Genomic DNA, 72,089 nt, shown 5'->3' with positions numbered 1-72,089 from the left:
TGGGAGTGTTAAATAAATACTATCACTGCACACACTGATTTGAGCTATCTCGGTACTATTGAAATAAACTTTGTTCCATTTGAAGGCGTGTACGTCATTCAAATTATGTATGATACTACAGTCAATGTTTTTTGAAGTACTTGGCCAGTTATTGTAACTGCAAACCGTCAAAGATAGTCTCAAATATGTTGTCATACAATTTTTCTGATGTATGATGTAAACATAAAAGAAAAGTGTGTTTGTATTAGTATACAGGTATATTAGTTATTTAGGTACAATTGACAAACTATTAGAAGTGCACACGATATCATAAATTCGCTCAATGCTAGTCAAATAGGGAGTCTGTACTTTTCACCATCAACTATTTAGGGGTCAATATGAACACAAGGGAATGTTTGGTATTTTAATCAGCAAGTTTGTAACCATTAGTTTAACAAATTAGTAGAAATATTATCATGAAAATATATCCCAATATTGGTTGTAGAAAAATTATCGCAGGTGTGTATGATATTTTTACCATTGATTTTGGGACACTTACTGATTATTTTATTTGATATCACAGTCATCATCATTCCTAATACCATTGCTGCTCGATGTTCCAATTTTAATGCCAAAATATCAACTCCAATGAATGTGCTTTTTAAGAAGTTTTCTGAGCACATTGACCAATTAAAACAGAAGAACACAGTCAGTCATAGACAATGTCAACACCATTGCAACAATATGTCCCCAATTTGATGGTAAAATTATTCTCACAGGTGTGTATGATATTTTAACCATTGATTTGGGGACATTGACTGATTATTTTATTTGAAATCACAGTCATCATCATTCCTAATACCATTGCTGCTCGACGTTCCAAATTTAATGCCAAAATATCAACTCCAATGAATGTGCTTTTTAAGAAGTTTTTTGAGCACATTGACCAATTAAAACAGAAGAACACAGTCAGTCATAGACAATGTCAACACCATTGCCACAATATGTCCCCAATTTGATGGTAAAATTATTCTCACAGGTGTGTATGATATTTTAACCATTGATTTGGGGACATTGACTAATTATTTTATTTGAAATCACAGTCATCATCATTCCTAATACCATTGCTGCTCAATGTTCCAAATTTAATGCCAAAATATCAATCCCAATAAATATGCTTCTTAAGCAGTTTCCTGAGCACATTGACCAATTACAACACAATAACTCAGTCAGTCATAGAATATGTCAACACCATTGCAACAATATGTCCTCAATTTGATGGTAAAATTATTCTCACAGGTGTGTATGATATTTTAACCATTGATTTGGGGACATTGACTGATTATTTTATTTGAAATCACAGTCATCATCATTCCTAATACCATTGCTGCTCGATGTTCCAAATTTAATGCCAAAATATCAACTCCAATGAATGTGCTTTTTAAGAAGTTTCTGAGCACATTGACCAATTAAAACAGAAGAACACAGTCAGTCATAGACAATGTCAACACCATTGCCACAATATGTCCCCAATTTGATGGTAAAATTATTCTCACAGGTGTGTATGATATTTTAACCATTGATTTGGGGACATTGACTAATTATTTTATTTGAAATCACAGTCATCATCATTCCTAATACCATTGCTGCTCAATGTTCCAAATTTAATGCCAAAATATCAATCCCAATAAATATGCTTCTTAAGCAGTTTCCTGAGCACATTGACCAATTACAACACAATAACTCAGTCAGTCATAGAATATGTCAACACCATTGCAACAATATGTCCTCAATTTGATGGTAAAATTATTCTCACAGGTGTGTATGATATTTTAACCATTGATTTGGGGACATTGACTGATTATTTTATTTGAAATCACAGTCATCATCATTCCTAATACCATTGCTGCTCGATGTTCCAAATTTAATGCCAAAATATCAACTCCAATGAATGTGCTTTTTAAGAAGTTTCTGAGCACATTGACCAATTAAAACAGAAGAACACAGTCAGTCATAGACAATGTCAACACCATTGCAACAATATGTCCCCAATTTGATGGTAAAATTATTCTCACAGGTGTGTATGATATTTTAACCATTGATTTGGGGACATTAACTAATTATTTTATTTGAAATCACAGTCATCATCATTCCTAATACCATTGCTGCTCGATGTTCCAAATTTAATGCCAAAATATCAACTCCAATGAATGTGCTTTTTAAGAAGTTTCTGAGCACATTGACCAATTAAAACAGAAGAACACAGTCAGTCATAGACAATGTCAACACCATTGCAACAATATGTCCCCAATTTGATGGTAAAATTATTCTCACAGGTGTGTATGATATTTTAACCATTGATTTGGGGACATTGACTGATTATTTTATTTGAAATCACAGTCATCATCATTTCTAATACCATTGCTGCTCGATGTTCCAAATTTAATGCCAAAATATCAATTCCAATATTTATGCTTCTTAAGCAGTTTCCTGAGCACATTGACCAATTAAAACAGAAGAACACAGTCAGTCATAGACAATGTCAACACCATTGCAAGAATATGTCCCCAATTTGAAGGTAAAATTATTCTCACAGGTGTGTATGATATTTTAACCATTGATTTGGGGACATTGACTAATTATTTTATTTGAAATCACAGTCATCATCATTCCTAATACCATTGCTGCTCGATGTTCCAAATTTAATGCCAAAATATCAACTCCAATGAATGTGCTTTTTAAGAAGTTTTTGAGCACATTGACCAATTAAAACAGAAGAACACAGTCAGTCATAGACAATGTCAACACGATTGCAACAATATGTCCCCAATTTGATGGTAAAATTATTCTCACAGGTGTGTATGATATTTTAACCATTGATTTGGGGACATTGACTGATTATTTTATTTGAAATCACAGTCATCATCATTCCTAATACCATTGCTGCTCGATGTTCCAAATTTAATGCCAAAATATCAATTCCAATAATTATGCTTCTTAAGCAGTTTCCTGAGCACATTGATCAATTATAACAAAAGAACACAGTCAGTCATAGAATATGTCAACACCATTGCAACCATATGTCCCCAATTTGATGGTAAAATTATTCTCACAGGTGTGTATGATATTTTAACCATTGATTTGGGGACATTGACTGATTATTTTATTTGAAATCACAGTCATCTTCATTCCTAATACCATTGCTGCTCGATGATCCAAATTTAATGCCAAAATATCAATCCCAATAATTATGCTTCTTAAGCAGTTTCCTGAGCACATTGATCAATTATAACAAAAGAACAAAGTCAGTCATAGAATATGTCAACACCATTGCAACCATATGTCCCCAATTTGATGGTAAAATTATTCTCACAGGTGTGTATGATATTTTAACCATTAATTTGGGGACATTGACTGATTATTTTATTTGAAATCACAGTCATCATCATTCCTAATACCATTGTTGCTCGATGTTCCAAATTTAATGCCAAAATATCAACTCCAATGAATATGCTTTTTAAGCAGTTTTCTGAGCACATTGACCAATTAGAACAAAAGAACACAGTCAGTCATAGACAATGTCAACACCATTGCAGCAATATGTCCCCAATTTGATGGTAAAATTATTCTCACAGGTGTGTATGATATTTTAACCATATATTTGGGGACATAGAACAATTATTATGTGTGAAATCACAGTCATGAACAATCAAAAAACCGTTGCTGTAAGATGGCCGTTATTTGACAGCCAAATATCTCAGACATGTTTACGCTATTTTAAATATTTGTATGGTCGCATTAACCAATTATGATCAAATAATGTGCAGTTTTAAACCATGTAAATTCATCATGCCAAGATGTCTCAATTTGATCACAGAACTATTATCACATATGCATATGACTTTACAATTTTTTGTAAGTTCACTTACAGTCACTAATCATTTCAAAGCATCTGGGCTGTGGGAAAATCTCTCTAATTTAATAGCACAAATATCACAAGAAGTTTTAGTTATATTTGAACCATTAGCTTGAAAAAATTTATCTATAATTGTAAGTGCACACTTATTCGCCAACCATCTTAAAGCGAATGTGTGAGACGACTTCACCAATTTTGTGCTAAAACTAATATTGCAACTGTGAATGATTTTGCTTTTATTAGTTTGAAAAATTGATCAATTATTACCAATCTACACACAGTGATCAAGCATCTCATAGCTATTGTGACAAGATGTCCCCAAATAGATGCTAAAATACCACCACCAGTGTTTATAATTATGTAACTATTCTGGGAAGTTGGCCAATATGCAACTCCGCTCACAGTCGTACAACAGCTCAAAGTATCTGTAATAAAATGTCCCTATTGCTCGCTTCATTATCTCCACAAAGCTTGTATGATTTTTTAACCATTTGCTTGGGGATATTGAGCAATTATTACAAAAGCAGTTTGAGTGATATAGCATCTCAACGCCATTGTGCTATGTTGTTGCTAATTTGAGGCTTCAAATATAACCACGAGTTTGCATGATCTTTTAACCATTGGTTTGAAATAATTGTCAAAATTTACTGGTGCATAAATAGTATTAATTCATATCAAGGATGTTACAAAAAGTTTCCTTCAGTTTGTTGTTACATTTGATGACAAAGAATAAAATATCTCTAATTTGGAAAGATGAATACCACAACAAATACTTATTATATTACAACCATTAGTTTGGAACATTACACAATGATTATAAGAGCACAATTAGTCGCCACCAATCTCAAAACATTTGTAATAAGATGTTCCCAAATTGATGGTAAAAATATCAGTTCATGAAAATTTGCTTGTATGGCCATTGATTTAAAAACATAAAGCAAATATCATAACTGTACATACAGTCATAAAATTTATCAATGCTGTTTCAATAACTACGAATATTATCAAAACCGTTAATTAAAATACAACCATTACTTTTAGAATATTAATGAATAAATTAAGTATACTTTCATCCATAAAAAATTCATGAAACATTGAGAAATTAGAGGTGTGTTTGTTGTTTCAACGATTAATTTTGCAAACATTAGTTTAACCAAATAATAGAAATAGCATTGCGATAATATATCCTCATTTCGGTTTTGGAATTATTATCATGGGTGTGTATGACATTGAACCTATTAGTTTGGGATTTTTACCAATTCTTGTACGGAAATTATTAGGTGTATTAAAAAATATTTATTTTTTTTCAAATATTTGCATGATAGAAACTATTGACCCTATAATTGGCACAGATACACAAGACAACAACACTAATGCAATACAAATATAATATAATTTGTGTACAGCTAAAAGACAATTTTGCAACTAAAGGTGATTTGCTGTCCGCTAAGTAGGTATTTGCCAGAATTATTTATCTTCAGAATCTGTGAAACGAAATACAACCTGTCAAACACATTTCACTTGCTATGCCTGTTTGGCTTTTAATTCATATTGAAGTTTTTAAAAATAAAAATAGACAGTAACTATCAAATTCTTTAAGTATTTAATAAGTTTTTAAGTATAACATTTCAACGTGAAACCTTCGGCAATATTTTACTAAGTCAGTATTGTTTATGATAATAATCATCTATGTGAGCAACATCCAATAATATGAAATATTTTGAAAAGGTGATTCGTCTTTACCGCTAACTGTTGTTCACTTTACTTTTCCGATTCAAAACGCATGGCATAATTCTTTGGCAACTGTGCAGTAAGTTGATGAATTGTGAAAGCTGTTTAGATTGGCAAATATGTACGCATGTCTTTAAAAAAAGGGCATAGTGGAAACCATGTGATATAAAATAAAAGTGAGCATGACCATCAGATGTTGCAAATAAAGTTTAAAATCTTGTGCTTAGGTAGATTTTCGACAAATTATTTGCAGTGTCTGTGAGATTTACAAGCTACCATTTCATTAATAACATGTCTCACTCACTGAATCTGCTTGGTTTTTAGCTAACCATAAAGCTGCGCACAGAATAGAATATTATAGAACTGCGTAGACAGAAAATGCTAAGTTCATTTAATATTTGTAAAGCGTCTATGCTATTGAGCACAAACTTTATAAGAGTTTAGGATCTTATTTGTCTTTGATTTAGTGTACAAGCAGAAAATGTTATAATCTTGTCATTGTGCAAGAGCAGCGCTGAACTTTACTGATTGCAGTATTGAATAAGTCTCTTTGTTCCCTAAGTTTAATTGATCCTTCTTCAATATTACATAATCATAAGCAGAACAAGACATGTTCAATGTATGACAGGCAAAGTTTCAACAGTCATAAACATGTTGGCTCAGAAAACTCTCAAACAGAGCAGAAAGTTTATTAATGCTGTGAGAGTTTTTCAAAGCAATTATTAATAAAAAGGGGTGGCTATATACATGTATGAGCTACGCAAAGTAAAGTGAGATGAGTTTTCCAATCTTTAAAACTATAGGTAAGCTTTCCAACAAAGGTAGTAAATGGCCAGCTATAGAATAATTCTAAAAAAATGTTTAATTCAAATTAGCAATCACAATAGAACAATAAGTAGGTTATTGCACTATTGCTATTGATATCTAAAATTATTTTGTTACAATGCAATTTCTAAAAAGACTTGTGTAGTTTTTCAAACAAAATTACAAAATGAAAAAACAAGAGTTTTGGCTTGTGACCTTCCTTGAGTAAAAGACCAAAAGTAATAACTTTGTCAGCAGTAATAACAAACAGTTGACAAGGATCTTCAGGCAATTTTGCAAGTGTGCTTGTGCGAATTTTTAACAAGGGATCTACCAGTTGGTAATTATTGGTGCTCAACACAAGTTTTTGTTTAACTTCGTGTCTAAATTATCAGAAATATTTTTGCAAATTGGTATCATTCCTGCAGACTTTTTATTATTGTGAATTTTATAAGCAATTATTAGCCTCTCTTGCTTCATATAAAATTAGCATTGTAATTAAAACCGTTAAATATTTTTAAGTGTAGTATGTTATGGAGAGCATATATTTAAAGAAAAAATTTCTTCTCTGGATGAGAGGCCGTGTGAAAGTCGCAAACCATATGATCTTATTATTGCCTGCAAGTAACCGTATTGCATAATTTCCTTTGTTCTATTAATAGATCTTGTTGCTGTTTGATGTTGCATCATGATTACCTGGACCCTTGCTGCTTAATGTTTAGCAGAAAATAAGTGGAAAGTAATAATATTTACTTGGTTCAAGAAATTTTCTACCAACACTGAAAGTATACCAAAACGACGGATATTAAACAAAAATTATTACAAAAACAATGACACTAGAAAACAACTTTGCAATAATCACTTACTATTAAAGTTCTTGCTGTGCAAGCCGGTACATCAACCGAACTATCTAATGTGATGCAAAAGAAAAAAACTTTGAAAGTGTGACGTTCCAGCAATCAACTTTGAGAATCATGCATTTTGGGTTTAAAAGATTTTTTCCAATTGCAATTTAAATTAAAAACTAAAGCAAATCAGTAAATACATGACTTCAAACCTTCTATAGTTAGGGTGATATAATTCTATTGACTATCATAATTTTCTTCTGGTATAAGTTGCTCATGGTTAAATTGCATTAAAATTGTCAAAATACTAAATTTCTCTTGAGAAATTGAAAAAGGTTTTATAAGAAATACCCTTCATATTTGTTTTAAAATGTAACTGTTAAACTCTTTGTAAATTCGAGAGTCCAATTAAAGAATTAATTTGTGTTCCATATTACGTTTTGTTTTTCATAATGTTATCAAATAAATCATTTGACAATATTGCCCTATGTCAGTATAGCGTATGATAATAGTAGTCTATGGGAACAACATCAATTTAGATGAAATATTTTAAAAATATGATTTGTCTTGATTGTTAGCTTTTGTTCATTTTAATTTTTCTATTTAAGATGCATGTGATAACTCTTCAGAAACTATGCAGTGATTTGATGCACTGCAAAAGCTGTTTAGATAGGCAAATATGTACGCATTTCCTTAAAAAGTGGGCTTAGTGAAAATCATGTGATCTGAAATGAACGTGAGCACGACTATCATTAATCCAAAACAAATGTAATATTTCCTGTTTGAGGCTAGCTAGGTGATGTTGCAAATAAAGTTTAAAACCTGGCACCTGGGTAGATTCTTAAAAACTATTTGCAGTGTCTGGGGATTTTGAAGCCACCATAGCATTTACAACATGTCTCACTTGCTGAGTCTGCTTGCATTTTAGCTAACCATAAAGCTTTGCGCAGAATAGAATACTGTAGAGCAAAGTAGATAGAAAATACTAAATTCATCAAATATTTGTAAAATTGTATATGCTAGCAAGAGCAAACTTTATGAGAGTAAACATTTGATTTGTCTTTGATTGGTGTATAAAGCATCAAACGTTATAATCTTGTTATTGTATATGACCATCAGTACTGAATAAGTTTCTTTGTTCTCCAGATTTAACTCCTGATTCTTCGATATTACATAATCATAAGCAAGGCAATACAGGCTCAAGGTATGACAGGCAAAGATTGAGAAGCGATAACATGTTGGGTCAGACAAATCGCAAACAGCATCAAATATTCACTAATGCCGTGAGACTTTTTCAAAGTAATTATGGAAAAAAGAGCAACTATCAGTAACACAAAGTAAAATTAGATGGGTTTTCCAAACATTGAAACTGTAGATAAAATTTACAACCAAAGTTGTCAATGACCAGTTATAAAATAATTCTCATAAAACTGATTAGTTCAAATTAGCAATCACAATAACAATAGAACAATAAGTAAATTATTGCACTATTGATATCTAAAATTAGTTTGCTACACTGCAATCTTTAAAAAATTCTTGCGAATGTCAAATAAGATGTTTCCATGGGAAATATTTGACAACATTGATCTATGTCTGTATAGTTTATGTTAACAGTGATCTTTGTGTGCAACATCAATTCAGATGTAATATTTTGAAAATATGATCCGGCTTGATTATTACAGGTGGTTCACTTTATTTTCTCTATTTAAAACATATAACATTACTCTTTGGCGCCTGAGCAGTAATTTGATGCATTTTGAAAGCTACTTATATTGGCAAATAAGTACGCATTTTCTTAAAAAGATTGGCATAGTAAAAACAATACGATTTAAAGTGAATGTGAACATGAGTATCATTAATACAAAACAAATACAATTTGTTCTGTTTGAGGCTAACTGGGTGATATTGCAAATGAAGTTCAAAATCTCGCGCCTTGGTAAATTATTGACAAATTATTTGCAGTGTCTGTGAAATTTACAAGCTACTATTTTATTAAAAACATGTCTCACTCACTGCATCTGCTTGGTTTTTAATTAACAATAAAGCCTTGTGCCAATAGAATATTATAGAACGGAGTAAATGGAAAATAATAAACTCATTGAATATTTGTAAATTGTATAGCACAAATTTTATGGAAGTAAACATCTTATTTGTCTTTGATTTGGTGTGTAAAGCATCCAATGTTATAATCTTGTTATTACAGATGACCAGCAGTACTGAATAAGTTTCTTTGTTCTCTATATTTAACTTGTGGTTCTGCGATGTTACATAATCATAAGCAAGACACTACAGGCTCAAGGTATGACAGGCAAAGATTGAGAAGCGATAACATGTTGGGTCAGACAAATCGCAAACAGCATCAAATATTCACTAATGCCGTGAGACTTTTTCAAAGTAATTATGGAAAAAAGAGCAACTATCAGTAACACAAAGTAAAATTAGATGGGTTTTCCAAACATTGAAACTGTAGATAAAATTTACAACCAAAGTTGTCAATGACCAGTTATAAAATAATTCTCATAAAACTGATTAGTTCAAATTAGCAATCACAATAACAATAGAACAATAAGTAAATTATTGCACTATTGATATCTAAAATTAGTTTGCTACACTGCAATCTTTAAAAAATTCTTGCGAATGTCAAATAAGATGTTTCCATGGGAAATATTTGACAACATTGATCTATGTCTGTATAGTTTATGTTAACAGTGATCTTTGTGTGCAACATCAATTCAGATGTAATATTTTGAAAATATGATCCGGCTTGATTATTACAGGTGGTTCACTTTATTTTCTCTATTTAAAACATATAACATTACTCTTTGGCGCCTGAGCAGTAATTTGATGCATTTTGAAAGCTACTTATATTGGCAAATAAGTACGCATTTTCTTAAAAAGATTGGCATAGTAAAAACAATACGATTTAAAGTGAATGTGAACATGAGTATCATTAATACAAAACAAATACAATTTGTTCTGTTTGAGGCTAACTGGGTGATATTGCAAATGAAGTTCAAAATCTCGCGCCTTGGTAAATTATTGACAAATTATTTGCAGTGTCTGTGAAATTTACAAGCTACTATTTTATTAAAAACATGTCTCACTCACTGCATCTGCTTGGTTTTTAATTAACAATAAAGCCATGTGCCAATATAATATTATAGAACGGAGTAAATGGAAAATAATAAACTCATTGAATATTTGTAAATTGTATAGCACAAATTTTATGGAAGTAAACATCTTATTTGTCTTTGATTTGGTGTGTAAAGCATCCAATGTTATAATCTTGTTATTACAGATGACCAGCAGTACTGAATAAGTTTCTTTGTTCTCTATATTTAACTTGTGGTTCTGCGATGTTACATAATCATAAGCAAGACACTACAGGCTCAAGGTATGACAGGCAAAGGTTGAGAAGCGATAATATGTTGGCAAACAAATCTCAAATAGCACGAAAATTTTACCAATGCTGTGAGAGTTTTTTAAAGTAACTATTAGAAAAACAAGCAACTATGACCAACAAAAAGTTAAATGAGTCGGTTTTTCAAACATTAAAACTGTAGGTAAGCTTTCCAGCAGAAGTAGTCAATGGCCCGCTATAGAATAATTCTCATACAACTGTTTACTTCAAATTAGGAATCACAATAACAACAGCACCATAATTAATTTATTGCCCTATCGCTATTGATATCTAAAATTAGTTTGTTACAATGCAATCTATAAAAAATAATTGCAAAGTTTTTGGAACAAAATTAAAAATAGCAAAATAACAAACGTTTACCTGTAAACATTTTTAATTAAAACAGCGCAAGTAATAACTTTGTCAAGAATAATTAAAAAAACAGTTAACAAGAAATTGCTAGCAGTTTTGCCAGTATGATTTTGAAAATCTTTGACCAGGGATCTACTATTTGGTATTTTTTGGTGATCAACAAAAGTTTTGATTTCATTTTGTGTTTTAATTATAAAAAATGTTTTTCTTTATATTGGTCTAACTTCTTTAGATTTTTTATGGTTGTGAATTTTAACACATAGGTAGCAGCCTCTCTCGCTTTATATAAAACAAGCAGATTGCCCGATTTTGCACGGGTAATAAAAATGACGGTTTCAAATGAAGGTGTTTTTTTTATTTCTGCGTACTGCATTTATTTCTGTGTACTTTTTATATATTTGTGTAATTTATACTGTGCCTGTTTCAGTTCTACTACAGCTCTCTACTGATTGTAATATTCTTGCTTATCATATCAATCAAGCTTATGAGAGAGTCATGTAAGTTATGCATTGTTATGTTAAAACAATGCATACTTATTATAAATGAACATACAATAAAAGACAAAAAGACACTGATATTTATATATAGATTTTCAGTATGCATTGCTTATTTGCTGAGATGTTAGCTAAGCGCATTTGGCTTTGTATCGTATAACAAACAAAGTTTCATGCATTCACTGAACCGTATTAGGCTCTTACATATATACACTACTGAAATCCAGCTAAAATTATATATGATGAATACTACAATAAAATTAAAAAAATTTTAATCTGTTGCATTCCCATGAACGAAGTAAAAATAAACATTAAAAAAATCATTCATGTTGACGATTATTTGCGGTCAGTATTTCACACCCATTTAACACCCCAAAAAATATTTTTATTGTTTGCGAGTATGCAAAAACACTTTGCCTTTTTGTATACCTAATTTTTTGCCAATTTCATGTGCTTGGTGGACAATTTCATGTGCAATCTCATGTGCACACTTTCACAATTATGCTATTAAAAGTTATGCATGACTTCATTTCTACTTCAAACTCAGTTCAAAAGTTCTATAGTTGCCTATGAAATCTTTGTTGAGTAATAAATATACATATTATGACACTTTTTTAATTTACTTTTAGGAACTATTAATGATGATACACATGTATGATGTACAAAGGATAACTCAGCGTTAGGCCATTAGCGATTTACATAAACAGACAACAAATTTAATTACGTTACTGAATTAATTTTGTTGCCGTATCTCATTTTATACTGCTAGCAATGCCAGTTATCAACATATTTACATTGCGTCAGCATGAGTTAACTATTATAAACAAAAGTAAAAAGAACAGGTGAGGTGATGACAAGCACTTTTTCAAAAATCCAAAAGCCAAAAAGAATTAAATATATTCATTAAATGTTGACACTGCTGCTTAGTTTTACACATTGATAACCGCAATTGATTAAACTAGAAACTTGTATAATTCCATTGTTTTCAAGCCATACATGAAAAGCAAGCCTAGGGACATAGGAGTTAAATTACAGTCAAGCTTTAGATAAAAGATTGGTATTGTTAACATACTCAATATAGACTTGATGAAATATATATATTTTCTAAAACAACTATAAGTATTTTCAATGAGGAGCGATAAATGTATGGCAGAATTTTCCATCTAGCTGTTTCATTCTCTAAAGATATACTACCTTGTCAAACATCAACGAAAGTTTTTTAGTGGAGCTGATGAAAAAATACTACATAGTAAAAAAGTTCAATGATGGACCGTTGGTCTGAGAAAGAAAAAACAGAAAATTTCATTGAATTCTAACAACATACAGATCTCAGATTACAAATTTGCAGAGACACTTGAAATTGGTTTAATAATGTTTGTTTTAAATGTTTTGAACCAAAATTATCAGACACTCAAGTTAACTTTTAAAATATATTTTAAATCAGAATTTTGACCATTATTATTCATAGATATAGGAAAAATGTAAACGAGTTAGAAAAAGCATTGGAGGCTACATGTTTTATTTTAATATTTTATTCAGTCTAAAAATATCAAGGAAGGATGATGTAGTAAAGTTCTTGCAAAGTCATACAATGGATCAAGATTTGAAGTCAATAAAGTACATGTACAGAGATCTTATGCTTAAGGCTATGTGAAATTAACCTGAGATTTTATGCAGCTATAACTTATGTAAGAAATGTACGTAATGAATTCAAACAAATATTTTGAATAATAAAGCGCAATTTTTTTTTAATTGCGTATAAACTACAACCATATTAAAAATAAAAGCTAGTAAGTAAAGAAGGATGCATATGTGAGAATATTTGAAAAAGTACAAGAGCTCTCAAGGATTATTAAAGGCCTGAACTATTGAAGGAAGCAAACGAGACACACTTTCAAATGTCTTCTGAGCGTGTATAACTGCTGACCAAATACATTATATTGTAAAAAAAAACTCTGCAAATGCTAAACTACAAAATACATTTGTAATGCAGAAGAGCAAATATAGCCTTTAGCTAAACATAAGTTCAAAAATAGTATAAACGCTCAATTTGCTTCTGAAGCTACATTTAAAAAAAAACTCACAAATATTGTGACTTTTCACTCACAAATATTGTGAGTTTTCATCTCTTGTAATTTCATTCTTGTAGCAACTCGCAAATATTGTGAGTTTTTACAAGGTAGAAATTAGCTCCCCAATAAGATATAATGTCCCCAATTGTTAGGTAAAAAGTTTCTATGAGAAGAAAACTCCGAAAATATTTGCCTACTCACAAATGGAAACAGGTCAAATGTGTGTAAGAATTTAACAAACTTAATGGGGACTTACATATTTTTACACACACCCACACTCACAGATGTTCTCGTACAAATGCAGGTAATTGGGGACAGTGCTCAGATTTTGTCGGGAGTTGGATTAAACTATATATTTTTTAGTTTTTTATAAGAAAAAAGGGTTTAAAAAATTGGGGACGTCCCCAATTTCCGAACGTCCCCAATTTGTCTGTTAAATTCTGGTGTGAGTCCCCAATTGCATGCATTTACAAGTTCGCACGTGCGCACGCTCGCACACGCACACGCACACGCACACGCATGCACGCACGCATGCACAAACACACACAAACAAACATACAAAAACGCAAACCTGCGAAAATGCAAACACGCGAACAACCGAACACGCAAAATAATTGGCCTTGATCGTGAATACAACGATTGAACCTTACAAAAACCAATAATACCAGTCCAACAAACTCAGAAAAGCAAGCATTGTGTTTCATAGAATTAATACAATTTATAGTTTCAACTAATACGTCATATAGCGTGTGCATAACCTATATGGTACATGATAATGCCTTTGATCTATACGCCTTATATAGCTCAGCGGTAGAACGGTAATTGCAATCTCTGTTAGCTCAAATCCATCAAAAAACAAAAATTTAAAATTCAATATTTAATGGGTAAAGCTGGACACAGACACACACACACGCACACACACGCACGCACACGCATGCACACGCACGCACACGCACGCACGCACACACACACACACGCACGCACGCGCACGCACACACACACACGCACTGTTGATGTACTGGGCAGATAAACAGCCAAAGTGATAATGGAAAAAGAAAAGGTACTGCTGGTTGAGAAATGCAATATTAGCAGTCAAATGGCACTGCAGTGCAATAGGAGAACTGCAATGGTAGCTGCAATGGTAGTTGTAATGTACTGGGTGTTATTATGTACAACAAACTGCAATAATGAAAGGAAAATATTGTATGTTTATATCTCTCTCCTGCAATAAGAGAATTGCAATATTAAAAGTAAAATGGTAAGCTGCTGTGTAATATACACAGGCTGGGGGCTGTATATCATTGCTCATAGCAGCCAATATCAAGAAGTTGTGATATTTTTCTAGATTTCTGTATTTATATCTAAAAAATTATGCTGAATTTAAAAGTCTGAACAGATTTTAGCTGGTTGTCATAGAAATAGATGTATATCTAAAAGAAAATGTAGGCCTATAACTTAATTTTGCAGTTATTAAAACGGCTTGGCAGTACCGTGATATTGGGTACCGTGATATGGGGCACAGCCGCATTATCAACAAACTTTTTAGAAAAATAATAACAGTAACATTTTGCACACCATCGGTCACAATATACTCCGATCTTGTAAATTCGAATGATTATTCTTATAACTAAATCCTATAATAATCTTATAAAATTGAATAATTATTCTTACAATTAAATATTGTAATAATCTTATAAGAATTGTTAGAAAAATATCAGATTCAAACCCCCGGAATTCAAACCACCAAATTCCATTATCACAGCAGCTTGCCATTTTACTTCTAATATTTTATTTATCCTATTGCAGGAGAGAGATATAAACATACAATCTTTTCCTTTCATTATTGCTGTTTGTTGTACATAATAACACTCAGTACATTACAACTACCGTTGCAGCTACCATTGCAGTTCTCCTATTGCACTGCAGTGCCATTTGACTGCTAATATTGATATTTTTCTAACAATTCTTATAAGATTATTACAATATTTAATTGTAAGAATAATTATTTGATTTTATAAGATTATTATAAGATTTAGTTAAAAGAATAATCTTTCGAATTTACAAGATCGAAGTATAGAGTGACCGATAGTGTGCAATATGTTACTGTTATTATTTTTCTAAAGATTTTGTTGATGATATTGCGACTGGGCCCAATATCGTGGTACTGCCAAGCCAATTTTAATATCTATAAAATTAAGTAATAGGCCTACATTTTCTTATAGATACACATCTATTTCTATGACAACCAGCTAAAATCTGTTTAGATTTTTAAATTCAGCATAATTTTTTTAGATATGAATACAGAAATCTAGATAAATATTACAACTTCTTGATATTGGTTGCTACGACCAGTGATATACAGCCCCCAGCCTGTGTATATTACACAGCAGCTTGCCATTTCACTTCTAACATTACATTTCTCCTATTGCAGGAGAGAGATATAAACATACAATCTTTTCCTTTCATTATTGCTGTTTGTTGTACGTAATAACACCTAGTGCATTACAACTACCATTGCAGCTACCATTGCAGTTCTCCTATTGCACTGCAGTGCCATTTGACTGCTAATATTGCATTTCTCAACCAGCAGTACCCTTTCTTTTTTCATTATCACTTTGGCAACATACATACTGGTCATTCCAAAAGTTATTGCTTAGTTATAATTTTACTGATTAAAACACATGTACATGTAGATGCACAACTCATCCCGGCGAGAGGCAACTGCAACTTTTGCTGTAGAAGATGCCACACTGCTGAAACGATCTTATCTGGTCTTCAGCATAAACAATTTAGGCCTAGCCATTTCATTGGTTATCATAGCCTAGCATTGACATTACTAACAACTACTGAGGCTTGACAAACTACTGCACTATGATTGTCATTGGCCTCCCTTTGATCACACAAAAGCCTGGTGCTGGGCAGATAAACTGTCAAGCTCAAGCCTACCGCAAGTCAGAGCTGCCTTGTCATGAAAATGATTTCTTTTGCACTTTTGTTGCTAGTTGTAAGTTTAGTAAACTTCGCTACAGTGAGAAGTGATCCGGTGGTAAGACTGAGCCATGGAGGAGAACTGAGGGGACTTAGTCTAACCTTTCTGGATAAGCCAGTTGATTTTTTTCAGGGTAAGTTGATTATTAAAATGAATGATGCATACAACTCTAAAAGACCTACTCATTAAATGACTAAAAGTAACTAAGCAGATGACTTTGCATCACATATAAATAGCTCTTAAGCTATGGTAGTAAGCCATAAAGTACTTCAACTTATATTACTGGAATATAAAATAGTTTAATATGCATTGTCTCACCCTGATGTCTGCCATTGTATGTGAAAAAATAGGAGAGTATCTTGATTTTGAACCAGATCCATAAAGCATTGACAATGAAACGAGTTAGCTAAGATAGATACGTTGGACAAGGCTTACAGTAGTTATAACATAGATTATACTAGAATATGGTAGTACTCCTGGTGGCTCAGCAGACAAGTGTTTCACCATTTTGAAGTAAAAAGAAAAGTTGGTCTATATACTTGGCAATATCAGTGTCAGATTTTATCAGTTTGCAAGCCAACTAACAAGCCGACTATCTTAGATCTACTCGAGCCATTGGAAGACAGTAGTGGTATATTTGTATCAGCTCATGGTAATACAGTAGTAGTATATTTGTATCAGCTGATGGGAATACAGTAACAGTATATTTGTATCAACTCATGGGAATACAGTAGTATTATACTTGTATCAGCTCATGGGAATACAGTAGTGATATATTTGTATCAGCTCATGGGAATACAGCAGTGATATTTTTGGATCAGCTCATGGGAATACAGTAGTAGTATATTTGTATCAGCTCATGGGAATACAGTAGTAGTATATTTGTATCAGCTCATGGTAATACAGTAGTAGTATATTTGTATCAGCTGATGGGAATACAGTAACAGTATATTTGTATCAACTCATGGGAATACAGTAGTATTATACTTGTATCAGCTCATGGGAATACAGTAGTGATATATTTGTATCAGCTCATGGGAATACAGCAGTGATATTTTTGGATCAGCTCATGGGAATACAGTAGTAGTATATTTGTATCAGCTCAAGGGAATACAGTAGTAGTATATTTGTATCAACTCATGGGAACACAGTAGTATTATACTTGTGTCAGCTCATGGGGATACAGTAGTGATATATTTGTATCAGCTCATGGCAATACAGTAGTAGTATATTTGTACCAGCTCACGGGAATACAGTAGTAGTATATTTGTACCAGCTCATGTCAATACAGTAGTGGTGTATTTGTATGAGCTCACAGGAATACAATACTTAGCAGTATGTTTGTATCAGCTCATGGGAATACAGTGGTAGTATACTTGTATCAGCTCATAGGAATACAATAATAAAATATTTTAGAGACCTTCTTCTCTAGCTTAATTCTCAAAGAAAACAAAAAGAAAAGTGGTAGGTCACAGCAGGTTTTTCTTTGTTTTAAAAAACTTTTTATATTAAAATTTGATATTTTGAGCTCTCATAATTAACTATTTATTCCTTATTGCTGACTCTCCGAACTCTTCTAATTAACTTGTTCTCTCTTATTGCTGACTCTCTGAGCTCTCATAATTAACTAGTTCTCTCTTATTGCTGCCTCTCTAAGCTCTCATAATTAACTAGTTGTCTTTTATTGCTGACTCTCTGAGCTCTCATAATTAACTAGTTCTCCCTTATTGCTGACTCTCTGAGCTCTCATAATTAACTAGTTCTCTCTTATTGCTGACTCTCTGAGCTCTCATAATTAACTAGTTGTCTTTTATTGCTGACTCTCTGAGCTCTCATAATTAACCTGTTCTCCCTTATTGCTGCCTCTCTGAGCTCTCATAATTAACCTGTTCTCCCTTATTGTTGACTCTCTAAGCTCTCATAATTAACTAGTTCTCTCTTATTACTGACTCTTTGAGCTCTCATAATTAACTAGCTCTCCCTTATTGCTGACTCTCTGAGCTCTCATAATTAACTTGTTTTCTCTTATTGCTGACTTAATCACTATGGTTCGATGACTTGCATGATACGCATTTGGGTCTGTGGCAAGTTGAGTTACTTTGCAATCGAATGCTTCAATGAACATCTGCATGATGAGCATTTAATGCCAGCGCTTGACCCCATTAGGTCAAATATTGACCTAATTAATGACTATAAATGATTCCGCAGTTTTTTGACGTTACGTTTGGCAGCAATCGTTCAGAATATTGGCGCCATTGATCTCAAAACCCCTGAAATGGCCAAGATCATTTGGGAGTACGGAAATCCGCCTGCGCCATGTTGGGTTAAGCATGTGAGTAAATTTCATTGTGTTCAATGTGAGAAAGAAGTCGAGTTTCAGATTTAATAGCTATGAAACATCACAAATACACAGCTAAATCAAAGGGACAGACTACTGAGATTACTACTGATAATTTATGTAAGAGACATAAGGATGTAGGTGCACAGCGCTATTCCATTAACTGAAAAAAAACGCAGGGATGGACTTTCAAAGGAAAGGGCCTAATATTTCACAAGTGAGTCACTTCTACTATTAGCTCTAGTACTATTGCTAAAGTCTACTACTACTACTAGTTGTGCTAACACTAGTTAGCACTGCCACTAGTTAGTTCTACTACACTGGTCATTAGTTGAGTGAAAGTCGATCAGCGTCACTACTGAGTGTACGAGTGTGACCGTATGTTGTCGGTGATTAGATGAATTTATAAGCTAGTGAGTGAACATTTTTCTCCTTCAGAACAAAGGTTTTTATTATTTAAATTTGAAATTTTTATTGCATCAATATTTAAGAACTACAAATCTTTGCATTATTTCTAAATAAATATTTGAAAAAACTGTTTGTAGTGCCTATAATATTATTTATTGTTGTACCTGGATATAGCTAGCTAGCTGTAAGAAGGTAAGAGTAATAATACTATTGTTATTACTACCGTTGCTAACTAACTAGTACAGTTTCATTTTAATTTTTAGATTACCAAACGATGTCACTAAGAACTCTTGTTATTTACAATGATATCGCAACTGCAGAATAATGAATAAGCCTGGTCCTTGGGCACTTGTCTGCAACGAACATTTCAATGATTCATGTTTTGACGGAGCAGGCCAAAATGTTCGACTGTAACCAGATGCTGTGTCCACACTGTTTACACTGCCCAGTCATTTAAAGGTCTATTTTTCAATGTTGAATGGTGCTTTTCCATGATTGATTTCTAAACAATATTGTCAAACACAAAGCTGCTAGGTTTTTCAACTTGAAGCAGATATATCTAAATTTCTTTCAGAAACCTCAAACAGCACGCAAAACAGCGACAGCTGCCACAGCAAGTGCTTATAAATATGTCTGGGGCTTAGCAGAAGATGTTGATGTAAATCTCTCTAGTAATGCATCTGTGGCAATGGTTAGTAGGCCTACATCTGTGCAGTATTTCTGCAATTTGTTTGTTGTCATTTCTGTTGAAATAGTTTTATGGATGCAATCCATTTTGGATGCTTGATAAAGAAATTTCCATTAAGCATTATGCCTAAGATGTGTGTGAATCGCTTCCAGTAAAATTTGCCACATTTTCATTTTGCAAAGCGATGTGGTAGCATTTTGACCTATTTTATTTTCAGGATCATGACTACAGCAGAATGATCATAACTGTATTGTTGTATTTTAAGGGTGCTATATTTCATGTAAATAAGGCATTCATTTTTTGTTGATTTTATGTAATTGTTGCAATTGATGCGTTTGTTTAGGTAGTTGGAATAATAATCCTACTGTTACTCAGTTTAAACCATAACTGCCACGAACAACTTTTATTGTATTTACTAGGTAACTCAGACACGCTGATTCCGATTTTGTAATCAAAATGAAGATTAGGCCACTAACTTTCAGAGTAATGAAGGACTTTGTATAGCGTTTTAATATCGGTCTCGAAAACAACACAATGGGCATAACAAGCTCCGCCCATAAATATGTGATGTTACCTAGCTTTTTAGGAACAGAAGTTACGTAGGGATGTTTAGACCGATTTAGAATAATAGAGATGGGTGGTTTAAAATCCATTAATATCTAAATTCAGCCTTAAAAATAATATCAGTCTTTTCTGAAAGGTAGATAAGCTATTTAGCATTGCATATTTAAAAAGTGCAATAACAACGCTAGCTTGTGATAAAACTGCGCTTTTTGAGCTCATTTTTCTCGGCGTCCAGCCCATTTAAACGTCATGGAACAAGCTGCAAGCAATTTTAAACAGTTTATATCCCTTTCATAAAAAACTGAAATTATTTTACAGGCTGGATTTAGATAATAATGGGTTTTAAGACACCCATCTTTATTATTCTAAATCGGACTAAACATTCCTAACTTCCATTTCTGAAAAAGCTAGGTTTCGTCACATGTTTATAGGCGGAGCTTGTAATGCCGATTGTGTTATTTTCGAGACGGATATTGCAACGCTTTAAAAAAGCCTAAATGACTTTGAAGGTTAGTGGACTAATCTTTATTTTGAGTACAAAATCGGAATCAGCGTGTCTGATTTACCTAGTAAACACGATAAAAGTTGTTCGTGACAGTTATGGTTTAAGGCTACCTTTCACAAACTTATCAGCAAATGTAGTGCAGAATCAGATGCTGGTAAGACAGGTAATGTTACTGCTCAAGACGAGATTCTCATCATACGGGCTACTCTAGGAGTTGATCAGTTTGTGGAGCACACAATGATTTTAGATGTCAAACTTCTGTTATAGGTAACAGTATAGTCTATATAGCTGGCTACATTGTGTGAAAGCTAACTAAAGTGCTGTCACATGACATTGGTCGTTAGTTGCTGGTTACTACTAAGTCAAGTATCCAGTACGGACATCTCTATACTGTACTCGAGCTACAAAACAATAGAGGATTGATGCGTCCATCAGACGGTGTCATCAGGAACCTGCTAGCTGCAGATCGATACTTTCGTATTAATGCAAAGCCAGATCCACTCCATTGTGTGGTTATGTTATCAGCAGTGTAGGGTCTAGTGATGTGCTATGCCTTGGAAAACTCCTTACGAACACAGCAGATGACATATCCAACTACTGTGCTTCATTGATGAAAAACCTCATTCAATCATTTTGTGATCTCCAACAGCATCATTATGCTAAAAATCGTACATTCAAACTGCAAGCTACATCTTTGCGGCATAAACACTAAAACAGTACTTTTTAAAGGCCAGTAACAATGTAATCACTGTGATGTGATATTCACCTGTTGCTGTTGTTGTACTGTTATTCCTAATCAGATTTAGTTCTAAGAAATTCTGATGCACCTTTGCTCAATATCCAGTGATATGGAAATCTCCTTTTACACAGTTTCTGTAACGTGTATGTATGAGCTTAATCATCTGATTACACTAATTCCTGCATTTCCTTGTTTGCATTATTTTGATTATCTTCTATTACAACTGTTTTAATTTCCGCTTAGTTGTTGCAGGAGTTTATTCCATCTTTCACAGATACTATACTATACATATCATACATTCATGAGCTATTATCACTTAAATCTTGAAACGGTTTCTATTTTGGCAGCATATGTGTTGTTTTTATCGAAATACTTCATGTGCTAAGTTTCTCCATTATGGTTTATGCATCTATAATATAATCTGCAATACAATGGAACAGTTGTTATTTGCCTGAGTATATCATTTGCTGTGTTTATGTATCTGTAAAACAACAGTTTGTATGAATAATATGGTCCAGGAAAACCTATTTTACATCCACTTACTTATTATATCCTACTCCATATGTTATAAATAGGTTTTCTTCTATCAGGACACTCTAAACCTTGTTTATGAGAAGTTTTCATTAACACTCAGGCGGAAAGTAACCATTCAACATGTACGTTTCTGTCATTTTTCACTGTTTGTTTACATACGGAACTAGTACGCGATTAACTCTCCAATATGGCGCATGCATTACGTATTTCGATCAGTGTAAAAGTCACGTGATTGCCATTCTAGGGGTTTTAAGTTCAACGATATGCGCATTGAGACTGCTTGAATCGCTATAAAATTGACTGAAGCGTAAAAATGTTTAGAATGGAATAGCCAGCTATATTTTAATGCGCATCATTCACAAGTGCCATTTCCATTATTCGCAAGCATGATGGATTCGATAACGATTTGTGAATCGCAAAACTCGCTTATCTTGCGGATTTATGCCGTTTCCATGATGCGGTTAACTCACGAATTGGCTCAAATTTGTGCACCATGGGAGTCATGGAAACATACATGTAGTGTCAGAGCTCTTGTAATTAACTAGTTCGATCTTGTTGCTGGCTCTCTGTAATTATTCGTAACTGCGACTCGCCAGCATATCTTGTTTATCTTCAAACAAAGGTTACACAGCTGTACTGTGTATGCTTGCTCATGCCCTCAAATCTACACAAAAGTGTTTGTGTAGAATAAGTCAAAACTTTTTTGTATATTTTAGGTGTGAGATATGCCCAGCCTCCTACAGGTGACCTAAGATTCAAAAAACCAGTTCCAACCTCGTGGAAAGGAGTAGTAGATGCTAAAGAGAGTGGAAATGTTTGTCCGCATCTCAATTTTCTAGGTAAATCAACTGTATGTCATTTGAGAGTAGGGAGTTTAAGCAGTTTAACACTTCGATACCTAGATGACCTCAGCTAAAGTTTTAATGGCAATCTTTAGTTTACTAAGAGCTGATTCCACCTGTTAGTCTGTACTTGTAGCCAACTGTCAGTTTGTCTATCTGTCCATCCGAATTCATGGTTAGAAGTTGGAAATAATATTGCGTCATATGGGATTCATTCACTTTTGCCGAAATGCACCAATTAACCACTCATTGACACTTTGGAATAACTGTGCATATAATTACTCTCAATGGTATTTTGGCACACCTGACAATCTCTTACAGTACATGAGGCTACCAGGGTTATATTTCTTAATAATCTGTGTTAGCGGTTTATTTAGACCGATTAGTACTGATAGAGTCTTCAGATGGTAAAATTTCTGGCAGATACAAACATCTCACTGTTAATCATTTTTAATGCTCAGGGTATCACATAAACTCAGAAATTATCTTTCTTCTGTCAGCACGATTTTTCTTCTAAACTATATAAAATATATATGAGGTTTTCATTAAGCTCTTGATGTGCATTTGGAGTTGTGCCCAAGTTGAGTGACCGAGCAATTAAGTGTTTCTATGAACATTCCCGAGATGCACTTTTAACTCTTTGGTAACAAGACCAGACTCCATTGCTAATTATTGACCCTCCCATAAGTCAATAAGTAGTGGCACATTCTTGTCACACTTAGCAGCATTTGGAGTATTAGCGCATCAGAACTGCTCAAATGAAATAAAAACTACTGAAGCATGAAAAGGTTTAGGATGGAATAGCCTTCATCATTCGTAAGTGCTGTTTCCATTATTTGCAAGCGTGATGAATTTGATAAAGATTTGTGCTTACCAAATTTTAACCGATTTTAAGTGTTTCTATGTTTCTGTGTTTCTGTGTTTCTATTAAGTGTTTCTATGAACATTCGCGCGATGCACATTTAACACCGACTTTTTGGATACAAGACCAGAGTCAGTAAGTCGACAAGACAAGTCAGTAAGTAGTGGCACATTCTTATCACACTTAGCAGCATTTGGAATATTAGCGCATCAGAACTGCTCAAATGAAATAAAACTACTGAAGCGTGAAAAGGTTTGGAATGGAATAGCCTTCATCATTCGTAAGTGCTGTTTCCATTACTTGCAAGCGTGATGAATTTGATAAATATTTGTGCTTAGCAAATTTTGACAGATTTTGTCATTTGCATGATGCGGATCTCATGCGTATTAACTCAAAATTGAGCATCATGCGCACCATGGAAACATATGTAACGGCAGAGCACTGTGATAAGGGCTGCAGCGATAGACTTCCTGTTCACCCCTGTCGTAGGATCAAGCCTCCGAGATACTAAGGAGGCCCGGCCACCGGTAAGAACTCAGACTACCGAGAAGAAGATCGAATGGCTGAGAAGAAGAAACTGTGTGTGGAAATAAATGGGACGGATCCTAGACTGTAATTAAAAATATAAAATGAAGAGGAGTCGATCGTTGAGCCGGAGTCGTACTGTGCACACACTCCCTGCATGTATGCTCTTGGTTGCCTGTCATGCATGTATAATCATATGTATAGTCATCATGTATATCACATTTATTTAGTAAATATATATATCATTGGCACTTAATGCTCGGAGTTTTTGTTTGACTGCCTTGTGGAGAGTAAAGGGAACCGACAGATTCCTTTACACATGGTGATACTAAGAGTGACTTGCTCACTAAAACTATTGCTTGCTATGTACACAGGCTTACAGTTGATTGTTAAAAAATTTCTATGTAGACCTAGTCATCATTAAATCATACATTGTCTAGAAACGTACTTGCTTTATCTTTATCTATATATATATATATTTCTCAAAGTATATCCATCTGCCACTCCAGCTATAGCTATATCACAAGTTGATTATTTTGCCAATGCGGCCACGAGTCACAACGCCCATGTTAAGAAATATTTTTCTTAAGGTTCATTTACTATATCTAGGGTCAAGGCCAATTCTTCTTCCGCGGACAATTATATTATCTTGTGTAGGAACAGCCTCGACATTATCTCTCCTTTTGGTCAGACAAAGATAATCCGATGTCTCATTTTTACGTTTGTATCAGAATCGACTGGTAACAATATCGTCGTATTCAAGGTTTTGATGGATAAGTTCTGCTGGAACAGTAATCTTTTTTATACATACACTTCTATGCAACAAATCGGTATTAATAATTCAACATAATCAGGATTTTTATTTTGTTTTCTCGGTTCATATTCTTGTGTCATTACCAAATCATCTTTTATTGTAATCATAGCAAAACCGCCTTAATTTAGCTACTGCTAATTATTTCACATTTACATTTAAACATTTTTATAGTTGTTTTATTATTTTTTTAATTATTCGATCTGCACGAAACATTTTACTCATGATATGAAGTTTGAAAGTTACAGTTGTTTAACAAAGTTTGAAAACCTTTACAGTTGTTTTTATTTGCTCTTAAATTATTTCAACTCCATAAAACACTTTTCTCATGATATGTAGTTTGAATGTTAGAATGGCAAATGTTGTTTTATGTTAAATACAAATCAATTTTCTGTTCAAAGATTTTTTTATTACTGTACAGCTAGAAGATATATATATGTAAAGTTTTAATAGACTTTTTAACATGAAATTAATCATAAGTTGGGAAGAAATTCATTATTTGCTAAAACATCGATTGATTCCATTATTTCTTCATTATAATATTTGAACAGCTGAAAGAATTGGTAACATTTTTGAAAAGGAAGTATTTAATACTTTGAAACCTGGCTGTTCTTGCCAATGTGTGGCAGTATCCCTGGACAATTTGCCAAAAGATAGGAAATTATAAAGCTTTTATTAAATATATCTAAATATGGTCAAAATCTGATGATAATTGGTAAGATACACAATTAATAAAAAATCACAATTGGTAAAACAGTCCAACAACACACAGCAAATATCAACAAATATAAAAGAATTTGTTTCACAGTTCTTTGAGCTAAAACTATAAAAAATCGTATGAGTTTGAAACCTTTACAAATTTTTGTAGCGAAATCATGTTCATTGAGTGAACGTTCATCTTTTTATGAACAAAAATAGTCTTCAAAATTAATTTTTGTATCATATCATTTTTCCGTTGCATTACGATCATCTATTACATATCAACAACCGAGTTGCATCAATTTTTTTCGCGATATCGTTCTAGTGAAATTGTTATTATAACAGAGAAAGTGAATAAAGATATTTGAAAACGGTTAAAAATGAAAGTAAAATTTTTGGTCTAACGTCATGTGCAATAATAAACTTGATTGGTTTATGGTACTTGTAAACATAATTAGTAAACAGAGCTATGTGGATGCTGGAATACCAGCTATCAGGGCTTCAAGGGTTAAAGCTGAAATAAATTAATAGAATTACATATTTGTTTCTGTAAATGTAGAAGTTAACTAACTTGTCAGTTCCTAAATTTTGGTAGTTAAAAATTTCCTGTTTCTAAAAAAAAACAATCCCAATAAAAACAAGATTTTGCAGCCATAGCTACAATGTTGGTAGGGCTATTAAGAATACTTAGAGAAACTTGCTATGAGTAGACAACTCTCATATTCTATTTCACATTCAATGTAATTTGAATAAGGTGCAGCAAATAGCTTTCTTTATGCTAGTACTAGCTGCATTACCCGTGTTCGGGAACAGATTTGCATAAAACAATAGTTTTATTGAGTTTTATTGAGTTTTTCATACTGTAAAACAACTCCAAATATGCAATCTACTGAAATTTTTGTGCTGTTCAGACTGCATACACATATGCATTCGTACATGTCAATAATGTTGGAGAGACCAATGGAAATATGCAATGTGTTTTACAGCTAGTCTACAATGCATCAGTCGCAAACCACTCAACTCGGAATTGTCCTAATTTTGTACACAGAACTAATAATGAAATTGACAATGCTAGGCAAACTGAAGTTCTTCAAACTGACGGTATTGAAAAGTTTTTCAAATTTTAAGAATTTCTAGAAAATATTTTGCTATTGCACTGCTAAGCTATCGCCAGCATTTATTGCATTGAGACTTCTACATGCTTAAACCACTAATCATGACCCACCAGCTCTTCGTCTATAGCCTGCGTTTTGACAAGGTATATACAAACTGTGCAGCAGTAATGTGGTTGTGTTGATAAAATTTATTATCAATAAAATCTACTATATAAACTACATATATGGCCTCTCGCCTTTCCAATGTAAGGCATTACATCTGGAGCATTTTTGGACATTTGTCCCATAAAAAAATTTGGCTCAATACTTTGTTGCAGGACTGTAGTCAAGTGCGAAGTTTTCTGCCCATACACGGCGCCTAGTAGCAGCTGCTGTAGTTAGTGCATCTTGTTGTTGTTGCCGTTTCATCTTTTCTGAAAATTCAGTTTGCTGAGCATCTGTTGTAACTAGTGCATCACGTTCTTGTCGCCGCTGCATCTGCTCGGAGGTTTCTGTGCGTCTGGCCGAAGTAGCGGCTGCTCTGAACCGTTTTGAGTCGCTGCTGGGTCGGCTCAGCAGTCTCTGCACTTCTAGCAGCTGCAGCATTTATTCTGGCCTGCTCTCGATGTGCCTGTGTTTGTTCATCGGTTTCTGCTCTTCTAGCAGCTGCTATTCTGCTTCGTTGTAGGCGTAGCTGTGTTTGCTCTGCAGTTTCTGCACTTCTAGCAGCTGCAGTAGCAGTTCTGTTTCGTTGTAGGCGTAGCTGTGTTTGCTCTGCAATTTCTGCTCGTCTGGCTGCTACTTTGCGAATTCGGTCTCTTTCTCTACGAGAATCAATCTGTTTTTGCGTTTGGGTACTGCTTCAAGCGTTTCTAAAAGTGAATGAGATGGTGTGCTTTTTTGTAATATACGCTGCTCGCTTTCTTTTCACCGTTGCCTATCGCAACGCTTGGAGTGCCCGTGCAAGTTCTGTAGTAGCTGTAGTTCTGTAGTACTCATAGCTGGAAAAAAAGTAAAAGTAACTCAGCTGCGAAAAGAAATGAGCATGTTTACTATCACAAACAGTTGCAAATCCAACGTTTTCAACCCTTTCACTGAAGTAGACTCATTCATGCGTTTTCTATAGTCGACCGCCGTAGACACATTTTTGTGACTTTCCCAGCAATTGCTAGTAACTGAATTTTATTATTCGTTGATAACATAACCAACGATCTTTAAGACTTTTATGGTTGTGACAGTGTTGTCCAAAGATTTCTCTATAAAATTAGCCTAAAATTTACATTTAAATCTTTGTTTGAGAATTTTCAACTTAACCACTTCGGGTGCATGCGCTGCTATAGTGGCTTCGAGTATGTTCCTCTCAAGTTCATCAGCTAGCTTTTAGGCTTTGCTAGTTGCGTTACTCATCCATTTACATTTAGAGCCTGCTTACAGTTACACTCTATCTACAAAGCTAAGCCTGACCTTCAGACATGTTTGCAGACATTGGACTGGTCAAACAGCTATGGTCAAATGAAAGAATTTCGAGTAATTTGCGTTCAAAGTTCAACATCGCGATCAGTTAGTAACAACGGGTAGTAGCTAGTAGTGGATGCATATAGGCTTCAATTCAGCAATAGAAATGGCAGACTTCCAGTGGAGTGGTGACGAAGATAAGTTAACAGCTATGAAAGAGACTGTAGAATGCATTTTATACAGAGAATAATGATTTAATTGCTTGTTATTATATATACTTTTATACATTTACATGCTACCCTTATTAGTCAAGTATGTTCGTAGAACACGAATTTTAATAAAATCGCTATTTCATGCTACTTTCAATATTTATTATTTTTAATTTTTGCAATGAAGATAATATGATCAGATACAGTATTTTCTCTGCATTTCATAAAAGTATAGGTGTTCTATGTGAAAATGTGAGTGCTTCCATGGTTAAAATGACATTTTGTTGACCCATGTCATAATCTGTAGAGCACCATGATTTTATTGTACCGGAACGTGAAATCGGATTATGCAATTGTACCCGAAGTATTTAAAAACAACCATTTTATGTGTAAGTTTTGAAAACGCAACCGAGTTAGAAAACAAATTATCTACTTATGTTGATGACATTATAGCTGATTCAGATTTTTGTGATTACACAGATAAGTAAAATAGCAATAGCAGCACTGAATCTGATGGCGATGAAAGTAATGGTTTTGTAAGAATAAGGAACACTGTAGAGGATCGTTTTGCTTTTTAGTTTCACATCGCTTTATCAATGCACAAAGTATAGATACAACAAATTTTTTGCATAGCAGCGCTTGTTAACTGTTAATAAATGAAATATATAACCAAAAAAAATGTTCTAAATTGAGTTTAAAATTGAAAAAAATATTGTGTACATATGAAGCAGTCTCGGCAAAATGGCTGGCAGTAGGCCGATAGCTAAATTTTTACATGGACGCAAGTGAAATGGTAATGTATTAAAAGTGTGGCAATTCATAGACAAAACTACATTGAATTAAAAATCACTTACATTTTTAATGTGGAAATTTAGTAGGTGAGAATTGCGTTTTTCCAGTGGCTGCAAGAAACAAACGTTTACGTTACCTTCTCGGTACACGTTGGCAGTAAATATTAATTGCATGTAAATAACTACTCATTAATTCATTTTATTTAATGAGTAGTTCATTTGTATAGCCGTATAGGCACCTTTGTATAGGCCGCAGAACTCAGGAGGGTGCTTTTTAACGCGGCAGCAACTTTGCTGTTTAGAACAGAACCGTGTCGTTGGGCACCGTAAAGAGGCGCGCTAACCAGAGATCACGTGATAGATCAATAGTTATTTTATTTTGGTAGGTAGTTGATTGCATCACCAGTATTCGGGAGTTATTGGTAACTCGATATATCAAGCAAACAACTCCCAAAGATATGATATAAGCATATCAGTATTTATCGTTCATTTCTAGTAGAGGCGTGTACTAACCGGAGATTCCCGTTAATGCGCCCTAGCGGTGAAAGAAAAACCACAGAATAGCCGCACCCTTATATAAGCCGCATGGCTCACAAACCGTCGGAAAAAAGTAGCGGCTAATAGTCCGAAAAGTACGGTACTCTATAAGGTGGACAGACAGATAGACAGACAAAGATTGCCGTTTATATAGTAGTTGTTTTGGAAAATTAAAAATTTAGATAGATTTATCAAGATCTTAGATTGAGAGTAGCTTTACAAAGGTAGTCAGCCCTTTATATTCAATCCACTGAACTGTTTGATACAATTGTTACTAGCTAAGGATCATGGGAAGAGATAAGCAGTAGGTTTGCCTATTCATTGCCAGAAACAACTGCAAGCACTTAACACTAAAACTTTAGGCTTTTCTTCAATCAAATGACTTGTCACATTTTGTGATGATGACATGTCATGACATGTCTAGACAAAATATTTTAAAGTCACATTGTTATTTTTGCAAAATAAATTTTTATGCAAAAAGAGGCTTTTTGCATTTACCCCAAAATTATTGCTTCCACAATACGTTTTACTAGGTTGAACATGTGTTTAGATTTTAAAAATCATATTTTATATTTTTCACTGTACCGTGAAACCTCTACGCATAATGTTGATTCACGCTGAGATCTGCCTTTTAAGATAAAAATTGTAAAACTGTTGAAAGTAGAAGCACATATGAATATTTTTTATAAGAATCCACTGCAACGCAGTTCATTCATTTCTCAGCCAAAAACCCATAATAACTTTGTGAGGAATAGTGCAAGGATTTACACATAGTATCAGAATGAATGCATCAGATGAAATTATGCAAAAAATTAACCATTATAAAATGTTTAATATGTATGCTATAGAATAATAAGGTAATAATTGAGGAAAAAAATCTATTATCATTACTTTATCATTAATGTTCTAGGAAAAGACTAATGAACGCTTTAGTTCATTGAAACACATGTTCTAATGTAAAAACGCTAAGACCATAACTTAAACTTGGTAAAGTACAAACAAACTAAGCTTGTTTATATTATGCTACAATTAAAAAATATCTTCGGTACAGTTCGGTATTTTGAGTTTCTGAAAGAGAGTGAAGAAAGTGAAAAAGAAAAATAAAGATACACAATGTTATTAACTCTAACTTAAACTTATTAAAGTGCAAACTAACTTAGTTTGTCTATATTACGCTAAAGTTGAAAATATTTTCAGTACAGTTCGCGTATTTTCAGTTTCTGAACATGTCTGTCATTCATATTATGCTACCATAACAAACTTTGCCTGCGAGCCATTTTGCTTGAGTAATCGAAGTTGTTATATTGTTACATGTGAGAATGATAAGCTGGAAAGAAAGGTGCTGAGACACTCTAAGCTTGCGCTGACTTGCACTAAATTGTTTGTTATAACTGCCCATGGTGATCAGCGGACACATTAAAGGTTTACTTGCAACAAAATTCACATTACAGTTATTTGGTATCAAAAGATTCACCATCTCTTACTCTGTTGTGTTGTAGGTGCAAAATATGTGGAAATGTGATTACAAGCTTGTAAAAGCTTAAAAATGAACAGTTAATCGCAGCCACAGGAGACCGCCGTAGTTTGGATTTTCTTTCCAAAACGGCTCAATTGTGATGTAGTTGTAGGAGATGGCTTCTGTTTACACCTTTAAGCAACCTTAATCGTCGAAATATTTTCTCAAATATATTTCACGCATTCAGTAAACCATGCCTATTGTTTTTACGTGTCTATTTTATCGTCATTGTAATGCTGTCACTTTCAGCACTGATATCCTATAACCTACTGTAAAAATTTGTATAATTTTTTAACCTTAGCTCGATGTAGTACATATCATTGTCTGATAAACATGACCAGCCTGTTGGTCACCTGTGATAATCAAAAAATGCTGCAGAAATTAATTACGAAGAATGGGTCACATGATCAGATTACGACTAGACGATTAGACCAAGCCGAAACAAAACTGTGAAGTAGCAAGTATCTATATTTGATACGGCGTTTTTGGTAAAACCCAAAGTGTTTGTCATAAACTAGTGCTACGAAAAGTGTTATATTGAGCCTTTTATTGGCCTTTTAATTCACGGGAGAACATCTAGTGACAAAACAATAACCAAATGTAATCACAACGTCAGAGAAGCTTTTAAGAGCTTGCAATCACATTTCCACATATTCTGCACCTACAAAACAACATAGTAAGACATGGTGAATCTTTTAATACCAAATAACTGTAATGTGAATTTTGTTGCAAGTAAACCTTTAATAACAAAGTATATATACTGATATGGACAGTAGAAATGTTTTATTATGTATATTAAGATATGTCGAATGATGCTCAATAGAAACACGAGATACAAGATTGGTTTGAACCTGTTGTCCATAGCACAAAGCTAGGTTAGCTATTTTAGCTAAGTTAAAGCTAAAGCTATAGCTGATTTTATATGGGAACATATCCTCAATGATCAAGTATGATGTTTGCTTAGCTTATTGCAAGCAGAGAGTTTAGATTTCATAGGATTGTCATTGGATGTCATTTCCAATTGCTAAATTGGATGTCATTCTTGTCACTGCCAATAGTATTTTTTGTAAATCCAACTTTGACCTTTGGTCTGAAGACCAGCATTCTAGACCATTAGGCTAGCTGAGCTTATGTATTTTCAATGACAGAATTAAACATGAAGCCTGTATATTGATTTACGTAGCTAGTATATCAAAGCTGTTTAATGCCTAAACTTAGTGAGAAGTAAGTTTTGATTATGCCGCATGTTCAAAATGCAACAAGCATTTCTAGATGCTTCCAGAATTGGATCAGCTATTGTCTCTTTTGTAAGGCTACAAAGTCAGTATATAACTGTACCTCTTATTGAACTTACCTTTCACTTTCTTACTACTTCATACACTCTCTCTGTGGGCACTTTACCTTTCTAATTAAGAAATTCATAGTCATTCAGAGACACTTCTAACTTGTACCACTTTGATTCTATAAGGAATCTGCATGACAGAGCTGTAGCCACCCTTGGTATTGTTATTCGGGAAACTTACAAAGCATTATTTTCTAACATCGTGAGAATTTTTCAGACCAAGTCCGAGTCGTTGGAGATGAAGACTGTCTGTTTCTCCATGTTACTGTCCCTGGAAGTGTGAAGAAAGGGCTGAAAAAAGCTGTAATGTTTTGGATCCATGGAGGGGGCTATTCAGCTGGATCTGGACGAAGCTATGTTGGAGCGCCATTGGCAGTTTTTGGCGACGTTATTGTTGTTACTATCAACCACCGACTAGGTCCACTTGGGTTTCTTTATGATGGACCAGGTTAGTGAAAGCAAAGATTAATGGTATTCTTGTTGGCTCACTGTATAGACCCTTGGTTCATGTTATATAGCATACCTATATGATATTACTATAAGTGTAGGTAGTAACCATGAGTATAAGTCATTACTATATGTATAACTAATTGCTATATGTGCACGTATTATCTATAGTTATAAATAATTGACACAGTCATTGCTAGATGTGCATATAATATTTGTAGCTATAGGTCATTGCTATATGAGTAAGTATAGGTATAAGCTATTGTTATACATGCAGTTCACTGCAACTGTATAGGTTATAGCCACAGGTATAGGCTAATGCTGTGAGTATAATTCATTGCTATATGTATAGCTCATTGTTATAAGTATAGCTCATTGCTATAGCTCATTGCTATAACTATAGCAAAATGCATTATGTATAGCTCATTGCTATGGGTAAAAGTGATTTCTATGCTGATAATATGGTGATAAAGGAAGCTGCATGTTTAGGGCTATTTTGTGAAACTAGAAATTCCCATCATACAGCCCATGACTAAAGTGATAATGGAAAAATAAAGGGTACTGCCGGTTGAAAAATGCAATATTATCAGTCAAATGGCACTGCGGTGCAATAGGAGAACTGCAATGGTAGCTGCAATGGTAGTTGTAATGTAGTGGGTGTTATTATGTACAGTGAACAGTAATACTGAAAAGAAAAGATTATACATGTATGTTTATATCTCTCTCCTGCAATAGGATAAATGCAATGTTTGAAGTAAAATGGCAAGCTGCTGAGTAGTATACACTGGCTAAAGGGGTTGTATATCATTGGTCATAGCAACCAATATCAAGAAGTTGTGATACACATTTATCTAGATTTCTGTATTTATATCTAAAAAATTATGCAGAATTTAAAAATCTAAACAGATTTTAGCTGGTCATAGAATTAGATGTATATCTTTAAAAAAATGTAAGCCTATTACTTAATTTTGCAGATATTAAAAACATCTTGGCAGTACCGCGATATTGGGCACAGCCGCAGTATCATCAACAAAATCTTTAGAAAAATAATAACAGTAATATATTGCACACCATCGGTCACTATATACTTCGATCTTGTAAATTCGAATGAATATTCTAATAATTAAATCTTATAATAATCCTATAAAACCGAATAATTATTCTTATAATTAAATATTGTTAGAATCGTTAAAAAAAGATCATCGTAATTTTTTTATTTTAACTGCTTTGGACATCAATAGGAATATCAAAGTACTCATTATAAGGGTCCAAAATGTCAGAGTCCAGTAGAATTGGCAAAAAAGAAACGAATACTTTTCAGTAATTATGCGTTAATTGCAGAAACCTTCGGCAATTAGACAATGCCATAGACTGGTGAAATGTGCACGTTTTTCTCGTGAAATGCGCACGACTTAATGGCTCTACTCTTTGTCGCACGGCCTTATTGCAACTGCTGGCCGGTCTTATTTTTGGTTAAAAAAAGCTTGTCAAGTTTTTATCACGATTTTAGGCCAAATTAATCTGTCTATTTATGTATAATCCGATCAGATGGGTTAGTTTTAGGATATTGCGTCAACTTTTCAAAAACTTGGTAACACGTTTAAATATGTTTATATGTGTTTTGTATCATTATTATACCTAAAAGACTCTACACAAAAATGGTTAAATTTTTGATGCGATTATTGTACAAGGGTTTGGTAACTGTCGTTGACGGATAATTTTTCGGGAGTTGTGTGCGCATATGCATTTATCATAAAGCTCCCAAACATTCGCTCTGCTCGTGTTTAGTCGTGGAATAATTTTCAGCAATTTTATACGGTATGAAAAGAATTTCCGTAATTGTAAGCTTATCATTGCCAGGATAGGAACCTTTGGACAAGCAACTCAGCTTGTTGGTAACAGGGTTAATAAGTGAGAAAGACATAAATGTTTTAGGTAAATAACATGTTAAAATTACCACTGCTGTCATTATAAATGCGTGCCAGAGAATGCAGCACCTCATCAATGCAAAACTTGGCCCAATGTCGCTCGTTCACTCGTTCCATATCTTCAAATATTGTATGCACTTTAGGTACAGTATGTAAAACGTAACATATCATTTAATGAATTTGAGCTGCTTGTGACAGGAACAGGAAACTTTGGTCTTTGGGACCAAAGGGCTGCCATGATCTGGGTTCAGGAAAACATTGAACAATTTGGAGGAGACCCAGATCGGGTTACCATATTTGGTGAGTCAGCAGGAGGAGGCAGCATTTCAGCTCACACACAGAGTCCGCACAGTGAAGGACTTTTTCGGCGTGCTATACAAGAGGTAGGATGATGCTCAGTTTTCGACTTTTGCTAGTTGATAAACTCTGCTCTTTTAAACAAATAGTTGTAGATTCTTCTTTAAAAAAAGGGTAATACAAAATTTTAAACACTTTGTTATATAATAACTTCTTCATAGTGAAATGCACAACAAAGCCGATGAAATATTTGCCTACTTTGGTCTAACCTTACTGTGTTGGGCTGTTAAGATGCTGATAACTTCAAATTTAAATGCTGAATACACAGTCCTGCATATTTTAGCAGAAGCAAAATAAATTTAACAATGAGACTGTCTTTATATTTTTAGAGCAGCTAAAAATAAGATATTTTGCAGATACCATTTTTGGAATATCTAAGTTTGATTACAAAAGTGTAATCAAAATTAGATTAGACTTTCATTCAATTGATCAAAGTTTGATATCAATTGAATATCAAACTTTGATGAATTATGAAGTACTGTAATAGCAATATACCAACACTCCTATTTCTAGACAGTGATAATAAACTTACTATCTTTAGCAACTGAGTATCTGTAATTCTATTAATCTCAAGATTCCCTTTAATGACAAATATTAAACTACCTACAATGTGAATGACATTTTAATAATGCGTTACTTTAAGCACTAAATACGTGTACTTTAGTTAGTCAAGTGGATTGGCAATTAGGTAACTTAAAAAACAAGTATTTGCATTTTTTATTGACCTGCGTTCCTGCTTATGCATAAAGAGCGCTAAACGATGGTAGGTAGTTTCATGAGGTACTTACTCTTAGCCCTTTCACTGCCAAGCATGTACAAAATTGGATATCTGCCAAGTGCCAGCCATTTTACCGAAAAATGCCGATATTGCTTCATGATATATAAACAGTATTTTTTCTATCTTCAATCTCTATCTAGAACATTTTTGTTACATATTTTAATTTGCCAACATTTTAACCATCATTACTGTGCAAAAATTCAATGGATCTATACTTTGTGCGATGATAAAGCTATGTAAAGCTACGATCGATGCGAAGCTAAAACGATCCTCCATAATGTTCCTTACTCTTACAAAATTATTACTCTCACCACTATCAGAGACAGTGCTGCTGCTTTAATTATCAGTATAATCACGAAAATCTGAGTCTGAATTGGCTATAATGTCATCAACATAACTAATTACCTGTTTTCTGCCTCGCGCGCGGTAATTAATGAACCTACACACAAAAATGTTTGTTATTAAATTAGAAATTCTCAAAAAAAAGTTTAAATCTGCTTCGTTATTTTAGGCTAATTTTATAGACAAATCTTGGGATATCACTGTCAATTTCATAAGTCTTATAGACCGTGGGTTATGCCGTCAACGAATAATAAAATTAGGTAACTACGAACTGCTGGGAAAGTCCTAATAATGCGTTTACGGCAGTCGTCCCACAAAAACGCATTTATGCGTCTACGGCAGTAAAAGAGTTAATTGATGGGATTATCTGCTCTACAATAATTTTCTTGAAGTGCCCAAGCATTACTGCTGCGACACCTCCTTTAAGGTCTAAAGCGATAGTGCTAGCTTTGAATTGTGAGAGCTGTATTGAATGAAAGAATACGGTAAAACCTGTAATTGAACATCATGGCACTTTATTTTTCAACCCTTCCTCTATAGTGGCGTGCAATTAAAGGTTTTACGGTAGCTACCTTTTGAGAGATGACTTTGAGAGTTGTCATGCCTTTAGAAGAGGAACTTTAGTTCTATACATTTGTATAATATTTCAACCAAACACATTAACCAACAGCAACTGGTAGTAATATATCATTAAAGATGGTTAATATTGCCATGTGATGGTTTTACCCATACAAAAAGTAAGGTACAGTCGACTCTTCCATAAAATATACTTCTTATAACATACATTCCACTTATCGCAAACAGTTTATGTAAAGTTTTAGCTTTGTATTACATTAGAATTTCCATATAACGCAAAGCCTCAATTTGATGCTAGTTCTCAAATTTGATTTTAATAATGAAATCTATGGTTAGCCTTAAAATATCGTTTTCTCTTCTTCTGCACTTGGGATAGAAAACAACCCGTAGATATATCTATATTATATACTAGTACTCTTGCAGTCTAGTGTGCCGTGACAGATTGTCAGGTGTACCGATAAAGCAGAGGGTAATATGTAGCTGCCAGATTATTGAAAAATACCTAAAGGTGGTCGATTGGTACAGGTGTTACAGAATCAGTCAATCAATCTGAATGTCATGAGTTCGAGGCTCACAGAAATCAATCTTTTATCTCAACCTCTAACCCTGACTGCGGAAAAAACAACTGACATACAAACTTTGCTCTTACAATATGTTAGTAAATCTATATTTTAGTTTTTCTTTATCTTAGACACATATATTATTTTTTACTTTTTATTTCAGCATAAACCTTACAGACTAGAAAAATGGGAAAATCGATTTAAATATACGTTGAAGGCATTTTAAAATGTATCATAGAATTTATGTTTTAAAATTTGTGTTATATTTTGTAACATATATTCAAATATAAATTTATGTTATAAAGCAAAAACTTTATAACACTAATTAAATAAATTTATATATATAAAAATATCATTATTTGTTTGTCTTTTTGTTGAACTTTGTGTTTTCATCCTGATGTCTAGTTATAGCGGTTAGAAATCTAGCGATGAAAAATCCATTTTGCAGAGGTTTTCGACTCGCGACATTTAAATCGCAAGTCTGCTAACAAGCATGTTAGCACGCTAAAAAGCGTGCTAACATGCCTAACCACTAGGCATGTTTTTTAACCACCATTTTTTAAATTTGTAATTCTCATGTATTTTACTGTTCATGTAATGTAGAATCCCTAAAATGCCAGCGTTCTCAGTGAGGATTAATTTTATTATATAAGTGCTGACCGTATGAGGTAAAACAGGTCTAATGTAAAAAGGTAGTAGTGCTGAAGGCTTTTGTTGCAATATGAAATACCATTCAAGGCAGACATACTTGTAAATAAAGATTTGTATACAGAGACCTAAGAAAGACAAACAATGTCTGTTTGTGCATTGACTGTGATGTTTGAGGGAACAACTATTGTTGCTTCACGAGCCGCTACTTCACTGTAAAATCATGTTCTAGTCTGGTACTCTCTTCCTACCGTGGAGCTGGGATTTGGTAACCAGCCCAAAGAAAGAAATGGAAAACACACTCCGTCAAAATCACTGTCCAGATGGTGGAAATCTTTCCATTTATGAATGCCTTAGAAATGTGCCACTCAGTTCTTTGCTTGCAAGTGCAAAAATAAAACAACATTTCAATTCAGCCTTCAAGCCAACAGCTGATGGGGATTTTTTTCCAGATGACATAAATGTGAACAGCTACCTGCCATCCCAAAGGTACGTACTAATATACATAGCCATACACTTTAGATCCCTGTTATCTCGAAGGTACACACTATTATATATAGCCATACACTGTGGGTACCTGTCATATCAGAGGTACACACTACTATATACAGCAATACACCGCACTAATCTATTATATCGAGGTACACACTATTATATATAACCATACACTGCACTTACCTGTCATATCAGAGGTATACACTATTATATGTAGCCATACATTGTCGTTATCTGCCATGTCACGAATACCAAACAATAGATACATTCATACCTTGTATATGTCTACTATCAAAGACTCAACATACCATCAATACTTAGAAATATAGTGTTTAAGCATAACTTACAAACATTGAATATAGGAGAACAGAAAGTTTTATTCATGTTGTGAAATATTAGCAACGGATCATGGCTTTCTTTATTCCCTGTCATGCAGTTTGGTTACAACATTAAAAACACCTCAATTCAAAAGGGAAATAGAAATTCTCGAAATAATAGTTGGTGTCACTACGAATACAGACTACCAATAACTGAGGTGTGCCACATGTCAGTGTATTAAACTGGTTCTAGTAAACTATTGTGTTTATTTTCTATCACTTCTCATATATAATAGCTGTTTCTCTCAGTGTGGTTACAGGTTGAGTATAAAATAAAATTTAAATCTAAGCCAATCATAATACTAGATTTGCTCTATTTGTAATGTAGTAATGTAGCTCTCTCAGTAATGTGCACTCTGTTCTTTTTGTAAAATTCAATTCCTATTTTTATTTGGAGCTGAAAACAATTCAAGAAAATACCAAGGCTTGTTAGATACTTAAGCAATACTAAAATTACCCTTTAAAAATGCTTCATTTTTACTTTACTGAAACCCAGACAAGATGCTGCAATCTGCAGCTGTAGAAAGTTGGTTAGCCAGTCGATTGTAAGTTTTTTTTAGTTTAGAGACTTTCTAGCTTGTCAAAGCGGTAGCTATATTTATACTATTTAATCAGCTTAACCAACAAATATAAAAATGATTGAAAAGTTACCGCTCATTGTAGTTTTGAAGTTGTTCTATTATTCTCAAGTGCATATAACTCTTACAATATCTCGCTCTCTTGGTTAAATGTTAAATGCAAAAATATTCCCAAAGCATTGCTTATTCTGTCCTACAGGTTTGATCTGATGTCTGGAGTGAATGGTCAGGAAGGTTTGCTAGCCTATGCATTTGAACTATTGTTGTCTAATGCATCCTTGTTCAGCGAGGGAATATCAAATGAGGCCGTGGAAGAGTATGTGTTGAGGAAATGTAGAACAGAAATTGCTCCTCTTTCTCCACAGCTGTGTTTACAATACATCACTACAGCTTATGAACTGAATTCTACGGATGATGATTTTGAAAGAACATCTCACCTTATTGAGTTCCTTGGTAAGATCATAAATTACGATTAAGTGCTCATAAGCCCTAAAACATCTTTGGACTTACTCTTACAACCTTTTGACCTTTGCTATTTAAAACACACAAAATGAAGGCACATTCATTTTTCCAGCTTATCCAGCAATGATTGATAATATCAAATGTTTTTTGAAACTACACTGTTTCTAATCTATTATGAATACAGCCATGCTATCGTTGTTGTAACTTTTTAGCTTTTGGCAGAATATTATAGAAATACTTCGACCTAATGATTTAGTTCCATTTGATATTCAGAACATGCTATTGGTTTAACCAAAAATCACTAATCTTTACTCCAATAAATGGTATTTGATGTCTTTTTCTATGAAAATTACTTTGGTGAACACAGATAATTTTTTTTGCTGGACCAGGAACATGCCTTCATCTCTTAATGAAATCACGGAAAACCTTTTTTACTCAAAACTCAGTGGCATAAGATTTGCTAATGTTAGCTGCTTGCAAAAAAAGTATTTTAACTTTAACAGTCTATTAAATTAGTGAGCCCTCCACAATGTGTAAATTATATTGCACAGGAGATCATTTCTATGGCATCGACATAACATTCAACTTAGAAGAGCACTCAGAGTCTTCCAAATCAACGTATGCCTACTATTTCACCAAGATTGTTGAACGAAAAGGAACTAACACTATGTGGCCTCATCCATCTTGGAATGCTCAAGTGGCTGCCGACCATGCTGATGAAGTTTTATTTGTATTCGGCACTCCATTTTTGAAGGATGATAAATCTGAGTTTTGGACAGGTATGATTGTAGCTCCTATTAGTTTAGTTAAGGTCCTGACATAAAAAGCTAATACCTATACAATGAAAGGTATTTTCTATAGCTGCATCATAAACTACATACAGGCAAGCTACACTTACTTCTTTATTAGCTGATAGTTTATGTGCTCTAACTAAGAATAAGGGAAGTTGTAATTTTTGGCGAGTCAATACCATTATTCAATATTTTATAAATAGGCGATATAATTTTTATTTTGGTTTATAAAAATAGTTAGGGTTGTCTCACTGAGAGTTGATCATGCTTTCCAAGAGTAGACAAACCTATGGATAAATTGCATTTTCAACTTGGCAGATTAAAAAAAGCTCTTACCTTTTTGCTGTGACCTTAATAGGGTGTTTGTGTAGCTACATGTATCTATGAATAGTCAGATTAAAAGTATGGTGTTAGTAACTCTGTGTGATTGTATAGGCGGATCTAAAGTATGGTGTTAGTTACTCTGTGTGATTGTATCGGCCGATCTAAAATATGGTCTTAGTGACTCTACCTAACTGTATAGGCTGATATAAGATATGTTGATAAGCACTGAAATTACATAATGTTTTTAATTGTGTAGATCTACGAGATGCAGATTCCATCACAGCTAAAGGTTTAACAAGTTTATCAGAGGAAGAAGACAAGGCTTTGTCCAAAGTAATCATGCAATTGTGGAGCAACTTTGCCAAATCAGGGTAAACTATAATTTGAGCTGACCAGGATAAATTGGTTTTTTGCTCTCTTTGGACCACATACACTGTTCTGCAACTTGCATACTTGCCTAGGCCATTTTATATAGCATACCTTCTTTATAGATCTTAAAAGGACTATTAGTCTCAAAGTAGTCATACCTTATCCTGAGCTCATGAAAAAGGTAGATAGCAAACTACCCAATATGAAATACAAGGTTAAGTATGCTGAGCTAATATCTTATTTAGTTCCTAAGCAATATTAGCTGTTACACTGCAGCTCTTTATTATTTATTTTTGATTTTATGTAAATTTTAAGCGATTGTGTTCTATCTGGTTGAGTGTTACCAGCACAATAGTTAATAATATTTATCCAGTAACTCCTTTTGGACTCTCATAAGCTCATAAATATATTCCACTATGATTTTTTCTATATGAAACATGTTATTCTGTTATTTTATTAATTTAGTTTGGCATCATATTTTTTATAGACCTTATCTGTTCTTGAGTCTGTAACATTAAATGGTTATAAAATCTTAAAACTAATAATCGTTAGTTTTGATGCCAACCAAATATAGCTTATAATATACAGGATGTTATGTCTAGTTTTTTATTATTTAGAGAAATAATTTTCACTGCGTAAACCTCTAAAATAATAGTATAGACTCGCTATTGATTGTATTCCATTGCACACATTATGGTAGCATGGTAATTATATATAGTTATAGCTACTTGGCTGTTTTATAATCATACTATAGTCATGTTATGGTATCATTGTAGTTACAAGACAGTCACAATCAAGTCTTATTCTAATCATAGTATACTCACATTGTAGTCTCATTGCACTTCCAGTTGATGATGGATCGTTATCACTGAATATCACAGCACGTTATAATCTCATCATATTTTTGCTCAATGGTGAATATAATTTTGCAGCTTAATATTATAAACTTTTAGCAACTTAAGTGCGATCACTTCAGCTAACAGTTTAGTGCATTTTTGAAACATTGACAGTATATGAAATATATTAAAGTATACTGTAGGTCTTATGGTAATAAAGCATGCACAATTACTGTTACATACATTATTTTTGCTCATCCTAGCTAGTTATGTTATGGCATCTTTAACTAGCTTGAATTTTGGAGCCAGTCTTCACATGGAACATCAGTTCAGTCAAGTGGCTTACTGCAAAATATATTATAGTAATTAGAGTGGCATATTGTTTGGTTCTGCACAAAAACATGAAAAGATACTGAGAGTTTTTGGACCTTTTTTGCCGGCCTATTGATTCAAGTTCTTTGAAACATTCCTTCATCAGAAATGGCGAGGCAAAAGTTGATTTTCAACAAGTACACACGCATGCAAATTGCACTGAATTTTGATGCCATATGTGAACTTTACATATAGATGGTATTCACTATTAGTTATAAACTGGGCTAAATCCTGTCAAGCCATTGGTTATTCTTAGTTTACAATTTAGAAGAGGTTTCTCAGAATATGTCAAAAAAGTTCCCTGTAATAACACTAATGTAAATTAATTTATTTATCTTAGTCATACCCAGGTCAGGCAATATATATATGGCCAACTTTTGTCAAGTTGGCCAGTAATATATATATATATATATATATATATATGGCCAACTTGACAAAAGTTGGCCATATATATATTGCCTGACCTGGGTATGACTAAGATAAATAAATTAATTTACATTAGTGTTATTACACGGAACTTTTTTGACATATTCTGAGAAACCTCTTCTAAATTGTAAACTAAGAATAACCAATGGCTTGACAGGATTTAGCCCAGTTTATAACTAATAGTGAATACCATCTATATGTAAAGTTCACATATGGCATCAAAATTCAGTGCAATTTGCATGCGTGTGTACTTGTTGAAAATCAACTTTTGCCTCGCCATTTCTGATGAAGGAATGTTTCAAAGAACTTGAATCAATAGGCCGGCAAAAAAGGTCCAAAAACTCTCAGTATCTTTTCATGTATATATATATATATATATATATATATATATATATATATAATAGATAGATGAAAGAATACTTTCAAGAAAGCTAAATTTAATGCTTGCTAATGATTTTAGCTGTACTTTAAAAAAAATAAATATTACATTTTAAATTGATTTCGTAGAGTTGTGATTAGTGACGAAGCAGTTCCGACCTAATTATTACCCAATAGCGCAAGTTCGTCGAGGTGAAGGTCGGCTCCTAACTGACTTAGGACTGACGTCACTACTAAGCTGAGCCTTGGCTCAGCAAGAAGACATGGCCGCCAGTGAGACTTCCAGTCGACCAAAGGTCAGCTGTAGAGACCGACTGATCTACTGATAGGGTGGAGCAAGTAAAGGATGAAATAGTACATAAGGAGCCCAGATGAGACAAGGAAGACAAAGATCCCAGGCAGTCCTTTGCATGCTGATCAGTGTATGCACACAAATTGAATTGCTTGTATGCTTATATGTATTATCAAATATATATATATATATATATATATCTTATTGCTTTGTGCTCAGTGGTGTTGATTTTTTGGGGAGCAGTAAAGGGAACACGGTAGGATCGAAGATCCTGACTCCGCAAGATGTGGCAGATCTCTGGATGCTCTAACAGAGGCTATTCTAGTGATAGTAATGAAAAAGCTGCTAGAACCGAAGCTATCAAAGTGATAGTAATGAGAAAGCTGCTAAAACCGAAGCTATCGAAGTGATAGTGAAAACAAGGAACAGAGAATAGAGTTCTCTGAGGCAAAACCACCTCTTGACCATGGAGAGCCTTAGCTGCTCAAATCGCAGCACGCCTCTGAGGGTCTGCGAGGTACTCTTGTAAAGGTTAACAATAGGAAGAATGCCAGACAAGCTCCAAAGTATACTGGTCTACCGATGGGGCAGAGCAAGACAAAGACGACAAAGTTTATGAGAACCCTGAATGAGTCAAAGAAGATAGAGATCCTTGGCAGACTCTTGCATGCTGTTTAGTCTATGTGCACACATTGAATTGCTTGTATGTTTATATATATTATCAAATATATATTTCATATTGCCTTGCACTCAGTTGTTTTAATTTTTGTGGAGCATTAAAGAGAACATGGAGGTTGCCTTTACAATGCACTAATTTTTACCAACTTTTGCAATATATAATGCGCAGTCTCTAGAAGACAATTTGTATCATCACTGCCAGACCATAATGAACGATCTCTTAGAATTATTACGATAAATTGTATTTTAATCTTACTGGTAGGTAAATATTCCTTACAGAAATCCAAATGAGCCTACAACACTTGCAGAAGGTATACCTGTTTGGCCAGAGTTTAACAAGGAAACAAATATATTCCTTGAGTTGAACAGCAATGGCATAAAGACTGTGACGACTCCTAATAAAGAGAGAAAGCAGAAACTTAGACAAACTCTGTATGCTGACAGAGAACTGCAGCGAAAGCACCTGCAAGCTAGTCAAGATGATCAGCTCAAATCTAAACAAAACACAGCAGGTACACTTGCTATAAGCTCAATACATCATAATACAGTGAGTAACAGTGAATAAAACTGTCACTAGTTAGACTGAGACAACCATCTAGTTGTCTTTGTCATTACTAGCCATTTATTACTATTAGCAATGTTCACCAGTAAAATCTCATCAGCGTCTTAAGAGTGAAAAGCTGTTTCTAAAAGCTCCTATGAAGTCTATCTAGTAAAATATAGTTGTTTGTGTACTTAATGTAACCGAGACTGTAGACCTACAGATTTTTTAAAGCATTTTCTCAACATCTGGTAAAGTTTAAATATCGTAAATAGCAAAGGCTGATTTACTTACATTTGTGAGGCTTTTTTATTACATCTAGCTATTATTTGAAAGAACAAATTATTGCTCACACCTACTACCAACTACCTTGTATCTATTATATGTATGTAACTTCTTACAACAGTGCATCATGAAGAGCTGTAGCCAAAACCAAGAGAGACTAAAGTTTGCAAAGAGATGAGCTCAGCTACTGATGGTGAACTGTTACCAAGAATGAACTGACATACGCTCATAGAATTCCATTATTTTATAACGTCGTGAAATGAGTGACAGTCTTTTTAGAATCATATGAATATTTGATGCTTTAGAAGCTGTCTATGTAGATATTAGACATTTCTTTCAGTCCATTTGCTTAAAAGCTGCTGCTTTAGCTTTTTATCTCTATGCTAGTCATGAATAAGATTATATTTTTCCCAAGAAAACAATGTTCGCTTTGTGCTTATAAATATATGCAATTAAAATAAGTTTTTTGCAGTTGTAGTTATTGCACTTTAAGATGTCAGGATGGCCTAGTGGTAGTGTCTTTGTCAACCATGGGGTTGGTGGTTCAAGCCCTGCTTAATGCCGATCTGACATAAAACTCTCAGCAAGCTTTCAACCCAAAATTGCTGGGTCTTTCGAATCTAGACCATGATTTGAAGGCTCTGTGTACCGCACTGACAATGTGGGCACATTAAAAATCCACCTCTGTCTTTTGCACATTGGGCAAGTGAAATGGCTACCTGGCTCTGTCAGACTGGATGCGTTGCAAAATGCATTCCTTCGGGTTAATCTGACAGTTCTAGAATAAGTGTTAGAACCACCCAAAATAGCTTATAACACTAGCCTTGGCGGTGTGTTTCTCTACTATAAAACATGAGAACATTAATCAGCATTATCACTACAATCATCCAACAGAACTTCCTTGATTTAAAATGCAGTAACAAGTAAAGCTGTAAAAATAATCCACAAATTACAAAAGCAGATAATCAAAGGGTGTCAATAGACTGAGAAATTATTGTTCCTTGAAGTATATTTATTACACTCTGGCCAATAACTTGAGCATGTTAAACGTTTGTTTCACTTGTCAAGAACTTTGCTCAACACGAATAGAAAAATGGGTATGAGAATGTAGTTGTATATGTTCAACAAAAACTAGTATAAATATAACAAAAAACTAAAAGATTTAAAAAAACTAGTGATATAATTTTTCGAGTCATCAATGCATTTCTGCTAATGGCAGCTTACAACATTTACATAAAAAAAGTTGCCACTCAGAATGTGTTAGACATTGAGTGGATTTTGAATCTCTTTACCAAAAGTTTCTTATGTATCAATTGCTATGCAAAGCTTTTGAAAAAATAGCTATTAAGAAATCATATTTTTGGGTGACATGTAGCTGCCAGCAAGGATTGAGTTGCTTGTTAGTTGTTTTAGGTAGCTTGGTAAAAAACTAATAGGTTGGCTACTAAATGCATTTACCCAACATTTCATGAAAATAACTGACTATATTGGATAACTAATCAGCAAAGTTTTGCTGATTTATTTTTATTTTTATACTCTGCTGCATATCGATGAGTCTTTAAATTCAAACATGGTTGTTTTTTATATCCATTTAGCAACAGAATATTTAACTAAAGCACGGATGCAGAAATCTGACAAACTTGTTCTTTTTAGCCATAAATTAGTGAGTATTCCTTGAATTCTTTCAAAGTTGCCACATAACAGTAGTAGTATTCTACAGGTTTTTTTTCTGCAACCAGTCAAAGTTTTGTCACTAGCTGCGTCGTTAGTGGCTGTATATATCAGCTGCAGTAGAGACATGTGTAAGCATTGGTAATGGCTAGAAAAATGAAAAGATGAACAAACAAAACTATATTTGTAAATAGAAGCTTCATAATTGTCAGAGCAAGCTACCAAAAATTAATATAAAATATTTAAAACAAACTTATCCCACGACCAAACACGAGCGAAGCGATTGGTTGGGAGATTTAAAATAAATGCACATGTGCACACAACTCCCGAAAATTATTCATCAACAATGAGACAAACCATTGTCTCAAAATTTCATCAACAAATTTAACCATCGTTTTGTAGAGTCGTTAAAGTATAATAACAATACAAAACACATATAAGCCTATTTAAATATGTTACCAAGTCTTTGTGAACCGTCGACATTATCTTAAAACTTACCCATCTGATAAGATTATACACAAATAGACAGATTTATTTGGACAAAAATCGTTATTAAAACTTGCTGAGCCTCACTTTTATCAAAGTTAAAACTGGCAATTGAAACGCCGAGCGACAGAGAATAGAGCGATTAAGTCTTGCGCATTTCACGAAAAAATAAATTGCACATTTCACCAGTCTATAGCATTGTCGAATTGCCGAAGGTTTCTGTAATTAACGTAGGAGTACAGAAATCGTTTCATTTTTGCTGATTTTAAAGTAACTGACATTTTAGACACATTTGAGTACTTTGGTATTCTAACTGATGTCCAACGCAGTGTAAGTAAAGGAAATGACGATGATATTTTTTTCTAACGATTCTTCTTATGAGATTATTACGATATTTAATTATAAGTTTGGATATTCTTCTTGATACTTCTTGATAATGTTAGCTATGAAATTTTGAAATGTAAACAAAATTGTGTATTGGTTTTCTATTATTACTGTATTACTATACCTAAACTTGAATATTCTTTTTGATACTTCTTGATATTGTTAGCTATGACGTTTTAAAATGTCAACAAAATTGTGCATTGGTTTTATATTATTACTATATTAATAATATTGGTTATTCTAATAATATCAGTGCATTTTACTTCTAATATTGGCCAATATTGCATTTCTCCTATTGCAGGGGGAGAGATATAAACATATAATCTTTTCCTTTCATTATTACTGTTTGTTGTATATAATAACACCCACACCCAGTACATTACAGCTACCATTGCAGTTATCCTACTGCACTGCACTGCCATTTGACTGCTAATACTGCATTTCTCAACCATCAGTACCCTTTCTTTTTTTCCAATATCACTTTGGTCGTGGGCTGTATGACAGTGGAATTTCTAGTTACATAGATTAGAATAAAATAGAATAGTTAAATAGATTAAAATAAACTTATATATATATATATATATATATATATATATATATATATATATATATATATATATATATATATATATATATATATATATATATATATATATATATGTATATATAACGAAACACATATTTTAGATAAAAACATTTAAAGATAAGGGTTTGCAGCTGTAAATATATAATATTAGCTTATAAAATTTAAACTGTTTGAGTTGTTTGAATAGCTGAAAGAATGTAGACAAAGGTAAACAGGTAAACATAGGACGATATGACAACTTCGTTAAAAATGGTATATTTTTCTCTAAACTCCGTTGCATCATGTACAAGCAAGTAGTAAAATGGGTAGATGTTCTATGCATGTACATTATTACTGCAAAAGTTGACAAAAGTGCAAAAAACCTTACATTTTGCTTCAATCCTGTTTGTAAATATTTTAAACATTTAATCGTTACATTTTTTATCCTTCAAATCTATTGTTTTCATATGCTCAATACTTTCCCATTATCTATTCATTTAATTTAATTATGTTATTTACTCTTTTAAACGATTTGAATCATTTATTTGCATTTCATATTCTTAGCGCAATGGCTTTTTAAAACCTTCTAAAACTGTACTTGTACAAAAACTGTAAGTAGTATGCACATGTAGTTCTACATACTAAAAAAGTTTGTTGTACTAACATTGATTTACAAGTCTTAAAATACCATTGCAATGTTTTTGATTATCCATCTAAAATATCGGTCAGAATTCACCTAGTCAAAAAAAGAGTTGTCCGCTCCATGCATTTGAGATTTGTCCTAGCATGTTTTGTAATAAGCTCTGCCTTGAAGTCAAAGCTGACCAATCAATGAAACTAATTAATTCATCATGATCTGAGCAATATGTCAGATGTACCAAATCACTGCGTTATGGTACTCAGCAGTTGTACTCAACTCGGTGAAAAGAGCAAGTAAGCTCGGTTTTGCAATAGTTTGCTTAATTTCAAACACATAACTATTTACTTTTTGTAGCAAATGAGTGTATTGAACATATGTTTTATCAATTTTGGCATAATTTGGCTATCTGTAAAAGTAAACAATTAGTAATGATATTTTTAATGCTAAGGATAGTTATACGTAGGCTAGTAGATGGTGATTCATAACCCTTGATTTGGAAAGTTACGAGGGATGTGGACTGGAATGAACAATAAACTTTACATAGCCATCAGTAAGCGTTGTGGTGTGTGTAAACATTATATGTGTATAATAGGTCTAGCTATAATATAATCATGTGTTGAGGGTGGGGCCTGTTTGCTGCTCACTACAGATCATTGTAACTCTGATATAGCTAGCCACTCTTCAACTTGCTAAGGCCCTCCCTCTAGGATATAAATACCTCTGCACGTAACCATATATATTCATTCTTGTGCACAACCCAAAACATACTACAACATTCTCTGAATATTTTTACAAGCATCAAGCTTGCGAGAAATAATCTGCATAGCACAAGTATTCACAGTGCACCAGCGAGCATTCCACTTATTCTCTAGAATGCTGATGCCAGTCATCATTCAGTTAGTTAGTTTTAAAAATTTATTGAATTGGCTAATATCATTAAATATTCTGTTTTTATGACTAAAACTTAGTGACTTGAATTATTATTGAAATGAAGCCCTGAGTATTGAAAAAGTAACATAGCCGATATCGTGTCATCATACTACCTTTTGGCCTGCGTAATGGGCACATTATATCTGCTCAAAAATATATCAAACATGGCTCACTCAGGTGCATTAGCCTATATAATTGGTTGTTTGCCATCGAAAACATTCATTACATTTATTATATTTCTGAAAAACCTAATTAATATTACTTCTTTATTCTTTTTACATCAGACTGAGTAACTCTTAAACCTCCACGAGAAACTCAGAGAGGAACTGACCATTAAGTTGAATGTTTTGTTGTTACTCTTTTGTAGTCCCTGTGGTCTTTAATCTTTATCATGTAACATGTTAGTACTAAATACACTAGTCAACAGATATAAAGGCTGAAGGAAACTAAAAGCAAAGCATGAGTTGTAATGTTTGTACTGCAAAGAGCACTGGAGTAATCAAACGCTTGCTGAACCCGTTTCTCCTCAACTTTAAAGGAAATAAATTTTTACTATGACGCCTTTGATTTAATTGAAAATTTTTTATTATTTGTTTTTTTAATTTAATTTTTGTTTAGAGTGACTAGGTGTTATATTAAGCCTAAATATTTCCTTTTAGCACATTTCTGGTTGCATTGTAATCCTTTTCGTAAGTAGGTTTTGAAGGCTATTTCAGCCTAATACGGTTGAATTAATTAATCAATCAAAGAAATTCAATTTTTTGCAATTGATGATTCACTTTGATGATTATTATATTTATTTCCATAGAAATAATTTTCAAGTCAGAATAAGATAGTATTTATAACTAAAAACATGCTAGTGCCAATGTTAGTCAGTAGGAATTGTGATTTTGAAATCAATCTCCCTTGCAGAGTGTCATACCACAATCATGACACCATGTTGAAATTTTGTTTCCTTTATATCTATTGCCCAGTTTATTGGTTTACCAGAAACTGTGTAATTTTTGTTGCTATAATAGCAGTTTTATTGTTTTAATTGTGCTTTCTCATTGTGCTTTCTCATTGCGCTTTCTGAAAGTTTGTTGCTTTTTGGTACCCATACCATTTTCATATAAAGCTCTCACCTTTGTTCACAACTGTCATGATGAACGCAGCTAATAAATTTTCTGTCAATAAACTGAATATTCAAACTTTCCAAACAACAGATTATAGGCCCAGTCAACCCATTAAATATTATATCAAAGAACTATGGATGAAAAAAGCTGGGCTATAGATAAGCTAAACACTGATAACTATGCCACATGGAAATTCAAACTCAAACACCTACTCATAGCTAAGGACTTATTTAAATATGTGAATGGAACCGTTACTCTAGACGATGATGCTAACACTGCTGGTAGAGCCGAGTACAAAAAGAAGTCAAGCAAAAGTTTTTCTCACATAGAGCTTTTGGTCAGTGATAGTCTTATGTGATAGTCTTAGTCTTCACTCTTCAATGAATGTGAAGACCCAGGAATTGCGCAGAACAAGCTGAGAGCTCACTTTAAATGTGTAATGCTAGCGAAGAAATTATTTATTCAACGAATGGTACCTTAGGACAGTTATGAAGGTTTATCAATTAAAGATCACCTACGTTACATGAAAGCTATCACTGATAAACTTCAAGCTATTAATGCTAATGCTAGCTAGGAAGACCAAGATATGATCCTACTTGAAAGCCTCCTGGAAAGCTATTCGATGGTAGTGACTGCACTCAAGGCTCGCGGTGACAATATAACTTTACAGTTTGCCACACAAACACTGCTTAATGAAGAACTAAAAAGGAAACAAAGAGCACTGGCTTCAGCCATCGATTCTGGTAATGTCAGACCTAAAGCAAATTCTGACAATGCTTTGCTGTCAGCAAGTAACCCCTTTAAACATAGTCAGCAACAGTCCAAAGGCTGCTATATCTGTAGTTCTTTAGAACATTATTGAAATAGTTGTCCTAAAAACAACTATAATCAGAGCCGTCTATTACATCACGGTCGAGACCAAGGTCTTGGATATTACAACAGTAAATCAAGTGCACATCAAACCAAAATATCTACACTCAATGATAATAGCAAAGATGATGAATCGGCATTCACTGTGTTGGAGGCAGATGTTGATTCTCAAAAATGGCTGATTGACAGCGGCGCTACCAGTCAAATGGGACAAAATAAAGCTGCTTTTTGTGATTATTTTAAGCTAGATTCAGCTGAGTACGTTGTTGTTGCCGAGTGGTCACAGGTTAAAGTAATCGGAAAAGGTATTATACAGCTGCAAATAACAATTCATAGAAATAAAACTAGATGTGCTACACTTTAAAATGTACTTAAAAAATGCACTTAAAAATCTATTTTCTGTAAAAGCAGCTGCACCAAGAGGATATATAGTCAGACATTCATGATGCTAATTAATAATCAAAGAAGGATGTTAATAGCATCCGGATCTGTAGTAAACAACAGGCTATACAACCTTGATGTCAAGTCTGCTAATCATACTGCTAATGCTGCCGCCTCTTCCTCCCTCCTGTGGCATCAAAGTCTCACTCATGCAAATGTAAGTAGCCTCAAAAACATGAATCACTGGTGTGAAAACGGTTGTAATGTTACCAGCGAAATTGGCATCTGTGAAGCTTGTGTGAAAGGTCAAATATCTCAACGGCCATTTCAACCTGACCGTAGCATTAAATCAAATAAGATTCTTGAATTGGTACATATGGATGTGTGTGGCCCTATGCGAGATAAATCTTTAGGTGGTAGAAAGTATTTCATTTTGTTTATCAATTGATTTTAGTAGGCATGTTCATGTATCTTTTTTACACGACAAATCTAGCTTGTTCCAGGCTTTTAGAACTTACAAAACATAAGTGACAAATCAAACTAGACAGACTATAGGTACACTAGGAAATGATGGTGGTGGAAGATATACATCTAATGAGTTTGAGAGTTACCTGTCAGCCCAAGGTATACATCATCAAGTCACTTCTCAATATTCTCCACAACAAAACAGCTGTGCTAAGAGATTTAATCGTATTGTTTGTGAGGCTCTTGCTCGTTAATTTCTTAATCTCAAACTTCGAAGTCATTTTGAGCAGAAGCAATATCGACCGCAATATACATTCAGAATCACCTCCCCACATGAGCACCTGAATAGAATACAACTTCGTGTGAAAAGTGGAACAACGGAAAACCTGATCTTAGGCACAAAATTTTTCTTGGATGTCTGGCCTATGCCCACATACCTGATCAGCTGAGAGGTAAACTTGATGAGAAAGCAGAATCAATGGTGTTTTTGGGGTATAGTCTTAGGTCTGAAGCCTACAGACTCTATGATCCTATCACTAAGAAAATAGAGGTACAGAGGTAAGATGTGATGTCAGCTTCGATGAAAGCAAACTCGGTTTATCAAATCAGTCAACAAGGACAAACGTAAACAATGCTGAAGCGGTGGATATTATCTATCAGAAAATGAAAAGGCTCATTTAACACCGACAGTAACTAATAGGCAATCAACACATTTGACTCAACCAATTGTTCGGTTTGGCATTGATGACTTCACAAACCTTGGTCACTCTGCTCACTCAGCAATCAACATTGTGGAGCCTCTTAGTTTGTCCCAAGCACAGAATAGTACAAATCATGATGCCTAGATCAAAGTCAGCAATGATGAGTATTAATCACGGATCAACAATGGTACAGGGAAACTAATTGATCATCCACCCGATCGCAAAGCGATTGACTCTAAATGGGTTTTTAAGGCTAAACACTCATCTGATGGATCTATAAGTAGATTTAAGGCTCGACTTGTGGCAAAGGGATATGCACAAAAAAGCTTTGTGTGCACTCTTATCAGACGCTGTTGAGAGAGATATGATGATACACCAAATGAATGTACAAACGGCGTTTCCGAATAGGAAACTGTTAGAAGATGTACAAATGTATATTGAACAGCCAGAGGGTTTTGCCATTCTTGGTAAAGAAAATTTAGTCTGTAAACTGAATCGCTTGCTGTATAGAATAAAAGTCGCCTAAATTTTGAAACTTGGTATTAGATGAATTTCTTGAATAACTAGACTTCATGCAGTCTTCTGCTGACAACTATTTGTGTATTTGCAAGAAAATTGACAAGAAAATGATGATTAGTGTTTATGCAGATGACCTGTGTATAATGTCTGACACTGGTGCTTAGATGACCAAATTAAAATCAGCTTTCTCGTCTTGGTTAAAAATGACAGACCTCAGACCACTTCATCATTGTCTGGGATTAATTGTTGAGAGGAAACAATTTTACTCGTCTAAGTCAGAAGCCTTACGTTTAACAAATAATTCAGTAGTTTAACATGGAAAATTGCAAGCCTGTCGCAACTCTGGCAGCATACATGTATGATGTAAAGTTGATTCACAAGGATGGAAGCAAATTAGCAGATCCCAATCTCTATCAATCGATGGTAAAAAGTCTCCTATATGCTGCCATTCCTACTGGTCCAGATATCGCTAAAGCAGTGGGAGCCTTAGCCAAGTTTAACGCTTGATCAACCTAGACTCACATGGCCACAGCCAAACGAGTAATATGTTACCTGAAGGGCACCAAAGACTTATGCCTGGTTTTTAGAAAACAAGGTAAATCAATAGTTGGATACACGGATGCGGATTATGCATGCGACGCTGCCCGGCACTCGAAATCGGGTGCAGTCTTCATTAATACTAGTTGTCCAATCAGCTAGTCTAGCAAGCGTCAGTCAGTCATTACCCTCTCTACTACGGAGTCAGAGTATATTGCGTTATTTGATAGTGTTGTTGAATGCATGTGGTTATGACAGTTGTTCTCAGATATTGGAACTGCACGGATCAATTCTAAAACTGTCTTTGTAGACAATCAATCAGCTGCAGCAATCGCAAACAGCCAGAAAACAAGCAAGCGTACAAAACCCATTGATGTAAAATACCACTCTGTTCGTGAGACGGTTGAAGCTGGTGATGTCTGCACCAAGTTTTGTTCAACAAATGATAATATCACTGACATATTTATGAAACCGCTGCCATGTGATCGATTTGTCAAACTTAGAGACATGTTGGGTTTGAGCTAAGTAATTATCTGACCAGTGAAGACTAATTGTAGTAAACACAAGACTGTTATTATCATTATTTTCTTTTTGTTTCTCGTGTATTACGATTATTGTAATTTTGTGTTACTCAAACTGGCTGTTGGTGCAACCATGTAACTAAATGGGAGTGTTGCTATAATAGCAGTTTCATGGTTTTAATTGTGCTTTCTCATTGTGCTTTATAAAAGCTTGTTGCTTATTGGTACTCATAGCTTTTTCATATAAAGCTCTCACTTCTGTTCACAAGTGTCAAGATGAACGCAGCTAATAAAGTTTCTGACAATAAACTGAATATTCTTACTTTCTAAACAAAAATTTTTCCTTCTCTATTGGGTATTCTTTTAGCTCTGGGAACACTTGTACTTACACTTCGTACTTGATTCCAAGTTTGTGCACTGTAAATCATAATGTGGCATATTTGTAACACCTAAGGTGATATACCATACTGTCACTAAATTTCTCACATTGGCCTCAATAATGATATATATGTTCCCAATGTGGCATATCATTGTTCAATGAAAACAATGAATAATACCAGATGTGGAATAACAAAGTTGCAATATCAAAGGTCATAGAGAGTTCAGTGATTATGTAATACCATATTCCATAACAAATTTCCTAGCCTGTGTAACCACACACCAATGCCATGATGTAGGATGCTCCAATAAACGCCCACAAACGGTGAGCCCTATATTATCAGATAGACCGAGACCATGGATTAAATACATGCTTTACAAGAAAGGGTTTATGAACACCCCAAACAATATCAAGTGAGGCCAACTGAACTAAAACTAACTGCAGGCTACTGGATAGAAACGGTTGTCATGGAGAACCAAGCTGAAACAAATATAGTAATTTGAATATACTCCATGGTTTATTCTTTTGATATATACAAAATATAATAATGATAGATTTTTTCCAAAATGAATCAAAGCAGGGGTAAAATTATGACCTACTATTAAACTTTGATAAAAATAACAACAAGATTTGAGCTTTCTAACTTAATCACCAAATAAACTTATACATAAGTGAGTAAATAGCCACCAAAGATTATCTAGCTGATAATGTCATGTTAGAACAAAAAATAATGATCAATAATGACTAGTTGACTCGATCGGGCTGAAAATATACTTATGAACCAAAACAGAAAACAACAAAACATGGTGTTTATAATAACATGATTTTACTAAAAATATTACCTCTTTTCTTCAATTTACATGCTGGTTTTATTTAGTGTTATACAGACCTAAATCTCATTGTTGCCAAGTGATTTGATAATAAGTGAAAGTTACCAATTATTTGAACAGCACTGACTGACTGACTCAAAAACCTTTACTGCCTATGAAGCATGTTTAGTTTACTGTTAGCTGAACGTTATAGATATCTAAGAGTTTGCGAGCCTTTTTGTTGTTAGGTATGGCACCATGCATACCAAAGAAGAATTCAAGAAGATAGAAGTAGACTTCTGAAGTATTTACATATTCCTTGTGTAGTACATGGTGCAACATCAACTAGGCAGCTATGAGCTCACTGTATGAGGGGTATTTACCAAGTTGCTGCTTGTTCACATAGATAGCACATTCATCCACAACAATGGGAAGAGGTGGTCCGAATTTTAAAAAAATAAAAGAGTTGGCTATGTACTTCATACGTGTGAGTGCAGTTGATTCAAAGTCACAAGCTTGGACAGGCCCAAACTTATCTCATGACAAGTGGGGGCCTGCCCAAGCTAATTAATTACTAGGTAATGATAACCTGGTAATCCTATGGTATTCAAATCATCACCAAAGACAGTAAAATCATTGCTAATCAGAAATGTTTATTGGTATACTTTGCAAAATATGCCAAATGGCACAATCAGCCTACCGGTACAGCACAGAGCATTTTAGAAGCAATGTGAAGGTGGGCAGTCCAAGGGGGCAATTCCAACTCAATTCTTATAGACTATGATGTTTTCAGAATTGTTCAGTGTTTTATATTAGACTAGCTGCATTACCCGTGTTCGGGAACAGATTTACATAAAGCAATAGTTTTGTTGAGAGTTGTCTTTCATACTGTAAAACAACTCCAAATACGCAAACTACTGAAATTTTTGTGCTGATCAGACTGCATACACATATGCAGACGTACATGTCAATAATGTTGGAGAGACCAATGGAAATATGCAATGTGTTCCACAGCTAGTCTACAATGCATCAGTCTCGAACCACTCAAATCGGAGTTGTCCTAATTTTGTACACAGAACTGATAATGAAATTGACATTGCTAGGCAAACTGAAATTGTTCAAACTGGCAGTATTGAAAAATTGTGCATGCTTTAAGAAATTCTACAAAACATTTTGCTATTGCACTGCTGAGCTATTGCCAGCATTTATTGAATGGAGACATCTACATGCACTATACATGACTTTTACAGTTCTACATCGAATGCAGACTTCTAACACTAACCATGGCTCGCCAGTTCTTCGTCTATAGCCTGTGTCTTGACATGTATATACAAACAGTGCTGCAATAATGTGGTTGTGTTAATAAAATTTATCAGTAAAATTTACATGTATAACAGGACAGACAGTACGATGTCAAGGCAGATACAGCATTAGTAACTTACAATAATAAAACATAATGCCAACATGATAGCCTTTTTATGAGACACAATAAGGAAAACAAATGCATGAAAATATATATATATATATATATATATATATACTGAAAAATATGCTAGAAAATGCTGCATGTGAATAATAGGTAGGTATAGCAGTACATGAAGAACATAGCATGACACAATAATAACATAATGTTAATTTAATGCAAGCATGACATAACAATAAGACAATGTTAATCAACGCAACACTTGTGGAGAGACAACATTTTTTGTTTTTCTGTCGGGTGTAAGAACATACAGTTTTCGGCTTGTGCCTACTCTTGAGCAGGCAACATACAGCTGGCCATGGCTAAAGCAAGGAGACAGTAAGTCGATACCAGCTAACTTGAGGGACTGACCTTGCGACTTGTTGATAGTCATAGCAAAGCAGACTCTGATGGGGAACTGAATCCTTTTAAATTCAAATGGTAGATCGATTGGAATAACTGGGATCCTTGGAATAAAAACGTATTCGCCTTTACCAGATGCTGAAATGATTTTGGCCTGAATTACGTGCGAAAACATTTGCGTAACAATTAGCTGAGTGCCATTACATAACTCTGGAGGATTGAGGTTGCGAAGAAGCATGATCGGTGCTCCAATATTAAGCTGCAATTTATGAGCAGGAAGTCTGGGCAAGTCCAGTGAATTTAAAAGTTCCACAGGATATTCTACAGCAACGTCATCAGTCAACGGCGTATCAACAGAAGTGAAGGTTTTGAATTTCCAGGTAGTTGGGCTAAAAGCTGTGAGTTTATGGCAGCAGCTGCATCATTCCAGGGGCAAAGAATAGCTCGCTAAAATAACCGATCAACATCTTGGAACCTCTGTCGCAGATTAGGGTAAACGTTCTTCTGAAGTTCCTCGGTTGAATCCACAAAAGTGCCGTAGCCATCAAGTGACACCAAACCATCCTCAGCACTGACTGGCAAACGCCCTTCACCAATATGCAGCAGTCCAACAGCGAAATGTGCACTTCTTTCGTCACCAAGAATAGCGGCACGCATGTTTGGTGTCAAATTCAGCTGCACAACAGACGGCCACAAAAATGATGATTTGATACATGCATTTATCTCATCAGCGGGTGTACCTCTTTGTATGACAGGCAATGTTTGGCGCAAATCTCCAGAAAATAAAAGAGTTAGCCACCGAAAAGTCTATTATTTTCACGCAAGTTCTTTAGGGTAAGGTTTAGAGCTTCAAATACGAGCTTGTGCGACATTGTGCACTCATCCCACACAATAAGAACGCATCGTTGCAGAAGTTGGGCAGTTCCGCTGTTCTTTTTGATATTGCACACAGGATTCTCAGTTCTGGCTAAATTAAGAGGCAGTTTCAGTGCTGAATGCACAGTGCGGCCTTTAGGGAATAAGGTAGCTGCAATGCCAGATGAAGCTACAGCCAAAGCAATTTTTCCAGACTCTCGTACTTTTGCCAATATAAGATTAGTGACAAAGGTTTTGCCGGTCCAACCTGGTGCGTGAAGAAACACCATACCGCCACTGTTTTGTTAAATTTTCTCAAAAACTGTGTTATATGCAGCTTTTTGCTCTTCCAGCAGCAGCAGTTCATTGGTTTCAACATGGCGACAAAGCTCTTCATGGTCATATGCTGTTTCGCGTAATATTTCCCTGCAAACAACAGGTTGCTCCACTCTAACAGGCCTGGGAAGTCCATAAACTGAGAGGTTGTTGTTTGTGACCTCGAGCACTTGGTCCTCAATAAATGTAAGAGCAATATTAAACATTCTATCTGTGAACTGCAGTTGTTGATCCTGAAGCGGTTGTCGCTCATGAAACAGGATGTCTTCAGCCAAATGTTCCTTAAACTCTTGCCACAGCTGAAGAGGGTGAGAAAGCTGGCAGGTGCTCAACATAATAGCAAACAACTTGCGCAGTTGGGAAGGTGACCGTATAGTTGCAGCTTCTTCCAAGGCCTCCCTCCACTGTGCATCATCTTCCAATAGCCCCAAACGCCTGCATGCTTCATGGAAAGTGGCACAGACATGACCTTCAACAGTTCTTAAATGCTGAAAGGACATTAGGCCAACCATGTGATGCAGCATGATTTGAAGAAAGAAACATTCACGATTGTTGGGGTGAACAGTGTATACCCATGCTAGGGCATCAGTTTGATATATGCCAGGATGATCAAGCACAACAGCTCCATTAACTCATTTCTTCCAGCATTTTGTGGATGCGTCAAAGGTGTAATAGGCTGGCAATTGGCAGTAGATAAGCGTCCTAGCAAAATCATCAAGTGTAAAAAGTTTGAAAAGGCTGTAAGGGTAGTGTCACGAGGTTCTTGAAGTTGTTGCTGAAAATTTACTTCAGTGAAATACACTCTCTGGCCATTCTCAAGATGGACACTCAGATGCTGGACAGTCGGGTGTCGTGCATGAATGAGAAGACTGAAGATGCGCCACATTGCTTCATTTGCACTGATGTACCTTCCACTCTCATAGCGAGCTACTTCATCAGCCTGTGCTCCATCTCTTTCCAAGCCGAACACTGCTTGATCACTATCCTTATTGACATATTTGCAAATGTATTTGATAGACTTCACTGAGTTGCAAAATTCGACATCGATGTGTGCATTGAATACTTTGGACAGCAAAGGGCAGTAAGGCACTATCCATCTATTGTCCGAAGTGATGTCATAGGCCTCTCCAACAGCTCGCAATGTGTGTTGTTTGGTGAAACCTCCATCATCAGCGGAACGAAGACGATACAATGGATACCCATTTATACCAGTAACTGTGTTTTTAATGAGAGCCTTAGGGTACTTCTTGGTACATGTGCCATCTTTCATGCAGGGTGAACCGGGGTTTAGCTGGCCACATGGACCATGTACCATGTGCTTGGTGACAATTTTGAATAGCTCAGGGTCTTCCACTCGATTTGGTATTTCTGCAGAAATGACACAATCAACCTGTTCTGGCCTGATGCGATCGCATAACCAAATTAAAATGTGTGCATGAGGGAGTTCACGTTTTTTGTCATTCAATGGTGTACATATGGCATCGCACAGCGCCAAGTATTGCACAGGTGGTGATGTAATCCATTAGTTGCTTTAGTTTTAGATGAAACACCCTTGCAACCACATCGTGTCTGTCCTAGCTTTGCTGACCAGGCAGCAATTCATTGGAAATCTCATCCCATTTGCTGTTGCAGGTAAATGTGATGAAAAGGTCTGGTCTGCCGTAATTTCGCACATATGTCATGGCATCCTGTGTACGCTCATGCATGTAGCGCGGGCCGCCAGTAAAAGACGAAGGTAAAATCACCATGTTACCTAGTTGGTTTGCATTGCGATCATCATCATCGCAGGTGGATGTAGTCATCAGCTCTTAGCCGTGTCTGATGATGGCGGATAAAGCTAAGTCTTTCAGTTTCAATTTTAGCGTACATATCAACTGCAAACTGCAAAAACAGCTTTCGGCACCTGTGAATGTAGTTGAAGCTACTATCATGAACCATCAGGCTGCTAGCATAAAAATCCATAGCAGAAACCTTTCGTGTACCTGGCTCTCCTGTGCGAATGCCAGTCTGTTGCAGCTGAAAGTCTAGCCATCGTCACCTCGCCAGAAAATGAGTGGATACTGCAGGGCGTCATATGCTCTGTGCGTCTCAAATATCCTCTGCAGTTCTTTGCTACGTAACTGCAAAACAATATCTTGCCTTTCAAACTGCTGTCCAACTATTTGAATGGCAACTTCATCTATGACAGGAGCATTGAATCGCCTTTCATGCTCTCCAACAGGGTGTTTGTCAGCATGAATGACAATTCGCAAGTCACCCGTGTTTTCAGGCAGCCTCTCCCGAGCAGTTTTGAAATCACGCACATATTTGTTTTGCTCGTGTAGAACATCCTGCAGCTCACGAATTACATTTAATCGCACTCTTTCAACAATACCACGCCGACGTTCTGCCTCTGCCTGCTGGTCACCCATGACATAGATTTGCAGGAACTGTGGTTGCTCACCCGGTATCAGAAGCAAGGATCCAATCAAATGGTAGACTTGACCCTGAACCTTGAAATTTGGGTTAAATCCAGGCTCATCAATGGTTTTTAGCTCCAAATGATGTCATTTGAAAACAGCTGTTATATTTTCGCATATTCCCCAAAAGATGTTCAGAATCAGGATTTGCGCCATGGAATAGGTGAGTCCATACAGGTGGAATATCCTCAGAGAGTGGTTGTAGGCGAACTTTCCCATTGTTGCAACAAACGCCTGGCCGCTCGTCTTTCCAACATAAGGCATTACATCTGGAATATTTTTTAGACATTCGTCCCATGAAAAATTTCTGATGGGCCCTATACTGTGTTGCAGGATTGTAGTCAAGTGCAACGTTTTTTGCCCATGCACGGCGCCTGGTAGGTTGTGGCGGCCAAGCAGCTGCTGTAGGTAGTGTATCTTGCCGTGGGAGTTGCTGCTAGGTCAGCTCAGCAGTCTCTAGACTTCTAGCAGCTGCAGCATCTATTCTGGCCTGCTCTCGATGTACCTGCGTTTTTTCAGCGGTTTCTGCTCTTCCAGCAGCTGCTATTCTGTTTCGTTGTAGGCGTAGCTGTGTTTGCTCTGCAGTTTCCGCACTTCTAGCAGATGCAGTAGCTATTCTGTCTCGTTGTAGGCGTTGCTGTGTTTGCTCTGCAGTTTCTGCACTTCTAGCACATGCAGTAGCTATTCTGTCTTGTTGTAGGCGTAGCTGTGTTTGCTCTGCAGTTTCTGCACTTCTAGCAGATGCAGTAGCTATTCTGTCTCATTGTAGGCGTAGCTGTGTTTGCTCTGCAGTCTCTGCTCGTCTAGCTGCTGCTTTGCGAACTCGGTCTCTTTCTCTACGGGAATCAATCTCTTCTTGCATTTGGGCTGTAGGCTTTTTGGGAGGCATTGTACTGCTTCAAGTGTTTCTAAAAGTGAATAAGATGGTGTGTTTTTTGTAATATACGCTGCTTGCTTTCTTTTCACCATCGCCTATCGCAACGCTCGGAGTGCCCATGCATGTTCTGTAGTAGCTGTAGTACTCGTAGCTAGGAAAAAAAGTAAAAGTAAGTCATTTGCGGAAGGTAATGAAAATGTTTACTATCACGAACAGTGGCAAATCCCACGTTTTCAAGTAGTGGATGTGTGGCAATTCATATACAATACAACATTGAATGAGAAGTGTTTACCTTTTGAGTAAAAATTTAGTAGGTAAAACGCAGTTGCAGCACCCGTGCAAGTTCTGTAGTTCTGTGGTACTTGTAGCTGGAAAAAAGTAAAAGTAACTCAGCTGCGGAAGGAAATGAACACGTTTACTATCACGAACAGTGGCAAATCCAACGTTTTTAAGTAGTGGATGTGTGGCAATTCATAGACAATACAACATTGAATAAGACGTACTAACTTTGTCGCTGTAGAAATTTAGTAGGTAAAACGCAGTAGCAGTACCCGTGCAAGTTCAGTAGTAACTGTAGTTCTGTAGTACTCGTAGCTGGAAAATAAGTAAAAGTAACTCAGCAGCTGAAGGGAATGTACATGTTTACTATCACAAACAGTGGCAAATCCAACGTTTTTAACCCTTTCACTGAAGTAGACTCATTTATGCGTTTTCTATGGTCGACCGCCGTAGACGCATATTTGCGATTTTCCCAGCAATTGCTAGTAACTGAATTTTATTATTCGTTGATAACATAACCAACGATCTTTAGGGCTTTTATAGTAATGACAGTGTTGTCCAAAGATTTCTCTATAAAATTGCCCTAAAATTTAATTTTAATATTTTGGTTGAGATATTCCAACTTAAAAAAACAGTTTAATTACAGTTTAAAACAAATAATTACTTATGTTGATGACATTACAGCCAATTCAGATTTTTGTGATTACGCAGAAATAGCAAATAGCAATAGCAATAAAATAAAATAGCAATAGCAGCACTGACTCTGATGGTGGTGAAAGTATTGGTTTTGTAAAAATAAGGAACATTGTAGGGGATCGCTTCGTAGCCTCGCATCGCTTTATCAATGCACAGAGTATAGGTACAATGAATTTTTCGAATAGCAGTGTTTTGTTAACATGTTGGCAAAATCTACGATATTGTTATAGCTCCTTTTACTGCTTTTATAACTAAGGCAATGCTTTAACAACACTATATCAAACCTAGCGTAGCTATCTCAACCACGTTACTGATAAAGGCAATCAATGTAATAATTCAAAGTACCTTGAGTTCTTATTTCCTATAATTCAAATAGCGTTCTTGAGTTGATCTCGATCCTAGTGCGTCCACCACGTTGAAAATCTGAACTCCAAAAGAATACCTTTTTGTCCTCCGAATCTCCCACCTCAAGTTAGTTAGAGACGCTCTGCCAGCTTGTAACAATCTTATTGGATCTTTCCTTAAACCTGGAAGTTCTAGCCTGAGACGCAATAGTAGAAAAGATGTTGAGTTAGACTGATGATGTCGTTTGGTAGAATATCAAGATTCTAGACTACCTCCGCTTTCTAACTTAAGCTTAGTTCATGTTGACATGGTTGCAGCCCATAAATCAATGTTATTGACGGTTCCTCTTCCTATGTATGTTGTGAGTCAACCTCCGCAACATTCTATTGTTCAGAATATATAGACTCCGTCTTATGTTCAATTCTAGCTATCTACTATATAGAGAACATCGTTTTTCCAGTGGTGGCAAGAAACAAATGTTCACATGACCTTCCCGGTGCACGTTGGCAGTAAATATTAACTAGATGTAATTTACTACTCATTAATTTATTTAATGAGTAGTAAATTTTATTTAATTTGCTACTAATATTTACTATTAATTTAATTTTACTACTTACTCATATTAATTAAGTTTGCTTCGTACAATCGAATCGAAAAAGAAAAGACCGTTATATAATCTATTTATACTACTCATATTTGGGAGTTATCAGTAACTCGATATATCGAGAAGACAACTCATATTATTAGCATATCGGTATTTATCGTCCATCCCTACGATGAATAGTAGGTTATGTATAGATATGTGTACTAACAGGAAATTCCTGTTAATGCGCCCTAGCGGTGAAAGAAAAAACCACAGAATAGCCCCGCCCTTATATAAGTCGCATAGCTCACAAACCATCAGAAAAAAGTAACTGCTAATAGTCCGAAAAGTACGGTACTCTATAAAGCGGACAGACAAATAGATAGACAGATAAACAGATAGACAGATAGATAGACAACGATTGCCGTTTATATAGTAGATTTGAATGAACTTACCTCCTTGTTTGTAAAGATGTAGAGTCTGTGAGGTTTTATTCTCAGAGCCAGAGGTAGGTATAAGAAAGCCTTCGATACTTCTTCCTCTGAAAAAGAGTATAGTTTATCACATCAGGCATGTGAAAATTTGTTTCAGTGTTGGAGCTTTTAGATTATGGTATACATATGGACTATCTTCACCGATATTTTGATTGAATTTAGTATGGCCTATTCCATAGCCAGGCAATTGATGCTGTGAATACCAGAAAGCTTTAAGAAACAAACATTGTGAGGGTATATCAGGGTTTGGGTATTGTGTGGGACCAGAGGTTTTTGTTTTGGTGTGAAAAAACTAAAATCATGCAGATGAAACCTCTAATATGTTGTTTTGACACCAACAGTGGTTTAATCAAGAAGGCTTTGGTCGCCATAACTCGATGCAATACATAGTATAACGCAATTACATACCATGACTAGGTGGTAAGTTTCGAATGAAGCTTTTGATGACTTTTGCATGGGAAAGTAGCTTGCATCTTTCCTCCAATTGGATAGACAGGGCAAACAGCTTTTTTTTTATTGTAAAACCAATGACCAGGGTAGGAACGTTCAGGGATGCATAAAATGCTTTAATCACTTCTTTCCACTCCTGAGTGAACTGAAATAATCCATAATCATACATATACTTAATGCAAAAAGATATAATAAATCACAAAGGCTAATTGAGATTGAGGTGGCCAATTGAAATGGATAGGAATTTTTAATGTAACTTTTGAAATTGCAACAGCAGATCACAGTAAGGCAGGGCAGCAAAAAACACCAGAACATAGGGCAAAACTCCTACAGGCTGTGTAACGCTTGTGTATGTTAATGTTATTTTGTAAGAAGGTATACTATTACTCCTTTCCTACTGGTTGCGGATGAATGGTATAAATCCTGATACAACACTGCACTGGCTGTCAGTTAGTGAAAAGGAGGATTCCCGTTTAATTCAAATATACGTGCATGTACACTATCCACTTAAATAATGCTGGTGTTTGAAGGACGGCCAGTGATCAAAAGCTTCAGACGCTATCCCACTCATCCTCCCATCCGGTTACCACACCTGCCACTGCAATAATGTATGGACTAGGTCAAAGTATGTTTCTATCATGAAGTAAACCTCTAGGTTAATTGCTTCATATGATTGCTACTATTGATTCATGGTTGAAATATTGATGATCAAAATCAAGATCACAAAACAGAAAGCAGAGCAGATAACATAGATAAATTTTCCTAAAATCAGAAATAGGACAATTACTCAGGTACTCACCTGGTAATCGCTCTATTGCCCTCACACAGTATTGAACCCAGTGTTATAAATCCACAGTATAATTCAGTGTTTGTAATTTCCTCTGCAATGATCTTTATCCACTAAAAGGTGAAGTCTTAATATATCAGTATATGCAGTAAGGAAAAGCGATAGGAACGGCGCAAAGTCGGAATCTTGGGTGGAAAGTAGTAGTTCTTACAGTACAATTGTTCAGTTGGCTGCTCACTTGTGAAATGGCCCTGTTAATTACTTTGGGCTTTCAACAAGATTAAGTTTCACACCTGTCACTAATTAACACACCTATGCAATGCACAAAGAAAGCCTAAAGATTAAAATAAACTCATTATGTAATACGGTGCTTTGCTTTGTAAAATAACAGAAACCCCAAATAACTTTTGTAAAAAATAACAACATACATAATTCTATCCATCACAGCAAAATTTTTTGATGGAAATTCTTCTTTTTGATACTAAAAAACCTATATTTTGCATTCTTCATTGAATAGTAAAAACAGCTTTTATTCAGCTTACTACATACAATATGTGGACCTCTGATATTACATAATACACTGGGTGTGTTGCTGTTCATATTTTCATTTCTCACCTTAAATGGTTTATATCACATTGAAATATTTGGTTTACCATCTGGAGTTGACAAACATAGGTGCCATATGAGTTTTGAGGTATTATATTGAAGCATAAACTCAATCCGGCACCTAAATTAGCATTTATCACATTGGTTTGCCACATTATGATTTACAGTGTGTGGAAGTCACAATGATATAAAATTAGTTGTCAAAGTTATGCATAAGCAGTCAGATAAAACAAACGCTCACAACCAGGACACTTTTTAAGTATTGTAAAAGTCTGGCCCCGGTAGCTGAGCCAGTTTTACTTTTCCTAGCAAGGCAGTGCAGTCTGAACACTGGGCCTTCCCCTCATCGGCCTGCCTGACACACCTAGTGGTCGGGTCAGGCCGCGGCTGGGTATCCTCAGTTCAGGCTCACTTGGAAGGCTAGCACGGCCTGCTCTCTGAGACCCTATCTTGGCTAGTTTAGGTCCCGACTACTTACTGGAGGGCCTGATCTCCAATGCTATCGCATTTCTGATCAGGTCCGATCGTAACGTAGCCCACCCCTAGCCTTCCTTAGGTTTCTCCCCCAAGCAGTTCGTGTTTCGAAGCCAGGGCAGTTCTGGCGGAAGGATCCTCCTTATGCCAACCAGGCAGGCATCAAACGTAGGCAGTTTATAAGAATAAGTATAGTGTATTTAGCGTATATCAGTACATGTATAACTTCGTCTTGACAGTATAAAATCCGTTAGCAGAATCTCAAAGAGTTGGCTTATGCCTTCTCCTTTTATACTATTTGCTCCGCCCACAATTATATAACATTCATTGTTTTACATCAGGCCTGTGAGGCAGGCCCAGACAATAGGCATAGTGGTGCGCTAGCAGGCCTGTGAAGCAGGCCCAAAAATGTAGTATTATATAACAGTTTTACCAGGGTATTATATAACCGGTTAAGAAATATACATAAGTGACTAGGCATAATGTGGTCTCAAGCACAAACATATGGTTTAGTATAGTCCCGTCCTCCACACATTCCCCCACAATTGTTTAGCCTGGGGTCAACAATTTACCCAAGGTGGAGTCATAGATGCCTAGTGATATTGGTTTGCACAGCTACGTAAGCGCTGTACCTCATGGTAGCTAGCTCGGACTAAGCTTTGATATCGCCGATACTCCTTTTCCTCACGGTCGGCCCGGCGGAGATAGTTTTCCCTCTTGTTGGAGTGGTGAAGCTTTTTCTCTCCGCTGGTTGGCCTGTGTACCTTTGTGATTGGTTCCTCTACTATTCCCTCCTTATCCGCCGTGCTGGCATGGATTTCCAACATTGGCTCTTCTTGTTGAGTATCTCCTCGTCTCATTTTTTTCGGAATAGTGTATCTCGAGAGGAAGGATCGACTTGGTTCCTCCCTGCCTTTGGTATCTTGGCGATTTTGTACTCGGACTGTCAGGTTTGGAATATCTGTCCCTGGGTCTATGGCAATCGTTGATTTTGTGGTTTCTATTTTTCTCTTTGCCGTCCATCCTTTCCCATTTTTGACCGGCAACCAGGTGCCGAAAGGAGGGCGGTTCTCTCACCCGATGTATTTGCAGAATTCCTAAAAAGACTCTTCGTCCACTTGAAACACCACGCGCGGGTGATTCTCGATGTCTTCCTCCGTCCGTTGATGCTTATAGATAGAGAAAAATGAAGAAAAATTATTCTGGCATTTGCACCAAAATCGCCAGAAGTGTTGTCTGATGTGGCGTCGCACCACCCGGCTTTCTCTATTCTGGAATCCACATAATCGACACTCTCCCTTTTCTTTGTCCTCTGCGGCCTCCATCTTTTTATAGGATTCGGGCGTATACCAAACGTTCTTGGGAGAGTCCTTTCGTTTGGCCGGGTTCTGGCTCCGTGTCGGCTTTTCATTGGCTGATGTCGTTCCTAGCCGGATCACTCGCACATTTATCTCATCGTCCTGATTTGGTTTGGTCCCTTTATATGCCATTGGTGTGGCCTTTGGATTTGTTGAAGATACGCTGACACGGCGCTCTGGATCTATGCCTGTCTGTGTGGCGGTTGTCTCCGTTTCCTCAAGTATTCCATCAAGCTCCGTGAGTAGTTGCTGCAATTCTTTATCTTCGTACTGGGTACTTCTCGGGTCCATGTGGCTAGCGTAGTTGCGAACTGTTGAAGCAGAGAGCAGTCGTGAAATGACGTGTATGCGAATTGGCTAGGAGCAGCGTTGTGGTTGACTGAGCGCAATGGCGGCCAGTTTCCGGTGGAGCCTCGTCCTTGACCCGGGTCAACTGTGTCGCCAGTAGTCACCGGTCCAGATCGTCCCTGGCCGGAAAATCTCTCTCTCAGAGATTTCTCCGGCCTCTGCGATCTTCGCCCCTTCGTTCCAGATCGTTTGTCCTTTCTCACTTGTTCTGGTAGTTTGGATCTCTGCGGTCATCACCCCCTCCAACTCCTCCATAGAGTCTTTCAACGTTCGATATTGTAACTCTCCTTCCTCGTCGAGGACAATGCTTCCTTCTTTAAGCAGCTCATCTATGTCCTCCAAACGTCTCCTTAACAACTCGTATCTCTCTCTGGCTGCTGGGCTACTCTTCACCTTTTCTGAGAGTTGGAAGTTTTTCATCTGTTCCCTTTCTCCTGTTCCCGTGTTCTGGCTATTGGTGGTCAATGTTGCCTCTAACTCTTCCATGGAGTCCCTCAACGCTCGGTATTGTAATTCCCCTTCTTCATCGAGGCTAACGCTCCCCCCTTCGAGAAGCTTTTCGATGTCCTCCACTCTTGCTCTCAGTATCTCGTACCTTTCTCTGTTTTTCTGTGTATTTCTAATCTCTTCCGAGTATCGGCACTGTTCTTCATCTTTCTTCTCGGGGTCGACCTGGTGACACACCGCCTGCCCATACTGGATGGGTGGTCCCGTGGTTCTTCGGGGCCTCCCATCTCTTCTCAACTCCACGGGTCTGTCGGTTCCAGTGGGCTCCGCCTCCACCTGCGTCTTTCCCCCGGTCGGAACCGGTCTAGAGTTCATGGTGGGGGTCGGTTCTGCCTGTTCAGTCTCTGCATGGGCCTGTGGTTCTATAGTCATTTCCTCTCCCTGTCCATCCGGTCTGTGAAGATCGAGGGGGGCAATGGGATCGGACTCGGCTCCCAGGTCATTTTGTCCTAACTCCGAGGGGTCTGTGCGTCCTGGCGCATTGACGGGCTCCTCCTCAATACTGCTATCCACGGGAAGGGGATGCTCATCCTCCGTCAGGGCTTCCAGTAGTCGCCTTCGGAACGTTTCCCCTTTACTGGGTGCGGGAAGAGGGTCCCTGTCCCTAGGCCGCAGGGGTGGTTGGAAAGCGGGTTCTCTCGCGTGGAACTCCAGGGTACGCAACAATTCGATCGGTTCTTCGCTACTTCTCCTTCTATTGCCGGTAGCTCCTCTCATGTTGGGGCGCCAAGCCGGCTCCCTAGTGGCCGCGGCCCTACCATCTGCTTCTGGGCATGCAACATAGGGCTTCAGGCGTTCCTTGTTCTGAATGGATACCTGACCCTGCCGTTCTACTTGATAGGTATTATTAGAGTGACGCTTGGTGACCGTGTACGGCCCCACGTATTTGGGTTGGAGTTTGGGGTTTTCACCCCTTCTTCGCCGCTTATTCACCAACAACACCAGATCTCCCACTTCAAACAAGGGTGGCTCTTCCTCATCCTCTACCCTTACTTTCATCTGGCGCTCCCGGAGAATCTCGTGAGTTTCTTCTAGCTGACCGGCCAACTCCAACACATAGGGCTAGATGGCTTGGTTGTCCGTGGCTACTGATTCGGATAGCTGGTCGGGCAGACGCAGCTCCCTGCCCATCATCATGAAGTTCGCAGTTTCTCCGGTGGCGGAGTGAGGTGTGCCCCGAAACGCCCTCATGATTTGGGGTAACAACAGGTCTCATTCTGTTGGTCCTCGGCGGAGAAGTAGGGCCCTCAATGAGTCTCCCAGGCTACGGTTGTTTCGCTCTACGATTCCATTTCCTTGAGGGTGGTATGGGGTAGTCCGTGTCTTGGTTACATTCCATAACCTGCACAACTCGCTCATGAGTTTAGATTCAAACTGGGCTCCTTGGTCCGAATGCAACTCCTCCGGCAGGCCGAAGTAGCAGAATACCCTCTCATCCAGGGTCGTGGCCACTACCGGGGCAGTTGCATCCGGAATGGCTATGGCTCCTGCCATCTTGAGAAGTGATCATTGATCACGAGAATCCACTTGTTCCCCTTCTCAGTCTCTGGCATTGGTCCCACCAGATCTACTGCCAACTTCTGCCAAGGTCGCCCGGCGTAGAGTCATGCGACCTTGGCAGAGACTGAGGCTGCAGGTATTGTGATGACAGGCACTAGCTTGTCACATAGCCAAAAGGAGCCAGCCTGGCTGGCCAGTGATACTTTGACCGGCAGTTTGACTTGACCTCTTTGGGCTACAAAAGACTTGGACAGGCCTTGCCGGACAAAACCAAGGAGAGACTGGGCTCGCTTTCAACCTGACAGACACTGAATAGATGGCTGGCCGTTGGTTAATAAAATGGCTCAATTGGTCAGCAAGCCGGCAAAGCAGATGACCAAGCCGGCAGAAATAAAGACCAACATGTAACCAAATCGGAAGAGTGAAAGGGAAAGGG

At 35.7% G+C, this 72,089-nt stretch overlaps 2 protein-coding genes across 2 annotated transcripts; one reads left to right on the top strand and one right to left on the bottom strand.

The window, feature by feature from the left end:
• Positions 1–16,587: 16,587 nt before the first annotated feature.
• On the top strand, positions 16,588–46,255 carry LOC137388019 (acylcarnitine hydrolase-like). The gene is made up of 10 exons (XM_068074539.1): positions 16,588–16,735; positions 23,095–23,217; positions 33,279–33,509; positions 35,635–35,819; positions 38,930–39,186; positions 40,347–40,600; positions 41,161–41,388; positions 41,981–42,095; positions 45,355–45,587; positions 46,023–46,255. The coding sequence occupies exons 1-10, from the start codon at positions 16,588–16,590 to the stop codon at positions 46,040–46,042; spliced, it is 1,794 nt and encodes a 597-aa protein (XP_067930640.1). The 3' UTR covers positions 46,043–46,255.
• A 13,604-nt stretch (positions 46,256–59,859) lies between these two features.
• On the bottom strand, positions 59,860–61,638 carry LOC137388018 (uncharacterized). The gene is made up of 3 exons (XM_068074538.1): positions 61,479–61,638; positions 60,678–61,258; positions 59,860–60,378 (listed from the first exon to the last, which is right to left on the bottom strand). Exons 1-3 carry the CDS (start codon positions 61,636–61,638, stop codon positions 59,860–59,862), a joined length of 1,260 nt encoding a protein of 419 aa, XP_067930639.1.
• Between the last annotated feature and the right edge of the window lie 10,451 nt (positions 61,639–72,089).

This window comes from Watersipora subatra, chromosome 2, assembly GCF_963576615.1.
Source record: "Watersipora subatra chromosome 2, tzWatSuba1.1, whole genome shotgun sequence".
Classification (NCBI taxonomy): domain Eukaryota; kingdom Metazoa; phylum Bryozoa; class Gymnolaemata; order Cheilostomatida; family Watersiporidae; genus Watersipora; species Watersipora subatra.
Note: the sequence above shows the minus strand (reverse complement) of the source record. Positions and strands in the feature narration are given on the sequence as shown.

Coding starts and splice junctions, on each gene's coding strand:
- LOC137388019 (XM_068074539.1), top strand. CDS start 16,588: ATGATTTCTTTTGCACTTTTGTTGCTAGTTGTAAGTTTAGTAAACTTC. Junction 23,218..33,278: donor TCCGCATCTCAATTTTCTAG/GTAAATCAACTG, acceptor AGAATTTTTCAG/ACCAAGTCCGAGTCGTTGGA. Junction 33,510..35,634: donor GTTTCTTTATGATGGACCAG/GTTAGTGAAAGC, acceptor TGCTTGTGACAG/GAACAGGAAACTTTGGTCTT.
- LOC137388018 (XM_068074538.1), bottom strand. CDS start 61,638: ATGGTGATTTTACCTTCGTCTTTTACTGGCGGCCCGCGCTACATGCAT. Junction 61,259..61,478: donor TTCCAATGAATTGCTGCCTG/GTCAGCAAAGCT, acceptor TCATTTCTGCAG/AAATACCAAATCGAGTGGAA. Junction 60,379..60,677: donor AGAGAGTGTATTTCACTGAA/GTAAATTTTCAG, acceptor ATGTCCTTTCAG/CATTTAAGAACTGTTGAAGG.